Source organism: Anser cygnoides, chromosome 1, assembly GCF_040182565.1.
Source record: "Anser cygnoides isolate HZ-2024a breed goose chromosome 1, Taihu_goose_T2T_genome, whole genome shotgun sequence".
In the NCBI taxonomy this organism is placed as follows: Eukaryota; Metazoa; Chordata; class Aves; order Anseriformes; family Anatidae; genus Anser; species Anser cygnoides.
The window spans coordinates 26,905,374-26,976,204 of record NC_089873.1 but is presented as its reverse complement, the minus strand read 5'-3'; the positions used below and the strand labels follow the sequence as shown (position 1 = coordinate 26,976,204).

General features: G+C 44.4%; 3 protein-coding genes and 1 long non-coding RNA gene across 7 annotated transcripts in view; 1 reads left to right on the top strand and 3 right to left on the bottom strand.

Annotated features, from left to right (window-relative positions):
• Positions 1–2,697: 2,697 nt before the first annotated feature.
• On the bottom strand, positions 2,698–5,271 carry LOC106042055 (uncharacterized). The gene is made up of 3 exons (XR_001210892.3): positions 4,767–5,271; positions 4,244–4,330; positions 2,698–3,351 (listed from the first exon to the last, which is right to left on the bottom strand). It is a non-coding gene; the product is annotated as an uncharacterized lncRNA (long non-coding RNA).
• A 13,373-nt stretch (positions 5,272–18,644) lies between these two features.
• LSM8 (LSM8 homolog, U6 small nuclear RNA associated) lies at positions 18,645–24,275 on the top strand. 2 transcript variants are annotated; one of them, XM_048050992.2, is made up of 4 exons: positions 18,645–18,790; positions 19,280–19,320; positions 21,610–21,737; positions 24,024–24,275. In XM_048050992.2, exons 1-4 carry the CDS (start codon positions 18,760–18,762, stop codon positions 24,112–24,114), a joined length of 291 nt encoding a protein of 96 aa, XP_047906949.1. In that variant the 5' UTR covers positions 18,645–18,759; the 3' UTR covers positions 24,115–24,275. The 2 variants fall into 2 exon arrangements, with proteins under 2 accessions (XP_047906949.1, XP_013046286.1); XM_013190832.3 differs by lacking the exons at positions 18,645–18,790; positions 19,280–19,320 and adding an exon at positions 18,827–19,279.
• A 12,850-nt stretch (positions 24,276–37,125) lies between these two features.
• On the bottom strand, positions 37,126–50,898 carry LOC136789932 (ankyrin repeat domain-containing protein 26-like). Of its 2 annotated transcripts, XM_066991269.1 has the most exons (8): positions 50,587–50,888; positions 49,658–49,770; positions 49,096–49,237; positions 47,628–47,909; positions 46,687–46,922; positions 45,627–45,873; positions 40,699–40,744; positions 37,126–37,407 (listed from the first exon to the last, which is right to left on the bottom strand). In XM_066991269.1, exons 1-8 carry the CDS (start codon positions 50,719–50,721, stop codon positions 37,259–37,261), a joined length of 1,350 nt encoding a protein of 449 aa, XP_066847370.1. In that variant the 5' UTR covers positions 50,722–50,888; the 3' UTR covers positions 37,126–37,258. The 2 variants fall into 2 exon arrangements, with proteins under 2 accessions (XP_066847370.1, XP_066847372.1); XM_066991271.1 differs by lacking the exon at positions 45,627–45,873 and having other exon boundaries at positions 50,587–50,898.
• A 13,550-nt stretch (positions 50,899–64,448) lies between these two features.
• LOC136789928 (ankyrin repeat domain-containing protein 26-like) overlaps positions 64,449–70,831 on the bottom strand; it is a 13,765-nt gene continuing 7,382 nt past the window's right edge. For both annotated transcript variants that reach the window (XM_066991260.1, XM_066991257.1), the window contains 2 exons: positions 68,023–68,068; positions 64,449–64,730 (listed from right to left, as the gene is read on the bottom strand). In XM_066991260.1, coding sequence (XP_066847361.1) covers positions 64,602–64,730; positions 68,023–68,068 — 175 coding nt within the window. In that variant the 3' untranslated portion in view covers positions 64,449–64,601. The remainder of the gene's footprint in view (positions 64,731–68,022; positions 68,069–70,831) is intronic.

Here is a 70,831-nt window from a genome sequence, read left to right as displayed (position 1 = left end):
AGCTTACTGTTGATATTCAAAGACAGTGAATCTGAGATAGACCATTGCTGCTTTAAAGTATTGTCTCATCTACAAAAACCAAATCTCTGGCTGCTTTCCAACACTTAAGAACTGTGGCCATGCCCCCATGTTCCTCACAGCAGCAGTGAAACACCACTGGAGAGAAAAGAATCAGAGATTTACACGTGACAAGGTTACAGTCTAATACCTGAGTGGCACCTGAAGGGGTGACATGCCAGCCAATGTGCCCACATCTTACTGTCTTCTCTGGGACAGGCTCAGGACAGCATACATGGGGAGGCTGATGGATTTTACCTATTTCTTATTCAGAGGAACTGAAAGATGATGGTATTCTGGTTGGCTCACAGCTTCAGAAAGCATAAACTATCACCAACATGCTAAGTCAGTAAGACAGTATACATGACATGTATAGACATGGATATATACATATATAGACATATATACAAGATATATATACATATATACACAATATATGTACATATATATACAAGACATATATACATATATAGACATATATACAAGACGTATACTAAGACAGTATACATTAGTCTACACATCATTGTCTCAGGCTAAGTGAGGTAATGTCAATGGTGGAACCATGTCTTTGAATTTCAATGTTTTTTTAGGTTCTGCATACCTACCTACATGTATGTAATGGAAGTTCCTGTGTTCTGCTACGGATTTTCACCACTGTAGAGTACTGAGTAACTTTATACCTATAGCAGCAATAGTTTCTGGTGATAATAAAGAAAGTAGTCAAAAGTCCATCATGGAAAGCTGCAGTGGAAAGTTTCTAAATTAGACTTGTTTTTTTCTTTAATGAAATTCTATTAATTGTTCCTGAACAGACACATCAACCCCACCACCACATAGTTTGCTTCTTTGTAGCTGTTGCTTAGCATTCATATAATTATAACAACATAAATGGTTTTATTTTAAATTGGTTGTTTTCCAAACAGATTTTTGTGCACTGATTTATTGAACTTGGTGTGGAGGGGGAAACGAGAGGGAGTGTTAGATTCCTTCAGGGTCCAATCATCACACCCAATTTTTCACATCTCCGAAGACCCATACCACCCCTGGTGGGACCCATCTGCTAGCAGGAAATGGTGCCTAGGGCCCTATATTTCTCACTTAAAGTTTCTGAATAGAAACAAAGGCTAGCAGAATGGCTGAAAAGAAGAAAAAGATACCTATGTTAATGTTTACCTATCTTGAGATGACATTCAGAAAGCTTCCTGTGTTCTACTGAACTGTCAAGGCCGTGCCTCGATCATGGAGCTCACAATGCTGTCCTTATGCCAGTTCATCATAACCTGTGAAAGCAAACTTAAAGAAGACCTCAAACGGGGAATGCTTGTTTCCTCCTTCCTTTATTATTTGTTTGGGTTAATTCTTCCCTCTACAGACTCTCTTGCTTTGCCCTTCCCACCCCAACTCTGGCCTCTGCCGAAGAATTATGGATTCTTAATTTATTCAGGCAGCAATGTCAATACTCACTCCCCCAAAATCTTCACTGCTTTCACCACCTCAGAAAAGGCCTGTGTCGCTGTTGAAGCCAGCTGCTGGCATCCCTCTCCACTCTGCAAGCAGCACCAGTTAATGAGGCCACCCCAGACTCAACCAAATGTTAAAAACATCATTAGCCCACCCTAAGGCAAAATTTTCTCTCTCACTTAGTAAGGGACTGTTCAAATCTCATCATGAAGCCCTCCCATATATTGAAACTTGGATTAGATATAAGCATACAGATATGCCTATATACTTTGCCACACCTTACACAAATATATACCTGCATTACTGGCTCTTGTGTGAGATTGGACGTGGTGATAATTAATCATGTGGAAGTGGTGAGGTTTGGTGTGAAAGACTTTGAAGCAATCTTTGAGTGATTCTGTAACAGACTTATTATTTGCAGGATGTGTCAATAGGTAGTGCATACTTCACACAACTCTTTACGAAGGGGTTTTTCCTCAGGAGCAAGGTGAGGAAACCAGTCGGTACTTCCTCTCCTCATCCAGACTGCTTAGTTACAATTCACACGTCTGTCTTCCAAACCCTGTGCATTACAGACACACACAGCTCAGAGATTTCCTGGTCAAATAACCACAGCACGAAAGAATAGAAAATGGGTGCAGAATATTTCAGGCATAAAGGGTCTGGTTTTCTACTTTTTTGTACCTGCTTGGTGTGAGAACAAATGGCTGTAAAAAGCAGGCCAAAAAATTTCTATGTACTTGCCCATTGTATCCAATCCCTACAATCACTCCCTACACCTTCACTGCAAATACAGAGCACAGAAACATGCCTCTGTGGAGGCTGAGAAGAAAGGTGAGGTAAAATGAAACACTGACTTCACAGAAACAGAACCAGGCCTACATAGATGTAAATTGCTATGAAAAAGGCAAAGAATTGGCTTTAGCAGCCTCCAGTGACTGGGCTTAGACACTTGGTCCCTCCAGTTGCTGGGCCCAGGTCCTCTCTCTTCCCATGTGCCTCATGCACAGGCACGCACACGAGGGGCTCTGGTCTCCTCACCGACCCCACAGCCCCTCCAGCAGGTGGCTGGGACCCCAGTCCATCTGGTAGCTGGCTTGTCCAGCAGCCTCACAGAGGCAGATGCACACACTTGGCTCCCAGGTCACGTCAACTACTTGTGTGCAAGTCAAGCTTGATTTTCACAAGTGATCACACAATGATTTAAACCACTCCAGTTGCCAACACCACAGACCCAGGCCCCTGTGCTCCTGTGGTCCCACTCCAGTCACTGGCCTTTTGGACCTCCATACACAGATAAGAAAGTCCCACACTCAGGAAAGTGAAAACTTTTCTTTAATGAAAAGAAAGGACAGTCTATGCTGATCAAGTGCAGGGCATGTACAAACAAGTCTGCTGTCCAGCCATGTGTTCACATGTGACTGCCCCCTCTCAGCCCCTTGTCCCTCTATATTACTCTTTTTTTTCTTTCTTCCCTAAAACACGTCTGTCCCTTCCTCCCCTCAACATCCCACAATAGGTTTTGTGCAAACTCCAAATGCTCTTCCCCTGCAATCCATAATTGTGTCCTATACTTCTAGGCAGTGACCCTCTCAGTCTGTGAGATGCTACAGAGACCCACTCCCATCTTGTGGTCAACACTTTGTCTCTGTGTAACACAGCAGACCCCAGGTCCTGATAAAATTCAGCAGGAAATTGAAGCCTCTGCCTCTTAAATCCATGTTCTCAGCTGCTATATGGCTCCTAGATTGCAGATCTTGCTTGCATCTGACTTACTGTGATAGATTGCTTAGCAAATTCTTGATAACAACGTGGGGAAAAAAAAGTAAAGACCTGCATGAGAAAACAATACACAATATGAAACAATCCACCAGGGTTGTAACCCACCCATCCCCTAAATCCAATGCACTAGCATTGTTCAAAATCTGTTTATAAGAGCATTAGCTGGCATAACCTTTTTGCCAACTTCCTTCATGCTCTTTTTATTTTTATGTTCAAACATTTGCCTTTGGAATCCTTGCACTGCATAGAGGCCCCATGCTGGACAATGTCTAAACCCGGCGCAGCAACTGTACCCTTCTAAACTGAGACTTTCACCAGCTGGAACATTACTGATTAATCACCAATTCAGCATAGCAATGCTATAAACTGAAAAATAGACCTGCTTCAGAAAAGCTGGCATTATAGTTGGCATTGTGTTTTACAATACATACACACATGGTGACTTGATGTACAGTTTCTAAAGCTAAGCATTTTCCCAGAAAGATTTTATCCCTAAGATGTGAGTGATGCATGTTTCAGGAGTTTTTCCTACCCTGAGACAACTTTCAGCTATATATATATGTATCCTGGACATAAAGCCTCCTGTAAAACCAATTTATTTCTGCATAAGAATGGTGCAGCAGAAGAAGGAAGACTGCATTCAAGTCTCTAAACAAGTTTACTTGCAGATACTGGAGATAAGTTACCAGCTCGGCTTCCTCTGGAAACTGAAAACAATTATTTGTCCCTTACCAAACACATTTTCATAACACAATAATGTCATGCTTATATTTTCAGAAAGTCTTGAAGTGCATGTAAAAAATCACCAGCAGGCTAAATCTTTGAAAAGCTCTTTTTTTTTTTTTTTTTTTTTAATCAAGGGCAATGTGCTGCTTTATCATACTAAGTGCATTTTGGATATTAACAGTATGATGAAGTTTTATAAAAAAGGTCTATTACTTACAATTGTTGCTACTCAAGTGATACTGCTCATTTCATCTCAGTAATCACAGCTCTTAGGCTGAAATTGGGGATCAATATTATACAGAAACTGCAAAAGAAACAGACAAGCCTGTGTATATGTAAGAGCTTTCCAATTTAATATCATGCTTGTATTTCTAACACAATGATAATGTTCCCCAGGTAGAAACTAGAAATCAGATTCAAATCACCATGGATTTGTACATGAACATAATGAACATTGGGTATATTCTTTGAAAAACAGTCATAACACCCTCCTGCCAAAAAACAGCAACACTTTTTTTATTATTTCCTCTATACCACAGCCCCTTTACCATGTGCAGAACAGATCACCTCCTGTTTAAATACCACGATCGTGACTGCAAAATACCAGAGTCAGCCAATACAAAAAACACTTAAGTGCTGTATATGTTCATAATAAAGAATGAAAATATGAAAGCACTTGCAAAAACAGATTGTGCACATCAGCTTCAGGGCAGCAGAGATTTGCACAATGACAGTCTTACCTTGAAATTGTGCTTCCATTTGCAATGGCCTGTTTTGCATAGGAGAGAGCTAACTTCCACACCTGCCTCATCAGTTATTTGACAGAAGAGAAGACAGACTACTTTCTGAAAGATATATAAACACCCTAATATGTCATGTCAGTGTCATCAGGAATGGCAGTAAATATTATTTCAATTCTAACGATATTGTTTCATATTTAATTCTCTATTAATTATCTATTTATTTTTCCTTTAAAAAAATTATATTTATTTAGTTAAAAGACAGACAGTCATGTGAGGCAGATGACAACAGTGCTTTACCTCATGTGTGGTGGTGTACTATGGTCCATACATATGCTCATACACGCCTTTTATCAAATAAAGATATATGGTGAGGGGGAAGGAGGGGAACCTTCCTCAAGGACCAAAAGTACATTGTAAAATTAACTATGAGAAATTGCCTAAAATATAGTTCAGAAATCTGAATTTGGTTTCTACTGGTACAGAGCAGCCTCAGGCAAATCGCTTTGCTTTGCTTCCTGTCTGTAAAATGGAGACATTAATATCTCCTTCGTTCTGCACTGTCTTGGCTATTCACTATGTAAATTCCTTGCAGCCAAGACTTTTTGTCTCTCATACGTACAGAGTTTAGCATAATGAGGCCCTAATACTGACTGAAGTCTTTTGGTATCATTATAGTACCAATATTTAAAACTTAGCTAATTTCTATTTACAGTTCCACCATTGACTTCAGAAGAAATTCTGCTATTTCAGTGAATGTCTATTTGATTCAACTTAAAGATTTAGTAGCTAATTATAGTAATACTTACCAATCATTCTGAGATACGGTAATACTTAATTAAGATGTACAGAACACTTTTACTCCCTACAATAAGTGAAGCATGCAAGTCCAGAGCAGAAGTCGTAGCAGCATTTCTAGCATAAGTTGAGTAAATTATATTTAAAAAATAGCATTATGTTTGGAAATGTTATGCCTTCAGGATGGTTTCAATATTCAATGACATACATACTTTTGCCAATGACTATAAAGGGAAGGAGTGCTTATAAATGACATTTCACTCACTCTTCTTGATATTCAATGTGATGTGGGTGATATGTTAAGTGTTTTTCAGTAAGAACATAAGGGACCAACAGGAATAGCTTTCAACAGCATTAATCAATAATGCAATAACACAGTGGTTGATAATGAAAAGGCAGCAGTTACTAATGGCTAGCACTGTGCTCCCTGAGACACATCTCTAATGTGCGATACTGGGGAGTGGTGCTAACCCTTCCACTTCATAACTAGTTAAGTGTGCACTCTGACATAAGGGCACGTCTGAAGGCCTTTACACTATCCCTCCCAGCTCCTCAAGCACTACAGAATTGTTAAGCTAACCTGCACTTTCAGACATCCAACATACCCATCCAAATACCCCAGAAATCACAGAGCATGAGATATCTGTACCATTCATCAGTGCAGAGGGGCAGTCAGGCCCTGGACACATGATCATGGTAATCCAAGGACAGCAATTCTGTCTGAGTTTAAAAGGAAAAACAAACAAACAAACACACACACATAAAAACTAACCATCCAAAAAAAAAACAACGACAAACAACAACAAAACAGTGAGCATAATGCAACTTCTTGGTGCAAAACAGATCTGTTTCAAACAAAAAGCTTTACTTATGGGAATACCTGTTCAGACAAGGGATACATCTTGTCATGTCCCAAAGCCCTGTTGTTTGTGTGTGGAGGTGTTTTCAGTGGTGTTCCCCAATTTATACCATCAGTGGAAACAGTAAGTCAACCAAAAGGGTGTCTTCTTCTGCCAGTCATTCTTACCCCTATAGTCCTCTGGAGCTGTATTCTCCCTCTCCTCCAGCTGCTCCTTGTGCAGCTCCCAGGGTGCAGAGCATGCTGATACCTTCTTCACACCAAAGGGCTCAACACCAAGCCCAGCACTGATGCCAGCTGTCTGCTTGAGTGAATCACGAGCTACCACAGCTGGGACAAGCAAGCTCACTGAAGCCATTTTGTCTCCCCATGAGCTGACTGGCTTCAATATCCGAAGAGTAACAGTTAAAAAAGACTTCACTATAAAGAATCTCAAGTGCCAGCAGAAACACTAAGCAGAAGATGTGAAGAGAGTACCTGAAAGTACCACGTGAAAGTGGAAAGCACATACCCTGGTGGTGAACAAAGATGCCAACTGCCATTACCAAGGACATTCTGGGGGCTGTACGAGAAAATATCCAGCTGGAGCAATAGCTCGCAAAGTCCTAGGCTAGAAATAATGACAAAACAGACAGCCCTTTCTGAGGCTGTGAAGACAGCATAGCAGCTGCTATCCTCATGTGCCACCTCTTTTCACTGCTGTTGGTGCAATACTTTTTCCTTGTGCTTCAAGTTATGCCTTTCAGAGCATAGCCTACTGATAAAAAAAAAATAGCCTCCTCTGTGCCCTTTGTTCTTACGCCTTTTATTAGACAAAACACAGTTCAGTGCCTGTTCAGAACAGCAGGTTCTCGTATTTATTTTTTTCTTCTGTTGATCATTTTTCATTTACATGTTTCTAACACAAAGGGTTTCAGCACCTGTTCTGTGCAACATCAAATCCACGGTATATTCTTTCTCCACTTCCATAATTGCCTTAGAGCTCCTGGTGCCAAAGACTACTCTGTGGTACAATGAGTAACCCTACTTCACAAAATAATGATGCCATGTAAGTTACAAAACAGAATTATAACAATTCTTAGTACAATTTACATTATAACTAGCAGTAAGCAGTGTGTAAGGCACCTCTGAACAGAGCCCTTTGACTATCTACTATTCCTTTTACACCATGATTCTGTGGCACACAGCAAATGAAACAAGAAGTAGAATGGGGTCAAATGGGCAGCACTATGGGGAGTATTAAGATAAAGGACCTTATATTTAAAACTGGAAGATCTAGTCATCTTAACAGAGGCTAAAGATTAGGATCAGTGCTTTTACAAGAAGATGAATTACACTTTGAGAAGGAGGGAATCTATCAGAATGAAAAGCCTGCTTCATGAGAGCAATTTAGCAAATGCAATTTCAAGTATGACTGTAAAAAATGATGAACCTGACATGCTGGTAAATGTCAGCTACTTGAAGCTTATTACTCATTTTCTGTACAATAGCACTGTCTTAATACTCTGCTTAGAGCAGATGAAAACAACAGTCTACTTGCTCTGCTAATTCTGTAGCTGAAGGTACACGACCCATTTGCAATGGCATTTTTCCCACTAATAGTTCATAACATCCCCTAAAATTACCATCTAAATGGATAATGGTAGCAAACTTCTACAGATGTTTTCAGTTTCTTCTTCTTCTTCTTTTTTTTTTTTTTTAAAAAAAAAAAGGCAGATAAGATTTTGTTTTCCTGCAAATAGAAACATGCAATGTTATTTTTTATGCTAGCACATTAAGTGGGAATGTAAAGTCATTAGGACTGGTAGCATATTTTGTCTATATTAGCAAAAATTGCTGGAAAAATGTTCATGTTCTCATATAAAGGAGCTCTGAGTAAAATCAGTTTTTTTAATGCTTCCTGTGAGAGCAGCAGTTGCTATCATAACACACAAAATTTAGATCAGGTGTTTGGTAACTGAGTTTCTAAAGATTAATAAAAAGCACTTTGGGACTACTCATGCGACAGGTTTGTTTCTAATGCATTGTAACTTATATTCAGTGTCTACCAGCAATTTTCAGACTGCTAACCTTTTATAACATTTTCCGGTTGTTTCATAGCAAAAACCTGTCATTTGATGTAATAATATACTACGCAAAACACAACTTAGATTGCAGCTAGTCATGCATGAGGAGAGCAAGATCTTTCTACTTCTCTCCAGCTACCAGTTAAAATCTATGTCCTCGCACTGCTGATGTTGTTTCTGCAGACTTGGAGGAGCAAAGCAGAGGTGAAGGGATGTCTGTGTTTATCCTGAAGACGCAAGCGGGAATCAATCATGTTTAGCCAGCTCGGGTGTATATAAACTAAGGAAGGACTAAAGGACTATGCTAGGGATGTTCTGGGATTGTATAAAAAAATCAGAGATATTTAAATCTTTGGGTCCCAGAAAGTACGAGAAAGGCTGTCAGAAGGATTAAATAATGAAATGCACGGGATTTGGGGATGCTTAGTTCTCTTCCGCAGAATGTGCTGTCTGCATCCTCTTCTCTGGTATGTACCACTCCATTTTCCCAACCTCAGGTGCTATTTTTTCTTGAGCAGCAACTGGGCAATGCAATTCTTGCTGAGCAGGCTGACAGATGTTCACAACTTGGGAGGTTTTGCTGTAAGAAATTTCTTAAATCTCCTGTTCTCTCAATCAGATCATTACATCAGAGTTTCAGCTTTCAAGAAAGCCTGAAGAGTAGGTGTTACACCTTTCTCCATCAGATCTGACAGGGAACCCATTAGATCTTGGCATGCCATAGCACAGTGGTACTGGACAGGCCTTTCTTCTCCTGAGAACTCTACAAAGCCATTTCACTTTTTAGCATGGCTGTCTCCATAAAACCTGCCTGCTTCTTAATAACTAAGAAAAGTAAAGCCACCAGAAGCTGGTATGTTCTGGGAGATGTAAAGCTGATAAACAATACAGAGCGACAGCAGCAACAGGTCAGTCACTCATCCATTCCACCAGCCCTAGGCCAGATAACTAGTTTACACACAGTAACTGCTTGCTTACACCCTACAACTACCATTGTGGGGTCCTTCCCTGACACACTGTAAGGAAGCAGAAGAGTGTGCAGAGACACTCCAGGGCATGATTAGTTGGCTATACATTCTGTAGAAAGCATAACATGCAGCAATCGTTTGCCCCAGTAACCTTGATGTATGGAGAATCAATTAAATATATAAAATGATTTTAATTACAGGAGTAAATGTTATTATCAAGCTATATGCTAGACAATGTAAGAGAAAGGGAAATCCTTATTATAAAGGTTTCTTTTTTCTTCAGATATTTGAGAGCTTAATGGCCATTATGCTTATATCCAGTTATTTAGTCTGTCCTCATGAGCAGATCTGCAGCAACTGAAGAGAAGAAACAGGCAAAAGGGTAGCTAGCTGCAGGTTTCTGATCCTAAAATCAACATTGTATTGGCAACTACAGGTACCAGTATTAAAATTTCTGTGGCCTAATATAAGTGTTAATGTATAAAATATCCGTGTCTGAGCTGGTCACCTTGCCAGCTCATATCCCTTTATACATATGTCTCTCCCCATGGAGAGGCAAGGAGATCTTTAGTGGAAAATGCATCTCATCCTATGGTAGAAAACTAATTAATTAAATAAAGAAGACTCGGGTGACATGCTCGGACTTAAATACTGAATTTCTTCTACACATAAAGTTAGGACTCAAGAGATCTTGACCAGCTAGAGAGAACGGATACTCAAAGCTGTTTATTCATTTTATCTTAAATGCTACTGGATTTCTGGAAAGAGCTTGTAATACAACCAGAAGCTAAGATTTCCCTCTACTGGACAAGTAGTTTAACCACAGTTTCAGACTCGATGGTAATTCACTAGCCAAATAGATTGATGTTTCCTCTGCTTGTGGCACAGCTTTAATAAAAGGGCAAATTATGCCCCCTAATTAACACCTAACACCAAACTTGCTACTGAGAGAGGTGAGAGACGTCAGATTTTTGTTTATTTATTTTCAAAAAGATGAGGAAATTAGATCAGAGTTTTTCTCTACGGAGGTTATTACATGAGAGGAGAATGACACTAGCAGTGGTTTCAAACAGAAGGCTGAAACCATCTTAGGACTCTGAGAAGATGGGCATAGCTGCTTGCCTTCAGAAAAACCTGGGGAGAGTCTGTGTGGATGAGGTCGGGATTTCTGTTTTCAGAGTTCCTTTATATCAAGCATGCCAGCTGTCATTAAGCATCTAATTCGGTAAAGCCTGGGTACTTAGCTTCAGCAGCCCAGACCTAAGCCTCATTCTTTGGCTTTTAGCTTTTCTTCACAAAATAAGAGAAATAGGCCTTCTCTGTTTTTCAGGGATACTGTTAAAATAAACAAGGTACCAGATTCTTACAGGATCAAGTACTGAGAAAATGTGGCTGTGCAAGTATTTAAGATTTTATCTTGCATCCTCGTATCCTAATGAGCTCATATTCCTGGCCTTTGAAAACATCAATCTTTAGAAGGAAGATGAAAATGTCAAACCAAAATAAAAATAAAAAGATCTTCAGCCTCTTACATGGAATATATAGAAAAGATCTTCAGCGTCTTACATGGAATATATAATAACTACTTCCAATCCTGGTATAAGATTTAGTGGCAGCTGTTAAGCTTTTTATAATAAGAGCTTAAGAGAATGGGTCTAATGTAATGCCCAATTTCAAACACATTTTATATTCTCCAATACCTCTTGTCATGTTTCTGATAAAGCCTGAGACATTAGACAAATTCCCGAGAGGCTCGTCTGGTGCTATTGCCTTCAGAGGTGCCACAAGATGTCTATCTACTTTTCCTGGCTGCTTTAACTTTAAAAACTTCATTTTGCTTTCTCTGCAGTTGTAATGTTCATGCGAAATGAAACAATCAGCACTCTGGAAGGTGATGAAACAATAGCAGTCTATTGTCCAGAAGCACTACTTCCTACAGGGATTAAAACGTGGGTTGGATGAGTTCCAGTTTGCACCTTTTGTGCAAACACTAGTTTGTCCCTAGTATCTTTACTAAAACAAAAGAAAGCTGGACCTGTACTGGCAGGGACAATCTAAACTCTAAGCAGCATCTATACAGTAAAATAATAAATAAATAAATAAAACCCTACAAAAATATTTTTACAGTTGAAAAGCAAATATGCAGAAGTCAGGGAACACAGAACTGAGACGTTTAAAGTAAAACCAATTTGCCCTAATTTACATGATCTGAGGCTTCTTTTTAATAGGATTCAATCAGTCAATGAGAAGAAAAGTTGACACCTCATCCATGTCGAGTTATTCAGTTTCTTCTACAAAATGCAGAATAAAATAGACAACTTTGAATTTTTAGTTTGTATTTTAAACACCTGATTGTACTTTCCAATTACTAAAAGATACGTTCTCAGTATTTCAATAAACGAAGACTTATGAAGTGTACAGCTGAAACTGCTCAGAACTAATGAGAATTTTTTTTGAAAGTTAATTTCCTCATGATTTTTCAAAGTATTATTTGCAAGAGCTTTCTCCTACAAATGTCCACTCAGTGCTTCAGTGAATCTAATCTCCTGATTATATGCAGATATAATGCTATTTAAAATTATTTTCTGACACCCATCACAATCAATATTTTCACTGACAGACTGGAAAACTTTGACAAAGATTAAAATGATTTTTTCAGTGTCATACAAAAACTGTCAGAAAGGTGAATTTCATGTTTGAAGTCCCAAGCTAATCTTCTGCCTACTGAAGATCATGAACTTGCAACAAATATTTTTCTAATCACAAATTTATGTAACCTTCACTTCACAATACACCAGACTGGAAGTGGCCCACTGGTTTCGTACTTTGAAACACTACTTCCCATTCAGCATTATGATTGAAAACATTGGCATACGGAGCAGTGAGTAGCTAATACTGTCAAAAACATGGTTATCAGAAAATTTATTTTTATGTGGCTCCATAAACACTATTTGGGCAGTGGTGCTTAAACAGGAGCATTGTCCTCACGCTTTAAGAAGCTTGGTAAATATACTGTTAAAAGAGGTCGCACCTGTGTAAGACCAGGTATCACCAACAACTGCTATATTATTAAATACCATTAGAGGGATGCATTCATGACAACTTTTAATGCATTGCAGTGCAGAGGATATCTGTGTGCACAACATGCTGCATAACGCTTCTGAAAGCCAGCTGCCTACTGACAGGGATTGCATTACCCACCACGGAAGGGTGGATAAAACACCCTAGCGTTGGAGCTTGGTTGTTACTGAATGCCTGAACTTAATTCTTCTGAGGTGTTTCTTCTCGTGCAAAGTACCAGTCTGGCTCCCCACATTCCTGATTGCTGTCTTCCAGTGTCATCACTGAATCCAGGAGATTTCATACGCTACTCTATCTCACGGGACTCTTGGAGAGATTGTGTGCCTCAGCTAGACAGAAAGTAGGCAAGGCAGCAAGAAGCAGGAGCACATCAGAAAGAATAATGGGCCACCAAAAGGGAAAGGGAAGAAGTCTAGTGAAAGGCGGAGTTATACAAGAATGAAATGTTCTGAGTCCTTTGCCATTCCATTTTACAGACTAAGGTGAAAGAGGATTTCTGTAACCATAAAATCCATATTCCTACATAAGAATCACCACCTACTTGCCACTACATATCTTCTAAAAACAATGTATAATTTTGCTTGAATTGCAGAGATCTTGACCGCTGCATTTCTCATTAGAGAAGAAGCACAACTCCCCACAAACCCCCCGTCTGGACCCACACAGCCTTGGTGCCATGCCCATTGCAGCAAGGGATCCGGGTGTAGTCTGGAGCTACGAAAGCAAGGAAACCAGTAGCCTTGAGTGAGCAAAAATGAAGAAGATAAGGGATGAAAGCAAGAAAGCAAGAAAGAGGAAAACAGCTGAGGGAAGATTCCAGGCTGACCCACAGTAATCTTTTGCTCATTAAAGGTCATTAGCATATTAAAAAACACACCCATCAAAATGGAAAAGTATGGAAATGTAGGATTTGGTCTCCCCCCCAAGGTGCGCTGGCTATGAACCTATGGATAATAGTTTTGGTGACCCAGATGGGACCCTAAATAGCCTTGCCCAGTACAACTTGTTACCACTGGTGTCAGAGGGGAGGACACCAGTGATCTGACTGCAGTCCAGCCTCAACCCACCAAAAGTCTGGGGCCAGTACAGCAGCACGACGCTTTAAGGAACCCACCGAACATCAGGGGGATAAGGGGGAAGTGACTGGACAGGTGAGTATGGTTTACATCTTGCTATGGGTATTTGGAGGGCAGACCATCAGCCTCGCAAGTAGACACTGTGGTTCGGCAGGAACAGGATACAGGCTCGTGAGGCACCTGACCTGACTGATTGGTTAAAGATAAAGCTGAGAGTGAGAACCCGCTGAAGGGAAAATAGGAAGCAGTCAGTCCAAAATCTCCCCTTCCTCCACTACTGGATTCATCCTTAAAAATTGGTCTAAATTTGGTGGTGACTCCATGACAAAGAGTAAATGAGGCAATATTGTAATCAACATAAAATGGGGAACAACAGCCATAAAATGGATCCTTGAATTACAATACTGCACTGCAATTGATGTTATTCTGCTGTCAGGAATGAAAATGGGAGGAGGTGATGCATGTTAGTGGTTTTATGTGATTTTACTGGTACCTGAAAAGTCAGTCTGAGCGCAGATTGTGGGAAGATCATATTATGCTATGTGCTGGAAAAAAAGGGGTGCTGGTGGTGAATAATAACCCCCCTAAAATTTACGCAGATCTAGAAGAAGTTGTTATTGGTACCCTTGGTACCACTGCCATATAATCCAGGGGAGGACTCAGATATTTCCCCAACTTCCAAAGCTCCTGTGGGGACATCAGCGTTCTCTCCTGAGGCCCAGGGTGATTCCAATTTTAGCCCAATAGCACATCACACTCAACAGAAAATGGGGCCAGTTATCCAGGCTCCACTAAGACAGGCGGTGGGACTACGGGGAGAACTTGTTTCTGTTCATGTTCTGTTTACATCGGATTTGTTAAATTGGAAACAATCTGTTGGATCTTACAGGGATAATCCAGCAGCAATGCACAAGTTGTTAAAAACTATTATGATTACTCTTAATCCCAACTGGGAGGATATGCAAGCTTTATTAAACACCTTTTTGACCGCAGAGAATGAAAGGAGAATGATTTTAGAGAAAGCTCTGGAGGAGACGAGGCAGAGGTACCCATGGGGAGAGGTAGAGGAATTACTACCAGTTAGGAAAGATACTACGTGGGACCCAAATACCAATAGAACAATATTGATAATTAATCCTAGAGGCTAGAAAACTCACTCTGGGACAACCCTTGATGGTATTTGTGCTGCATGCAGTGCTAGCTGTAATGGAAGCCAAAGGAAAATGATGACTATCCCCAAGCCAGATGGCTAAATATCAAGCTGTACTAGTGACCAAGGAGACATAAAATTGTCTATGGTCATCACCCTGAACCTGGCTATGCTCCTTCCAGCCTTGGAGACAGGGGAAATCCAACATGACTGCATGGGTATCATCGAGCACATTTATGCCAGCCAAGGATGAGCCAATTGCTAATGCAGACCTTGAGTATTTTAGAGTATTTTACAGACAGTGGTAGTTTTATGGAAAATGAACAGCATAAAGCACAATATGCAGTAGTAAACCCTTGGGACACCGTAGAAGCAAAGTCACTACCTCATAATACCTCAGCACAAAAAGCTGAACTAATTGCCTTGAATTAGCAGAAGGAAAACCCTTCAATGTCTATACAAATTCTAAATATACCTCCAGAGTTTTGCACACTCATAGAGCCATCTGGAGGGCTACTGACAACAGCTGGAGGACCAATTAAGTACGGTCCAGAAATTTTACAGTTGTTAGAGGCCCAAAGCTTTAGCAGTAATGCACTGTAAGGTCCATCAAAAGGGTGATCACAACATAATAAAAGGGAACAGGAAAGCTGACTTAGCAGCCAAGGAAGCAGCTAGAAGAGCACCAAGAGAGGTATGTTAGTCCCCTGTGCAAAGACTTCACTCAGTCCACCAGAATATACAACTAAAGAGGTCCGACTAGCCAAAAACCTAAAATGTACAAAGCAGAAAGATGGATGGTGGGAGACCCCCAATGCACAGATCCTGATAACAAAAGTTATGAATAAACAGTTAATGAAAAATTTATATGAAGGGACAGACTTTGCCACTGATGCCGTGGTAAACCTGAAGAGCTTTGCAATAGGACCAACAGTGCAAGCTATCACAAACCAAGCAGCGTGAAGGTGCCCCCTGTGCTGTGCAAACAACCTCAAGATCCAGCCAAAGCCACCACCAAGGGTGACAAGGAAAGGGATGAAACTTGAGAGTACTGGCAAGTGAACTTTTCCGAATTGCCTTGACAAGGATCGTATCGGTAACTCCTGGTGCTGGTGGACACATCCACTGGATAGCCTTCCCATGCCAAACTAATAAAGCTAGGGAGATTGTAAAGGCTTTGCTGAAAGAAAAAATCCCTCATTTTAGAATACCAGGGGGACTCTCTTCAGACAACGGACCTCACTTTATATGAAAGTGGTTCAAGGAATACTGAGAATGGTACACGTTAGGGGGGTCTTAAATACTCCTTGGGGACCACAAGGACAAGTAGAAAGAATGAATCAAAAACTGCAAAAGCAGTTAACTTAATTTCGTCAAGAAGCTCAGCTGAAATGGCTGGAGGCCCTACCTTTGTTGGGCTTTGTTGGGAGTTAGGATAGCCCCCAGAGCTAGGGAAATAGTTAGCCCCTTTGAACTGTTATATGGCAAACCCTACCATGTAAATTGGTGATAGAAAGGAGTCAAATGCATGTAAGAGGTGAAGGCCGGATGAGACAATATTTGCTGGCTTTGTCTGCCATGTTGTCCTTTCTTCATAGATATGTACAGGAGCGACTACTGGTTCCACTGGATATACTGGTGCATCCATTCAGACCTGGACATCAGGTACTGATCTGAACGTGGAAAGACGAGCTTCCAAAGGAAAAGTGGAATAGATCTTACACTGTCTTGCTCCACACCCACACTGCAATCAAAGTGGAAGGGATCAAACTGTGGATTTGATACATCTGCATAAAAGCAGCAGCACCACAAAGGGAAAAGTGGGACATAACCATCAGAAGAAGGAGCACAAAAAACTTTGTGGCAAGTTGAACCAACTGAGAACTTGAAACTGCTGTTTAAAAGGACAAAATGATTTTTATTCCAGTTATATTTTCCATAGTGGGACTGACCTACAGTTCCAATCATTGGACACAGAATTCTGTAGTTCAGTTAGCTTTAAACTTAATCAATTTTGCAAATACATCATCTTATTGGGTGTGCACCCGTGTACCTGTCTTGGTAAATGAGAGAAGTCCCATGTGTGCTGTACCCCTCACTGTGAATAAGACAGACGTGTTGCAATGAACAAACTCAAGCAATGCTAGTATCTCCTCTCCATCAGTTTCCCTCTCTCCCTGTGTATCCTTTTGAAAGGGAAAATCTGTCATGTATATACTCAGTTAAGAGGGCCAATAGGAAGCATGCCACCCAGGGATCGTATGTAGGTTCCTGGAATTTGACCGCACAATGTAAAACTGTTATTACAGTTGAAAATACCAATTACACTATCATAAGAAATTACAGAAATAGAAGCAGGCCTATCAGCCTCCACTGGTGGATAGCCCCAGGAGGAGTGTATTGGCTCTGGCCCACAGGCACGTAAAGCAATTCTCCCTGGATGGTACGGGGCCAGTGCCCTGGGAGCCTTGGTTACATGTCAGACTCCATGACCACTCAGACATAAGGGGCTGGGTAAGATCACAGGCTGTCTTTATAACACCTTGGGAAAAATGAGAAATTTATAACGCCCCTTCAGACAGAAATATCTGGTTTCAGGCTTTCTCCCCTCATTGGGAAGAACAGAATTTGAGAGGGCAATAGTAAGTACTTCTGCAACACTAGAAATTATAAGCAATGCCACCACCAATATGCTTCGTCGAATACAAACAGAAAAAACAGAGGTATCCCAAGTAGTCTTGGAAAATCTTTTTGCCTTAGACACGCTACTTGCAGCTCAGGGATGTGTCTGTGTTGTGATAAACCACAGCTGCTGTGTCTATGTGAGTGAGCAGCAGCAACTTCAAACAGGCATTAAGCACATCTGGCAAGCATCCCATCTGTTTCAAGTGTCTCAGGATGCAGCCATTAACAGTGGACTAGATTTCTGCTAGCTTGTGTCATGATTACCAAACATTTTGTCGTTTATATATATATATATATATATATATATCTTTTTACTTCTTATATTAATTGTAGCTACAGTAGTCATATGTAGTTGTGCCTTGCGGTGTATACCTAGCTCTCTGAACTCATGTATTTGGGCCCTCACTACAAGAAGGACATCGAGGCCCTGGAATGTGTCCAGAAAAGGGCTACAAAACTGGTGAGGGGCCTGCAACACAGGTCCTGTAAGGAGCGGCTGAGGGAACTGGGGGTGTTTAATCTGGAGGAGGCTCAGGGGAGACCTTATTGCTGTCTACGACTACCTGAAAGGAAGGTGTGGGGAGCTGGGGGTCGGCCTCCTCTCACAGGTAACTAGTGATAGGACTAGAGGGAATGGCCTCAAGTTGTGCCAAGGAATGTTTAGGTTGGAAATTAGGAGACATTTCTTCTCAGAAAGAGCAGTCAGGCATTGAAGCTGGTTGCCCAGCGAGGTGGTGGCATCACCGTCCCTGGAGGTGTTCAATGAAAGGTTGGACCTGGCGCTTAGGGACGTGGGTTAGTGAGTGACATTGGCAGTAGGGTGATGGTTGGACCAGTGATCTTGGAGGGCTTTTCCAACCTTAATGATTCTGTGATTCTATGTGTTCTATGTGATTCTGTGTGTTCTGTGATTCTCAGTGCTCTACACAGAGCACTTCTTAACACGTGCAGAAATACAAGGGGTGAGAACCATAAGGCCCCAGAACAGCGCTCCTGGTTCCAAGGGGGGAGGCCGCACTGTGGCGCTGAAGCACGCCCCACCACCCCGCAGAGACGAGGAGCCGAAGCGGAACGCGCGTGCGCAGTGCCCCCGCTCCTCCCCCCCCCTCCCGACGGAACCATCTGCTGGGCGACGGGGGGAGGCAGCCCAACCCCCCCGCGCCACACCCGGCGCGCTTCACTTGGCTCATTCCCGGCCCCTCACCGGGAGCGCCGCGCCTGCGCGGCGGGGCTGCGCGCCATCGGTGCGCGCCGGAAGTGGAGGGCGCCGGCTGCGGCGGGCGGGAGGCGCAGGGGCAGGAGCGGCCGCCATGACGTCCGCGCTGGAGGGCTACATCAACCGCATCCGGCGGGGCCCGCCTTTATTTTATTGCGTTTTAATCTGAGCGGCTGCGGTCATAGCAGTACGGGGGTGAAGCGAGGCCGTTCGGGTGTGGGGTCGCCAGAGGGGGGGCGGCCGGGCCGCCAGCAGGGGTGCGAGCGGCAGGCCGGGTTCGTCACAAAGCTGTTGGTGGCGTTTGCGCTTGGGGCAGCGCAGGCAGCAGTGGGAAGAGACTTGAGGCCTAATCTGTGGCCTGCCTTTAGTAACAAAAAGTAGCAGCAGTAATAGCCCGGTCTTGTCTGTACACAACTTGGGTGAAGTCAGACTTTAAAGCAGGCTGCCGAAACGTATTTTCAAGTTTTCTTACCAGCTCTGCTGCCTTTTTGATTTTAGAAGGCCTCTGAGAAGCTTTTCTGGCTCTTCTAAAAACTTATTGCGTATGGGTGTTATAGAAAATGTTAATAGTGCTGTTTCAGATGTCTCTGAACATTTCCTTAATGAGCTACCAGGTACTGTCGCAGTAATAACTTCTGATGGAAGAATGATTGTGGTGAGATTTCTGTTTGTTTTTTTTTTCACATCTTATTTTACCCCCACAGAGGCTTGCTTGTCAGCTTTGTCCGTTACTAAACTCGTACGTGCAAATACGCTAACTTTTTGTCAAGTAGCTGTTTCTGCACCAGAAAGTGCACTTCTTTTTCTGTTCAGCTGTTCGGTTCCTCTCTAAAATGTCCTCCTCATTCAACAAGCTCTTCAACGTTCATGTTAAAAGCACTTCTGTACAGCTACAGAAAAAATCATCCCATAATTGTTGAAGAACTGTAGTGGGATTCTGTTTAAGCCTGAAAAGCTGAGAACTGGCAAGCTGTTCTATATTAGACTGTCTAATGTTCTGGTTTTGTTGTTTCTATATTATTTATTTTCTTGTATTCTTTTTTCTCCCCTATTTTTTATCCTTTCCTACTTTCAGTTTCACTTAGTGGTGTGATCATTGCACAAGGATTGAATCTTCCTGTCTGTATTAGCTTAGAGTGGCCTCTGGAAAGGGGAAACTGTGTTTTTAGTAAAAATGTAATAGTTTCACCAAAAATCATAGAACCGCAGAATGGTTTGGGTTGGAAGGGACCTTAAAGGTCACCCAGTTCCAAACCCCTGCCATGGGCAGGGACACCTCCCACCAGACCAGGTTGCTCAAAGCCCCATCCAGCCTGGCCTTGAACACCTCCAGGGATGGGGCACCCACAGCTTCTCTGGGCAGCCTGTGCCAGTGCCTCACCACCCTCTGAGCGAAGAATTTCTTCCTCATATCTAATCTAAACCTACCTCTTCTAGTTTAAATCCATTCCCCCTTGTCCTATCACTATGTTCCCTGACAAAGAGTCCCTGCCCAGCTTTCCTGCAGGCCCCCTTTAGGTACTGGAAGACTCCTATAAGATCTGGCCGGAGCTTTCTTTTCTCCAGGCTGAACGTTAACTCCCTCAGCCTGTCTTCATAGGAGAGGTGCTCCAGGCTCCGATCATCCTCATGGGCCTCCTCTGGACCTGCTCCAACAGGCCCATGTCCTTGCTCCAGAGCTGCACACAGTGCTCCAGGTGGGGTCTCACGAGAGCAGAGCAGAGGGGCAGAATCACCTCCCTCGCCCCACTGGCTGTGCCACTTTTGCTGCAGCCCAGGACACGGTTGCCTTTCTGGGCTGCAGGCGCACATTGCTGCTTCGTGTTGAGCTTCTCATCAACCAGCACCCCCAGGTCATTTCCTCAGAGCTGCTCTCAATCCATTTTCTGCCCAGCCTGTATTTGTGCTTGGGATTTACCCGACCCAGGTGCAGAACCTTGCACTTGGCCTTGAACTCCATGGGGTGTGTGCAGCCCCACCTCAAGCCTGTCCAGGTCCCTCTGGGTGGCATCCCTTCCCTCCAGCGTGTCTGGCTGGAGTCTGGTTAACTTTGTGATACGATGCAAGATACTTTCTACCACAAAAACTTGAATGTAATTAGTGTATGACATATTTCTGCGTGGGTAGATGGTGTGTTTATTATTACTGTCTGAATTATAGTGTCTTACGTGAGTGTGGTGGTTTCATGCAGAGTTGAGCTTCACGAAATCCCTCTCTCGCTCCCCCTCTCAAAATGAAGATGGGGAGAATAGCAGATGAAAAAAGGCTCATGGGTTAAAACAAGGAGGAAAAGGAGAAAACAATTATTCTATATATATATTCTCAGTGTAGTGAGTTTAAATTTCTTAATTATTAATGATAAATTACACAAATCAATTATGTTACCATTTTCCCAAACTCTTGTTGAAGTAGCACAGAAATTTTTCCTTTTGTGTGTTTTGCATTTTTGTTGAGTAATGTTGTGGAACTAAGCTAACCTTTAAAGAAACGTCACTTAAAATCGCATATTAGAAATGGTTTCAGTACTGGTTAATGTAAGAATCTAACTTTTATGTTATTTGGCTTTATTTTTCTCATTTGATTTCTAGACATTTCACAATAAGGAAGACAAAAATAGTGTAGAAATAGTAAAATTACCTGTTTAGAGGACCTCATTGGTATGAGGGAAACTTTTGTTTTTTCTAATACTAAATAATGGAGCTGTTAGCATGGCCACACAGTAAATAAAGATACCTTTTCCTGAAATTAATTACCGTTTTCAAAGTTTTGTTCTCCAGCTGTTTGTGTCTAAACCTCGCAATAAGACCAAGTAGAGCAGCTGCTCTCCAGTACCTTGGTATTGCCCCTTTGCTGTTTAAGAAATCATTGGGAGCAAGGATGTAAATTTAAAAGGCAATTGGAGTGCTTTATGTTTGTGTGCTTTTTTCTTTTTTTTTTTTCTTAGGGAACCCTCAAAGGTTTTGATCAGACCATTAACTTGATTTTGGATGAGAGCCATGAACGAGTGTTCAGTTCTTCACAAGGAGTTGAGCAAGTAGTGCTGGGATTATACATTGTACGAGGTGATAATGTGTAAGTAGAGTAATTTTTTGTTTAATTCAATTTAAAAGAAAGTATGCACGTCTATATATTTACGTACACATGTTTATATATATGTATGCAGTTGTGTCTGTATACATCTGCATCTTACATCCTTGTATCTGTGTGTAGCAGCTCTGATAGAGAGCTATCACAGCTGAGGCACATTAAGCAGCAAAGTATCTGCTGCTGTTGCAGAAGTGCCTGCATTTTAAAGTTAAGGTGTTGTTAGCCTAGAATTTCTGAGCTCTAAGTTAACCAGGTCATGTACTGATAGCAGTGTGGAAAAAGGGTTGGTACGAAGCTCAGCATTTTCCTTTCTTGAGTCTAGGCATTGTGTGTGTGCGTGTTCTTTATTCCAACCTGTGTACGGCAAGGTCTGTTGAGAGAGGAAGAAGAAGAATGAACAAGTGGTACAACAGAACTTGTGTGTAGTAGGTCAGTGATCTGGTATACAAGGTTAACTTTAATGGGATTTTTTTAGGCACACTAAGGGAGAGTTAAGATGAGATGTTCACAGAGAACACTTGATAATCTGGAAAATGCTGGAAGGTTCTGGCTTGACAATGTAACAACCGGGCAGTCAGAACTGATGTAGTAACAGATCAAGGTGGCAGTTGATATTTGATGTCAAATGATATGACAGAATGAGATCAAAACTCATCAAATGCAGAGCTGATGTGTCAGAGAGATGGGGAGGTTACAAGAGCAGTGGAAAGAAGGCCTGGTAAATGGGCCTGCTAGGAAGATGAATTTTGCAGCAGCTTTCTGAAACATGGCAAAAACTGAGTTTTGTTTTTTTATCACAACCAGAAAGAGCATTTTGCAGTGACCAACACGTGAGTCTGGATAGGAATTTTAATTGTCTAATTTCAACAGATAGTTCTAAGAAATGTCAAGACTTGAGTTTATATCTTGATGTGTTTATGTAACATCATTGAGAAAACATTATTTTACAAGGTCTTCATTACTTTTGACATAATCTTTTCAGCAAAAATAAATAAAATAAACATTCAGAAATGAACAAAGGTAGGGCTAAAGATGCTGCTCTAACAAAACCAAATCTTTTTTTTACTACGTTTTTTTCACCATACCAGGCTGCTGTGTTACTCAAATATACTTAAAACATTATTTCATAGAAAATATTCTGTGTTTTTTGTAAACTTAACAAATTCAGAAACATACTCATTAGAAGGGATAATCCTGTATTCCTGCAATTCCTAGCATGCTGACCTTCAGCATTCTTACAAGGAGGAGGGGGTGGGAAGCAGCCAAGTAACAGCAACTTCACGAAAAGGCATCTCTGAGAAGGTGGAGAATCTACTGAAAAGTAAAATGAACAGTCAAGGGGATAAAATGTTTGTAGGTATTTCAGTGTTAAAGATGCATACTAGAATCTTGTAGAGCGTGTGCGCCATAAAGCAGAAAAACTCAGTGTGTTTCAGCAGCAGGTAAAGATTGTTAGAAGGAAGACAACTTCAGTTTTAGAAGCATTTGTTGAAATAGGAAAAATAAAAAAAGACTTTAGTACTAGGCAGTTGTGTGTAAAACAGTAGTAAAGATTGTGATGAAAAGCTGGTTAAGGAAGTGAACCTCTTAAATACATATCGGAAGCAGAAATTAGGTTTCATGCTGGTCCATACTTGAATATTCAGTTAGCATAAGCAGCGTACGTTTGTGTTGTCAAAGCTGCCAGCACAGTGAGGATCTAATCAGTGGTGGAACTAAGAAAGCTGCTCAGCTGGCTAGGCTTCTGTTTCAAGGCAAGTCAAATTCCTCAGTCTCCACTGACAATCACGGGAACCTAGGTGCCTGTATTGGGATGTCTTACTCTCAAACTCAGTGCTACCCTCATCTCTAGCAACTTCTTCATAAATGCCGATTTACCAGGGAGAAAGAATATTGGGATCACTGGAAAGAAAATTAAAACAGCAAACAGCATGTCATTGCATAAGCACTTGGTATACCACCACCTTCAAGAGGGATGCAGTAGGAAAATGCACAAAGAGCAGAAGTTAGAATAGCTAGAGGTACGAAATGTTTTCAGTCAAGGAAAATCTGAACAGGGAGGGTCTCTTTGGCTTGGAAAAGGCACAGCTATAGAGGTAACTGATTGCTGCGAAGTCAGGAATGGTATAAGGAGATGGGGGGATGCCATCAAAATTTGAAGTTCAAATCATAGAGCTCTACAATTAAATTTAAAAAATAAAAACAGTCTTGGATTTCCTGATTTGTATCTGGGGATTTTAACAAATGGTAACCTGTTTTTTTTTTTTTCAGTGCTGTCATTGGTGAGATTGATGAAGAGACAGATTCAGCTCTTGATTTGGGGAACATTAGAGCAGAACCTTTAAATTCAGTTGTGCATTGAAAAGAATAAAATGCACAGGGACTTTGTAAATCTTTGGTTGTACAGACCTATTTAACAACGTTGACAGTTTTTACAAATTGTGTGTAACTTTAGTCACCAGTTTTTTATTATGAATATGTTGTAGTTTCGCATGTAAATTAAAGTTTCTACGTTTTACTAAAGATTTTTTCATTGAGTTTACTTTGGATTTTCATGCTGAATAATTTCACTCTAAAATGTGTTGGTAAATTCAAGCAGTATCACTGATAGTCATGGTGTGTAACTACCTTGTTCCTGAAGTAGAGAACTCATTCCTATAGGTACACCAAAGCTTTTTTGTGTGAACTCAGGTTTAGTTGAAGAAAGGTTAACAGTGAGCGACCTCAGCTCTTGCATTCACTCTTTCTGGACCTGTGAAACTGTGTGCACAGGATGGAGTCTACAGTGTAGAGTTTAAAGAAGGTAAGGTGCGTCTCCACTCACGGGCTGACCTAAATGTAGTTGTTAGGGCATTCTTTGAGAGAGTGAGAAAGATTAGTTTAAACTCTCTTTCAGAAAAAGCATACTTAGGAGAACTGGCAGCACAAAGCCCAAGTATAGGTTGACATGCTCTGCGTTGTCAAACTGAACCTTCTCCAGTGAGGAAGGCAAAAAATGGCCTGCTCACATGTCTGGTTAGTATTGTGGACAGCAACTCAGCCCTGTAAGAATGAGCCTGCTCAGAAGCAAAGTCCTGTCTAAAAACTTAAAACTGGCAGCTGTGGAGTTTGGTTACCTTCATGCTTAGATCGCAGCAATACTAAGCTTTTTTATTTTTGGCTTACGTTCAAATTTGTTTGAATTTCTATTTCAACATCGGATTTTACTTCAATTTGATGCTGTTGTTTTTGGTCTGGAGTTGACCAAAGCCTGTGCTGGGTGTGTTGGTGAAGGAAGCAAGGCCAGGAGAGAGAGTCAGAAGGGAGTTCTTGAAATCAAAGCTAGGGCCCAATATATTTCTAAAAAAAATTCTAAAAAATGAATATAGCCTTGTAAACTTGTGGGCTCTCTGTAGCGGATAGCTAGGTCCCTGTAAGTATATATGGTAGAGAGAAAGCACTGAAGAAAGCCATATTTGATGCAGGAGATTGAATTGTAACCAGGCTGAAACTTTTTTATTTAATCAAAGCCCTATTGCAAGGACGTTAAAAAGTAGGTCACCAGTGAAAGTTAATTAATAATTTCTTAAATTATTAATTTTCATAAAATGAATCAGTGGCAAAAATAAGTAGGATTGAAAACAGAAAGTGGACATAGAAAATTGGCCTTGTATTCATTATTCTAAAAAGAGAGCTGGAGAATGTTAGTCACTGGAGGAGGAGGAATCTAGGGTGGAGGTTTAAGTGTGAAGGTTGCGTGTGTCTTAACTCCAGGTAAAACCACAGCACAGCTAACGTAGCAAAACTGTTGAAGGTACTGAAGAAATAAAAGAACTGAAGAACAGCTGAATTTTGAGGAGAAGAGTTATGCCCTCAATGTTTAGGAGGTATGAAAGAGGACTGTAATGGAAAAAAAGAACCAGAAACCATTACTGTGTTGGACAGGGCTATGTCAGCTGGTGCATGCTAGATGGTTTCCCACTGTATGTATAGAAGTAGCAAGGCAAATGTTTCCTAGGAGATGCGAGGTAGTATTCTCTGGGAGGGGGTAGATTTGTCTGTTTGTTTATTTATTTTCTGGAGGGAAACGTATTCAGAAAGAAGAAGAATCCCCTTCTTGGACGTGAAGGTACTCTGAGTGAATTCTGAATGCTGTGGCCAAATGACTCTCAACTGGTTCCTCAGGGTACATGGAGAGCTCTGCTGAGGTAGGAAAAAGGTGTCAGTCCACAGTGTGTTTGGAAACTAACTTTTCCTGCTGTGAGCATAAAACAAATATCCAAAAAATAACAGGTGACATTTAGTAAAATTCAGTGTGTCCTTGCAGGTTAATGAACTGATTTTATGTTCAGGGAAAATGAGCAGGGCAGGGAAAGATGATGCTAAGGACAAAGGAAGTTACGCTGAATTGGAGGTAATCATCATATTCCATTAAGTTTCCTGCATTGCCTGACGTTGGTCACTTCCTCCTTTTGTTTATTTAATAGAGATCTTGGAGTGAAAGGACAAGTTTTGGATAGTACTGGAAAAGGATGTCTCCAGTGAAATGACTGAGCTGGCTTATGAAAAAACGAGCTGAAGTCAGTTGTGTATGAAGCAAAGCAGAAGCCATCTTCTGTGGTCCAAGGGCAACTTACTTAATTGCAGTCCATGTGCACTGCCTCACTGTCAACACATTTACAAGCATATTTCTTCAAATATCACATGGTGTACGAGCCGGTTACTGGTTTGGAAGAATGTGGATTCTGTTTTGAGGACTTACTCTGAAAGTGCAGACTTTATGTACCCTCACTGTTAACTATGGCCTGTTACCCTTAGTCCTTGGAGTTAGTCGTTATCTTTCAACCCATTTTGTAGGATATCAAACAGAATGTGATAGAGCTGGTGATAAAACAGGTGGTTTGAATGATACATCTATCACAAATTAATCAGCATACTATTTTCATAGCAAACATACCGGTTCTGTATGTTTGAATGTTTCTTTGTCCCTGTGGCAACATAATTCCACCTGTTAGCCTCTGCTGGCTGAGACTGCACTCCACTGAGAATTTTCTTCTACAGATTCATACAGAAACAATCCTAAATACCAGGTTGGTATTCGCAGTGCATTGGTGAGAGGGGGCTTAGTTTATTCCACAGTTAACAATCCGTGGCTTGGTATTTGTCATGTTCCTTTAGGAGTTAAATGACAATGACCATGAAGGTAGTTCTCAACAAAGTAAAAGCCTCAGTTGAAGAGACTCAAATGCCAAATGTGAGTAACGCCAATGAAACGTGAAGATGGTTTGTGCTTGCTAGATTTATTTGCTCTATGGTACTTCTGAAAACACCTTTCTCTTTTGCATCTTCAAGCCGTGGGTTTCAGGAGCCACGATGCCAACCAAAGAAAGCACAAGACGAGGAGACAGACAAAATACCAGCTCTGTCTCCATTTCTGGCACTAGTGTTTGCAACTTTGCTAATTTTTGCTACTTGTGTTTTTATTCCTGCTTTCCAGTTGAGTACACTGCAGTTTAGAGATTAGAAGCAGGAAAATAAGCTTGTAGATTATATAACTAAACAATTATTTTTAAGTGGGAGAGATTTCTTCAGGCTCAATAAAGATCCAGAAAAGCGAAGTCATAGCAGTCTTAGAGTTATAGAGTCAAGCAGCCCTAGAGTCAGGCAGTCTCAGCTGCCCTGTTTAAATAATAAGGCATACTTAATGTATCAGGTATTCACAGGAAAAAAACAAACAAACAAAACAAACAAACAAACATAAAAGCCAGATGTGTCAGAAGGTGGTGTCTGTACAGACCAAGCCTTGAGCTGAGGGACGGAAACTTGCCCCAGGCTTATTTTAACTGCATATGATAGAAGGCAATAACAAGCCAGGTGTTTGCCCTGAAAATCTTGTACCTGCTAGCCTCTTCCAGCATAAGATATTCTGGTTTAGGGGATTCTTATTTTTTTTTACACTATTTTTTACAGTCATTGCAGAAATACTGAGGGAACTAAAAGCCCTACTGATTAAAGTAGCAATCAAAGCTGAAAACAAAATAGCATTCAGACTTTTGTCAAGAACTACTTGCTCGTGCTAAAAGCCTGACCTTATCTAGGCGGTAATATCTTCCTTCCTGGAGCCTTGCAGCACGTTCCAGGAACTGAGGGACTTGTGCTGAACAACGTGTTGCTGCTGTTAGGCTTACATCAGTAACACTGCCAGAGAATGGATGCCAAAAAATTTCACTCCACACTGAACTTGGTGCCTGCTACTTGCACTTCTAGACAAAAGGTGTTCATTACGTAAGGGGGCACAAGTGCATGAAGATGCCCCGTGTATGTACAACTTCTGTCCTCTAAAACACCATTAGTAGTTGTTTACCCTACTTGCCATCACTATTTTTTTTACAATGTAGTTTTATCTCGTCTTGATATTAGTGTATATTTTGCCAAGATGATGATTGCAACACATTGCATAGAAACTGAAGTGGAAATTGTACAGGTGGAGATATCAAAAGCTGGAACTGAAGTAATGAAGCCCAGCATAAAAGAAAGACGCAAGATAGCAACCTGTTAAATGTGGACAAAAGTTGTCATAGCTAAGTTCCCTTTAATGCAGATACAATTAATGTGCATGTTATATTATGAGAAACACTGGGAAACTGTTAGAAAACCTGCTCTGATCAGGAATTCTTTAAGGCATTAGAATGTTAAATGGAAGCTTTCTTTCCTGAAATACTTTTATTATTATGGTTCTTGCTTCAGATTTTTGTGTTTAAATGCTTGGGAATTCTAACTTGTGTAAGTTCAAACTTCAGCTCTGCTTATGATGCAGATGGAAACCTGTGTGCAGTTGAGCTCTGTGGTGTTTCTGCAAATTGTCCGACCAGAGCTTCTGGTGGTTTGTGGTAAACATCTGCACTGATGGAATGTGCAGATGATGCAGTGACCTCAGCTACAGGGGGCAGATTCTCAAAATTGTGCTCAAAGCAATATGAAAAAAAAAAGCGCAAAACCCACCCAACTATAAAACCAAAACGTAGCTATTTACAACTATTTCATATTCAGTTCATAGCATTTCGAATAAATAAAAAAATCTTTTCTACTGCAACTTAAGCACCATTTTATCTATGCCATTGCACCTACACATCAGATTCACGGGAGCTCTGTTTTGCAGTGAGGTGCAGTGCTGAACAGAAGCCAAAGCAGGAAGTGATTATGGCTGAGGAGTTGGTGCCGATTGAAAATGTGTGATGCTGCAGAGGAAATATCACACAAAAGAACTTCACTTAGTTTGGAACTAGATTTCCAAAACAGGGCACATTAAGATGTAAACAGTCAATAGGACTGGGACCCACCTTTCTCCTAACAATCACATCATTAGCAGTAAAAGCACACGGGACGACTTCTATGACTAAACTGCAAGCGCAATGTGCGTGGAAGTGTGTGCTCATCAAGTGAACGGAAGCAGCCTTCTTGCTTTTCACCATGTTTCTTCTACCGCTTGTCCCAACTCATCCTGGATACACGTGTCAGGCATAAACGCAGCTTAAATTTAGGAAGTGCAAACGCTCGAGGTGTTTGAAAAGGCAGGTTTGTTTCTTTCAAGTAAAATATTTAGGATCAGAGTGGAAATGGTCTCTAATGTGAGGAAGAGACTATGTGTTAAGCCATGTCTGAGAGCGTTGCCCAAATGCTTCTTGAATGCTGTGCTCAATAGCACACCATCCCTCAGATACTGTCATGTTGCCCCATGGCTTATCACCAGCAGATATCCCTCTCCCAGTTTGTCTCCACTAAATTCTGAGCAAAAATACTCCTCCCACTCTGAGAAAGGTGCACCTTGTCACCTCAGCAGCCCTGGTGGTGTGCAGACCAGACCGACCATCCCATGATCCGGGATCAGCCAGGAGCTGCTGCTCAGGAATGCCCCCAAGGCCCCTGACGGGTTTCTGCAGAGCAGGGCAAGGCCTGGCAGCACCCTGCCCAGGCTCTGCCCCCTGCCCACCAGCACCGCCCTCGCTCACCCCTCAGATTTCGCACAGCTTCTCCTCAACCCGGCCCTCAGCATGCTCCCAGCGGCACGGCCCCTGCCCGGCCACCTCAGCAGGGCTGACGGGAGAAGGACGGTACCTGAGGCCCTGGGACCAAGCGAGGTGCCCATCTGGGTGGGCAGCGGTGGAGAGGGAGGCACAGAGCTCTGGAGGCCTCAGCTGCTGCCACAGGCTGCCCAAGGAGGGCCCCCAGGGGCTGGGGCTCGCCAACGATTCTCATGGCTGCCTCTCAAAAGGTGGCCCAAGTGTCTGCCAAGTACAGCTGGCTCTACTGCAGGTATCCTAACACCCTACTCCCATCCTGAACCAGTTGGAGAGAGCACAAAGGCACGGCCTTTTTCAGCAGAGGTTTCTTCAAGAGGGGGAGGTGTCAACCTTCTGCCAAAAAGACTCCAAAGAGCCCTGTGCATGGCTAGATTTACAACGCAGACTTTACCCATGGTGTCCTATTAGTGTATCGCCCCTGAAGACCAGCAAGCCGTTCAGCACACCCATTAAAATCACACCTCTCCACACAATTTTCCCCTGACTGACAGCCAACAGCACAGAAGCAGGCTAGGAAGAAACTTAAAAGAGGTCACACCTGAGTTTGTTAAAATGACAACACAAAGTGAAGGCCGAGACTTTCTGCTCTTGCTTTCACAGAATCACAGAATCGAAGGGGTTGGAAGGGACCTCAAAAGATCTTCGGGTCCAACCCCCCTGCCAAAGCAGGTTCCTTAGAGCAGGCTGCCCAGGTAGGCGTCCAGACGGGCCTTGAATATCTCCAGAGAAGGAGACTCCACAACCTCCCCGGGCAGCCTGTTCCAGTGCTCTTTCACCCTCACTGTGAAGAAGTTCTTTCTCACGTTCATGCGGAACTTCCTGTGCTCCATCTTGTGGCCATTGCCCCTTCCTGTCCCCACAAACCACTGAGAAGAGGTTGGCCAAATCCCTCTGTCTCCCACACCTCAAGTATTTATACACATTGATGAGATCCCCTCTCAGTGTTCTTTTCTCCGGGCTGAACAGACCCAGGTCTCTCAGCCTTTCGTCATAGGGAAGATGCTCCAGGCCCCGTATCATCTTTGTGGCCCTCCGCTTGGACTCTTTCCAGGAGATCCCTGTCTTTTTTGTACCGGGGAGCCCAGAAGTGGACACAGTACTCCAGGTGAGGCCTGACCAGGGAAGAGTAGAGGGGGAGGATCACCTCCCTTGACCTGCTGGCCACGCTCTTTTTAATGCACGCCAGGATCCTATTGGCCTTCTTGGCCTCCAGGGCACACTGCTGGCTCATGGTCAACCTGTTGTCCGCCGGGACCCCCAGGTCCTTATTCTCAGAGCTCTTCTCCAGCAGGTTGCCCCCCAGCCTGTACTGATACATGCGATTATTCCTTCCCAGGTGCAGGACTCTACACTTGCTCTTATTAAACCTCATTTGGTTTCTTCCTGTCCATCTCTCCAGCCTGTCCAGGTCTTGCTGAATGGCAGCACAGCCTTCTGGCGTGTCAGCCACTCCTCCCAGCTTTGTGTCGTCGGCGTACTTGCTGAGGGCAGACACTATTCCCTCATCAAGGTCGTCGATGAAGATGTTGAACAAGACCGGACCCAGCACCAACCCCTGGGGAACACCGCTAGTCACAGGTCTCCAAACGGACTATGTGCCGCCGATCAACACCCTCTGAGCTCGGCCAGTCAGCCAGTTCTCAACCCATCTTACTGTCCACTCCTCTATCTCACACTTTCTCAGCTTTACTATCAGGATGTCATGGGAGACAGTATCGAAAGCCTTGCTTCAGCAAGCAAGTCAAGGTAGATGACATCCACTGCTCTCTTCCCATCTACCCAGCTGGTGGTGCCATCATAGAAGGCAACGAGGTTGGTCGAGCATGACTTCCCCTTGGTGAATCCATGCTGACTACTCCTCATAACATTCTTCTCTTCCAATTGCTTGGAGATGGCATCCAGAACAAGCTGTTCCAACGCCTTTCCAGGGGCAGAGGTGAAACTGACTGGCCTGTAGTTTCCCGGATCCTCCTTCTTGCCCTTCTTGAAGACTGGAGTGACACTGGCTATCTGCCAGTCTTCAGGCACCTCACCTGTTTTCCAGGACCTTTCAAAGATGATAGAGAGTGGTTCAGTGATCACATCTGCCAACTCCCTTAGCACACGCGGATGCATCCCATCGGGACCCATGGATTTGTGTGCGTTGAGCCCACTCAGACGCTCCTGAACCACTCTCTCGTCAACCAGGGGGGAGCTCTCCATTTCCCAGACCCTTTCTCCTCCCGCCAGGGTTGAGGAGTCCTGGGGGGCAGTCATTGAAGCAAAGACTGAAGCAAAGAAAGCATTCAGTATCTCCGCCTTCTTGGCGTCTCCCGTTACCAGGACACCCCCCTTGTTCAGTAAGGGACCCACATTATCCCTAGTCTTCCTTTTACTGTTTACATACTTAAAAAAAAAAAACTTCTTATTATCTTTTATCTCTTTTGCAAGCCTCATCTCTAGGTGGGGCTTTAGCCTTCCTCGTCGCGTCCCTGCAGGCCCTGAGAACACTTCTATACTCCTCCCAAGAGGACAGGCCCTTTTTCCACATCTCATAGACCTTCCTCTTCCTTTTGATCTTATCAATGAGCTCCTTGCTCATCCACACAGGTTTCCTGCCCCCCTTCCCCAATTTCCTACTCTTAGGGATGCACCGATCCTGAGCTTGGAAGAAGTGCTGTTTAAATGTAGCCCAGCTCTCACAAGCACCCTTGCCTTCTAGCAACCTAGCCCATGAGATACTCCCAAGCAGGTCCTGGAAGAGGTCAAAGTTGGCTCTTCAGAAGTCCAGGGTAGCAATCCTGCTACTAGCCTTACTTCTTCCACCAAGTTCCATCTTGAACTCCACCATCTCATGGTCGCTGCACCCCAAGCTGCCCCCAACCTTCACATCCCTAACAAGCCCATCCCTGTCGGTAAGGACAAGGTCCAGAAGCACCCCCCGCCTTGTCGGCTCCTCCACCACCTGCGTCAGAAAATTGTCTTCAACGCACTGTAGGAACCGTTTGGACTGCGCATGCCTGGCCGAGTTGCTTACCCAGTAGATGTCTGGATAATTGAAGTCCCCCACGAGAACCAGCACCCGTGATCTTGAGGCTACTACCAGCTGCTTGTAGAAGGCCCCATGGACCTCCTCCTCCTGATCTGGTGACCTGTAGTACACCCCCACAGCAGTGTCCCCCATACCAGCCCACCCCGTAATTCTCACCCACAAGCTCTCCACTTGTCCTTCACCCACCCCCAGGTGGAGCTGGGTACACTCTAATTGCTCCCTCACATAAAGGGCAACCCCACACCCTCGCTTCCCCAGCCTGTCTTTCCTGAAAAGAACATAGCCTCCCATGACAGCATTCCAGTCATGCGAGCTGTCCCACCACGTCTCTGTGATTGCTACGAGATCGTGGCCCTGCGACCGAACACAGATCTCGAGCTCATCCTGTTTATTTCCTATGCTCTGTGCATTGGCATACAGGCACTTTAGGGAAGCAGCAGGCGCAGTTACCCCTGGAGGGATGCAAGAAGAAGATTCCGGACGGGGTATCGGGATCGTTACCTTCTCTGAGGAGCCCTCAGACAATCCTATGGGACAACTCAGAGGTTTTTCCCTACTATCTTCAACAGTGACAGCAGTGACAACTTCCCCCAGCCCTTCTCTGTCACTTTTAGCTCCCCTCCCTTCCCCTGTCAAACCTAGTTTAAAGCTCTGGTAATCAGCCCAGAGAGCTTGCCCCAACACACTTGTGCCCCACTTGCTGAGTTGGAGTCGGTCAGCAGCCCACATACCTGGCTTCTCAAAGGACTGCCCAAGATCAAAATACCCAAATCCTTGGTCCAGACACCACCCCGCCAGCCATTCACCTGTCCCGTTCTCCTCCTTCTTTCTGGGTCCCAGTCACCCAGCGGGAGGACAGAGGAGAACACTACCTGCACCCCCGATCCCTTCAACAACCTTCCCAGGGATGCAAAGTCCTTTTTAATAGTCCTCATTTTTCTAGTTGCAGCTTCCCGGGATCCAACCTGACCGACAACAAGAGGATAGTAGTCCTCCGGTTTAACGAGCTGTGGCAGAGCCTTCCTAATGTCTCTGACACGTGCCCCAGGAAGACAGCACACCTCTCTGGATAGGTTGTCTGGGCTACAAATGGGAGCCTCAGTGCCCCTCAGCAAGGAGTCTCTGATCACTAAAACTCTCTGCTCTTTTTTTGTGGCACTGGTTGTGATGCAGTGCCCCGTCCGGCCCCTATCCCTATGCTCAGTACTTCTCCCAGTCTTGACGCGCTTCTCAGGGTTGCTTCCCAGGTTTGGACTACTGTCCAGACCCTCAACCTCTTCCTTTTCCTCCCTGAGAACCTCAAATCTATTACCCAGGGACACCGTGGGGGTTGGTGGCACCGCGGGTGTCGGGGGCAGGCGTCTCTTTCTGCTTCCAGCTGAGATGAGGGTCCAGCCCCTTTTCTCTTGTGGGCAGTCAGGCCCTCGTACTGCCTGTGATCAGCTGGGTCAGCTTGTACCCCTTGCAGGGACTTAGGAGGGGGCTGCTGGGCATCAGCAGGGGCAGGTTGACACCTCCTATCTGTCACCCTCAGAGACTCCCAGGAGCCCCTCGGGCTGCGGATTTCTTGCTGCAGCCCAGCCACCTGCTCGAGGAGTTCCTTAAGCAGGGCACACCTGCACCCACGACAGCCCTCTCTTCCCTCAGGACCCAGGTGGGTCTCCAGATTCTGGAGCTCCCTGCAGTCTCCTGTCTGGACTGCCACTTCCCCCGTCAGGAGATCCACCTGAGTGCCCACATGAGCCCGGAGAGACAGCATCTCCTCCGTTCGGGTTGCCGCCTCGGACCGGCCGCTGCAGCGGGTGCCCATCGTGGTGAATTCTAGGTGCAAAGAGGTGGAGGTCGCCGAGGAGAGGAGGGGAAGAGAAAGGGAAGGGAAAGGGAGGAGAGGATCCTCCTCGCACTTCTCCCTGCCCCGCAGGAACTGCCCCACGCGACCCGCCAGCGCTCACTGCCAGGCCGACCCTCTCAGCGGGCCCTGTTCGCGGCGCCCCTAGGGCCTGCTCTTACAGCGCCAGGGGTGGGCGGTGGGGGGGCTGCCGTCACCCCGGCCCCGCCCGCAGCACGGCAGCGCCCCGGCGGCACAGGCACAGCTCCTGCCTGCCCGGGGGGCGGGGGCCGGGGCTGCGGCTCTGACCGAGAGGCTCTGTGCCGCTGTGCTGGGGGGGGGTTAGGGGTTGGCTCCGTCCGTCTCCCTGCCGCGAGCCCTCGCTGCAGCCCATCCGCGCGAGGTCCTCGTTAAAATGGTGCTTAAAATGGTACTGGTTAAAATTTCTGTTTGGTACTTTCCAGCACCTCTCCAACCATGTGAACTCCTCTTTGACCGCTGTGCTGAAGGCCAGAGGAATTTCTTAACACCTTTCCCGTCGGCAGGCTACAAACTGTGAGAAACACTCCGTAGCCAATAACTTAGGCTTAGGCGAGGATCTCAGTGAAGTAGTAATTTCTTCGCGATTGCAATGGCGGGCGTCCCACAAGCAGGAGCGCACCTACTGGTTCCAAAACACAGTTTATATACTTTTTGATGACAGGCCCATCCCCTGTTTCCCCACTGAGTGGGTAATCCAGGTTCACAATCTATCTGATGCTTGCCAGATAATGCATGGCCTTCAGTTGCCGGTCTGTTAAATTTCAAATTTCTTTAGACTTTTTCACTGTTTGAAGTGGTAATGTTTCTTTACTTATCTGACTTAACAACGTGATTTTCACCTAATTGTTCTAAGGAGTCTGGTTGTGTGCATTTTACAAGGTCGCCTGCTAAGTTTCCTTATCACTGCAAGCATATCTCAATACCCCATTCCTTACCTTTAAACGATGTAACTCTGCAAAAACAACGTTTTTATTCCCACAAATTGATCAGCTCCCCATGGGATCCAAAGCTGTGGGATTTGACAATCTTTCATGCCTACCAGAAGCTCATCTGCTTTGGACCACAAGCAGAATTGCTCTGAAAAGTAGCCTGGAAAGTGGTTAGTAGCAATACTTCAATTCTAGTCCCTGATCTTCAAACCTGCTTCAAGTCTCAAGTGGAAGAAAAGGACAGAGAGGTGTGCCTTCTTTTCAGCCATTTGCCTGCTCTCAGGCCAGGCTGAAGGCGCAGCCATGAACAGAGCTGAAGAGAGCAGAGGAAAGCTCTAGCAAGTCACACAGGCAAGGAAGGAGGTGGAAAGCAAAATCAAGAAGGGGAATATAATAAAACAAAGACATGTATTAGATTTTAAATTTTATTAAATACCAAGTTCGAACATAATGCCTGGAATTAAATACAGTGTATTAGCTTCACAAAACTGTTGTATTAATATAAAAAGGAGCAGAGAGTCATAGCAGCATTCACTGCTTTTCCTCACTGCCTGATAACTCAAGTTATTGAATTAATGGGTAAAAAAACTTTTTTTTTTCCAGTCTTCATTTATCTCAGTCCAACCATTTTTATTTCTCCAGAATTTGGACTTCATTTGTTCTATAATCTTCTAATTGCCAGCAAATTTGGTAGGCATGAAATGAAGACTGCTGATCTTCAGTAGCAGATAACTCCCTGAAATAAGTAGAACTGCTTGTTTTATTGACACAAATGTCCCATAATACTGCCCTTCACCTGGGCTACAGCCACTGTACCATCAGCTGTTAGCAGCAACAAAAAGCTGTTCTATCACACAAATAGTGTTAAGTACCGACCAAACCGAAGGTTGATATGTTAATATTCCTTTTTCCCTATATGGACTGTTTCAGGTTCACCACAGGTGTTCCTCTAGCAACTGCAAATGTCTGAAACAAATGTCTGAAACATTTGCAAGTTTTAACACAAAAACCAACATGGATACCAGAACCAACATACCACATAAAAGCTTTCTTGGCACTACTACACACTCACGGTATTTCTAAGCCTAGGGGACATAAAAGTGACAGCAATATAAAGTGCCCTGTTTTCCAGCTTAAACAGTGGTAAAACTTTCCCTTCATCATCAACAGAAATATTCACTGCATCAGGACTGGAGCAGCAGACAAAAAGCCAATCAAATAATATCCTAAGCATTAAAATAACACTGGAAACACTAAAACACACAGAATGAAAGTATTATTAAACAGAACAAAAGGAATGCTTTTGTTAAAACACTGAACAAGAGTGGAACAAAATAATGCATCTAACTTTAATAAGAAACACTTTGAGAGTTCTGTAAAGTTCAAGAATCAAGATTAAGTCATTCTGCTAGTCAGAAAAAACAGATACGGTTCTTATTTTGAGTGCAAAATAAACCAACTATACATCAAAAAACAAGTGCGGTGTGCTTGACATCTATTTAATAGAATTTATGTTCAAACTGCAATGAAGATGTTTTTGCTTCTGAGCCACGGGATGGGAAACAACAGATATGTTATGTAAACAAAATTTCTAGTGCCTTTCCCTAGCATTTTGTTCAGATGAGATAATTTTTGGTTAAAACATCACGGTACTCCTGTATTGCCCTGCAAAGGGGATCCTGGTCAACATTGAAATTTTTTGAAGATCCGTCAGTAGATACCATGGGAGAAGCTCCAGCAGATCCAGTTTCAAGTTCAGCAGTGGCTGGGGAGAAAAGAAACAAGATTCATGATGCACCTTGAGAAAGGTGCACCTTGTCACCTCAGCAGCCCTGGTGTTGTGCAGACCAGACCGACCATCCCATGATCCGGGATCAGCCAGGAGCTGCTGCTCAGGAATGCCCCCAAGGCCCCTGACGGGTTTCTGCAGAGCAGGGCAAGGCCTGGCAGCACCCTGCCCAGGCTCTGCCCCCTGCCCACCAGCACCGCCCTCGCTCACCCCTCAGATTTCGCACAGCTTCTCCTCAACCCGGCCCTCAGCATGCTCCCAGCGGCACGGCCCCTGCCCGGCCACCTCAGCAGGGCTGACGGGAGAAGGACGGTACCTGAGGCCCTGGGACCAAGCGAGGTGCCCATCTGGGTGGGCAGCGGTGGAGAGGGAGGCACAGAGCTCTGGAGGCCTCAGCTGCTGCCACAGGCTGCCCAAGGAGGGCCCCCAGGGGCTGGGGCTCGCCAACGATTCTCATGGCTGCCTCTCAAAAGGTGGCCCAAGTGTCTGCCAAGTACAGCTGGCTCTACTGCAGGTATCCTAACACCCTACTCCCATCCTGAACCAGTTGGAGAGAGCACAAAGGCACGGCCTTTTTCAGCAGAGGTTTCTTCAAGAGGGGGAGGTGTCAACCTTCTGCCAAAAAGACTCCAAAGAGCCCTGTGCATGGCTAGATTTACAACACAGACTTTACCCATGGTGTCCTATTAGTGTATCGCCCCTGCAGACCAGCAAGCCGTTCAGCACACCCATTAAAATCACACCTCTCCACACAATCTTCCCCTGACTGACAGCCAACAGCACAGAAGCAGGCTAGGAAAAACTTAAAAGAGGTCACACCTGAGTTTGTTAAAATGACAACACAAAGTGAAGGCCGAGACTTTCTGCTCTTGCTTTCACAGAATCACAGAATCGAAGGGGTTGGAAGGGACCTCAAAAGATCATCGGGTCCGATCCCCCTGACAAAGCAGGTTCCTTAGAGCAGGCTGCCCAGGTAGGCGTCCAGACGGGCCTTGAATATCTCCAGAGAAGGAGACTCCACAACCTCCCCGGGCAGCCTGTTCCAGTGCTCTGTCACCTTCACTGTGAAGAAGTTCTTTCTCACGTTCATGCGGAACTTCCTGTGCTCTGTCTTGTGGCCATTGCCCCTTCCTGTCCCCACAAACCACTGAGAAGAGGTTGGCCAAATCCCTCTGTCTCCCACACCTCAAGTATTTATACACATTGATGAGATCCCCTCTCAGTGTTCTTTTCTCCGGGCTGAACAGACCCAGGTCTCTCAGCCTTTCCTCATAGGGAAGATGCTTCAGGCCCCGTATCATCTTTGTGGCCCTCCGCTGGACTCTTTCCAGGAGATCCCTGTCTTTTTTGTACCGGGGAGCCCAGAAGTGGACACAGTACTCCAGGTGAGGCCTGACCAGGGCAGAGTAGAGGGGGAGGATCACCTCCCTTGACCTGCTGGCCACGCTCTTTTTAATGCACGCCAGGATCCTATTGGCCTTCTTGGCCTCCAGGGCACACTGCTGGCTCATGGTCAACCTGTTGTCCACCGGGACCCCCAGGTCCTTATTCTCAGAGCTCTTCTCCAGCAGGTTGCCCCCCAGCCTGTACTGATACATGCGATTATTCCTTCCCAGGTGCAGGACTCTACACTTGCTCTTATTAAACCTCATTTGGTTTCTTCCTGTCCATCTTTCCAGCCTGTCCAGGTCTCGCTGAATGGCAGAACAGCCTTCTGGCGTGTCAGCCACTCCTCCCAGCTTTGTGTCGTCGGCGTACTTGCTGAGGGCAGACACTATTCCCTCATCAAGGTCGTCGATGAAGATGTTGAACATGACCGGACCCAGCACCGGCCCCTGGGGAACACCGCTGGTCACAGGTCTCCAAACGGACTATGTGCCGCCGATCAACACCCTCTGAGCTCGGCCAGTCAGCCAGTTCTCAACCCATCTTACTGTCCACTCCTCTATCTCACACTTTCTCAGCTTTGCTATCAGGATGTCATGGGAGACAGTATCGAACACTGTTTTTCACATTTAATTATCAGTCAACAGTATTTCTAAAACTAGTGAAAGAAATTTCAGAAGCTGCACACAGAACATCTTCAGGGAACCTGCAAACAACTCTTGCTTACACCAGTGCTAAATTTAGCTCCCTGCAGATCTTGGAACACTACCCCTTAAAAACAGCTTACATATTCATTGTGAACAACGTGAAAAAGATCTGCCTTTGAAAATGGAAACACCTTGTACTGCAGTCCAAGCAGGACAAGTCTCCCAGCCTGGAACTAACGCAGCGTTTTCTGTGGGATGTCTTTAAAACTTGCCCTGGCAAACCCCTCTCTTCTCCATGGGAACACATATGCAATGAGAGCAGAAAAACAAAGCTCTGCTGTGTTTCCATCCATCCACCTTCTTGAGACAAGGTCCCCAAACCAAACAAACACTATGACTCCTAGCATCACTACATTTGAAAACGCCGGTGGATACAAAGCAATGGGTTTGTGTCCATGCGAGCAAATGTAAAGAGCTGTAAAGCAACAGCTGGACTCACTATACATAAATGAAGCACACTGGAACAGAAGGCAATCCTCTCAGGGGTTTGCTGCTTCAAAATAGCTCCAGGCACAGCAGCAGTGACTCTGGCAGTACGATTATCATGAAAGAGGTGCAATTTCTCTCTGGAGACCTGGCCTCATGTTACAGAACATGTTTTTTACTACATATTAAGAGCAACCACCTCATACTGTGTTTGCCTCAACATTACTGAATGAACTTTTCCTGAAGAAAAGATGCGTTTTGTCACTGATTCTTCTTGCTCATCCAAAGAAGATTGCAACGTGTAAACTACAAATACAAGCAGTGAATAAGAGACAGCAAAAATCAAGAACTAACACCAGAAAATGTGTTACGGTATGCTTCAGTGCTAAATGCAATGAATGTATGCAGAAAGAGAAGTGATGGCTGAAGTCTATAAAAATCTTATTTCAGGGCTTCTTTTATGTTTGCTGTTTGTGTCTGAGGACTAGAGATAGCTTTAGCTTAAGTCAAGTGCACCTGTGTGGGGGAGGTAGTTCAGTTTCCTTTCTTTTTCTCAAGGTAACTGCAGAACATTCTGTGCAGTATTTTGGTAAGCAGGAAATTTCCCACATAAAACTCTAAATCAGAGAGTTAGCAGAAAACAGGTGTGCTTAGAACAGGCCCTTGACAGCTTTCAAGTCATTATATCCAAAAATTAGGAACAATCATCATCTTCCTTAAAAACACTGCTAACAGAATTACACGTTACCTTGTTCAAGTTCTTTAGTGATTTTTTCATCCAGTTCCCGCCGTATCTAGAGTTACAGGTAAAATATATAGTTAAAATTTCAACAGTTATATTTTTGCAATAAAAAAATAAACCAGTTTTGAAACCCATGTATAATGTGTGTCAAACACTGAAAACATCATCCTAAATAGAGACGTCTTCGTTTGGGGGTTGATTTTTTTTTTTTTTTTTTTTTACAAAGAGAAACTCTTGGTCAGCCAGGCCGTAGCATTCTCATTGCTGAGCAATATTAATTTTAGCACAACAACATCGCGGTAACTCACCATCTGGATCATAACTGAGCATAAAAACAGTAGAGGAAGAAAGCACAGTGGTTTTATAAAAGTGCATGCATGGTTAATGTCCATCCTCAAATACACGAGCGGAATGTCAGCCAAACAGTAAGATATGCACAAACGCCATCACGGGGCCCGTTTCAGTTAAGGCCTACTTCTGCGACTTCGTAAGAGAACAGCTGCAACAGCAGCTGCTGAAGGACCAATATATTCCATTGTGGACAAAAAAGCACGCATCAATATTCTTCTTTTTTCCACCTTACGATGGAAAATTGAAAGAGCTCCTATAGATCATGCCAGTATTTTTCCTTATTGTTATTACACGTGTAAAAAACATAAAAACACGTTATTTTCTTGTTACCTACCTACTAAGAAACGAGGAGCAGCAGCTGCAGGTTCTACAAAGCAAGTGCTGTGGGTTTTACTACCGAACTGAAATCGGCTCGGATCACTAGGGAGCAGCCTTTACCCCTCTCACCCCTAGAAGCTGGTTCTTGCTGCCAACAAGTTAAGTTACTGCCCTGTATTCTGCCTGCAAAGTCTTCATAGGGAGAAATGAGACCTTTCAAAGAGCCACAGCCCAAACGCTACATGCTGTTGTGTACATTTGATGATACTTATGACTCCTGTACTATTTTCCATCAAGTCTGTGACACATAGAAGTGACTGTCGGAACAGACAGCATACAGCTTCCAGATTTGTGTCATTAGCAAATATGAAGGCCATGAATATAATTAGGTGCCTGGAGCATGTGACTTACGTGGATAGGCTGAGAGAGCTGGGACTGTTCAGCTTGGAGAAGAGAAGACTCAGGGGGTTTTATCCGTGTGCGTTAACTATCTGATTTGTGGGTGGAGTATAAAGAAGACAGGGCCAGACTCTTCTCAGTGGTGCCAAGTGAAAGAACAAGAGGCAGACGTAGAAATAAAGGAAAATGCATTTAAACATACGGATTTTTGTATTAATATTTTAGTGACCATGGTCAAACGCTGAACACTTTACCAGGAAATGTTGTGGAGTCTCCGTCCTTGGAGATGCTCAAAAACTGGCTGGACATGACCCTAAGCAAACTGCTGTGGCTGACCCTGCTCTGAGCAGGGGTGTGGTTAGACTAGATGATCTCCAGAAGCCCCTTCCAACCTCACCCATTCTGTGATTCTCTGACTTCAGTGCTGAATCCCTGGGGGAACAGGGATTTATTTTATGAAATGAGTAGGCTCGCCTAGCAACGTATCAAAGATAAGAACTGAAAAGCTATTCAATGTACTCAACAGGCCAGGGAGAGCAAGAATCTCTGGAAGAGAAGAACTGTGCAAACCCTCACAAGAAGAGCGGTAACAGGCCACTGTGAGGGCCAAAGAAGTGGGGTACAAACCAGCAGAGAGGAGGGAAGGGCATTCTCTCCAGGACCTCAGGGACAGCTGCAACCAAATCCACCATCTCCACCAGGAGAAGAATCAGTCAGTGATATTTTTTGGTACCTTCGCAGGTAGAAGAAAGGAACAAGGAGCTGAAGGAAGAAAGGAAGGGGATCCCCCAGATCCTTCAACCTCTAGTTATTTAAAAGCAGGGGAAAGAAGCAGCAAAATCCTGGGCAGAAGGGAGCCTAACACATAAAGAGAGACACTGCTAACAAAAAGGCAAAGGAAACCAAGTACCTAGACCAAAAGATAGCTCAGAAACAGGACCAATCCTAAACAGAGCAGTAGTAGTTCAGAAGAAAAAACCACTTCCATTGGTTTCTGGAGCCTCCGCAGTGATCAGAAGGCCCACCAAATCCTCCCCAACAAGTACAGATGAATCAAGAAAATAGAAAGTTCTTCTTTTCTTATATACTCTGTTAACATCTTTGTGATCCTCATGAAAGTCTGAAGAAAGAGGAGTAAGTGGAAAATAAGCTGGCATGGTCATTTCCAAAAGAGGGAATGAAAAACCAGGCAAAATACACCGTTGAAGACAATAACTTGTGCCTTCACTGTTGTTCTTCCTCCCTTATCCCCCTGGAAAAGCCATCACAGCTGACTATCCTGAACCTCCTGAGCAATAAGGTGACAACTTCAGATTCCAGAAAAACTTTTGCCAGACAACAGTAACAGAACTGGAAAACTGGTCAACGATCTCTGATCTGTTCTGCACCAAGTTCTACCCAGAGGTACTTCTCATCCCACTGCACATCTCTTCAGGCAGTAGCACCCTGGGTTGCCCTGCAGCAGTCACCTTCTTGAAAACTCTTTTTCAGAGAGCAGTTTTGACTTACTATTTACCCACACAGGTTGCTTGAGCAGAGTAACTTGGATCCTGTGAGACTCCATGAAATGATACTCACAGTTGAGGAAGTCAGAACACTACTGGCACTTCATGTACGAATTGCTGTTACTACCAAGAGCTTTCTGAATATCAGAACTGGCACGGAGGATATCTTATAGACAGTTAACTACCACAAAAGCTGTAACATACATTAAAGCACAAAAGCACTCTGCAGCAGTGACCATGTCTCTTGGACAAACTAACAAGTTCAAAATATTTGCAGTAATAGGAAAATGTGAATGCATCTGTAAGTTTTAATCAAAACCTAACAGCGTATATAGACAAAAACATTTCTAGTATATAATACCACCCCACATGAAACAATACTGGCTACAAACCTTGTCATGTATCTGGCTGCAGAGAAGAGAAAGAACAGATTTTTGATTAAAGAGTTGAAGAAGAAAGAACAACGGCCTTAAGTTCAAAAGTCTTCAGTAAGAACTAAGAACATGACCTACGTGTAAATAAAACAACTAAATTGGCTAATGATCCAAAGACTGCTACAATACAGGAGTGCAGACAGGAAACAAAATCAGAAAGGAACAGCAATTGAGAGACAGAGCAGAAGGAGGGCATTCCTGCTCTCATGTTACCAGGAGAAAAGCTGGTTTCATAATTCTCTTAACTCACACTGGTTGCATTTAGCAGCCTTCACTATTATTTTCTGTGTCAAGACACTCACATTCATTGTCACCATGCCTTTGGCACAGCTGTTAGGGTTTAAGCTTGATGTTTGTTGAACCTATTAACAGGACTCTTGCCTCCGAAACTCCTTGCAGCAGAAATTCCTTGCCTTTATCTAAGGACTAAAGCAGCAGTTCCCAAATTACGGTACGCAGACCACTAAAAGAACCTTGCATGTGTGTTTCATCTGCTTTATTCAGTCAAACTCAGGACAGTGATAGGCCAATGTGGGAGCAGTTTGGGAGTCAGCAGACCAAATCATAAAGTAGAAAACAGAACCCAAAGATCTCTTTACTCCTGTAATGGAAATACACACTTTTTTCAAAGGCACAAGTCCTACTATGAAACCAACTTCAGCCAACATTATTCCAGAACATAATGAATTGCTTGCTAGTTCCTACAGTTACTGTTTGTAGTGACTTACATGGAATTTTTCAAGTACTTGTAGTTTACTCCTCACTACTGGAGCTCTAATAATAATAAAATATTATAATAACAATAAAAATATAATAATAAAACAGACATTTACATGTGATTTGATCTTTTTGGTTAATTAGCATGTGTCAGTATGAACTTTTCTGGATTTTTCAAGATGCTTTTGCATGTCCATTTCAAGGTCATTGATTTCTGTAACATATATGCTTGGTATGGGGAAAGGGGCTATACTGTAATGGAACATGTGTTTCTTTATGCTTGTTAAGAGTAAGATGTTCATTCTTGGCTGAGTTTGCAACATGACTGTCTTCAAAATGTAAGGCTAAATGCATCATCAGTGATATTAGCCTTCTAATGTTAAATAGTAGTTTATGAAAACTGAAATCTTTCATGCCTTTAAACTCCAAATTTGGTGTCCTGATATAATGCTCACCGTTCTGTTAGGGCTGTACTATTTTATGCTACTTTTACCAGAGCTATTGTAGAGGTTGCAGCATTGCTGTAAAATTAGAAAGCTGTGAAGACTTCCTGAAGAATAGTTTATTTTATTTAGGGGTTATTTCAGGTAATAACACTCAGCAGGAACCACAAAAACAAATGCCTCCTAGGCACAGCATGCATCCCACAATACACTATATAGTAAGAAGTTAAGCAATCATGCTGCTGTCATCCTAGTTTTGAAGCATCCTTTGTTGGTATTAATGTACTAAAACATGTTCCAGCAAAGGAAGTATTAAAATGAAGATCAGCGAGGAAAGAAAAAGTGTCTTGAGTAAAGATGTCTGATGGGATTTTGCATTCAAAGTTATCCATTTTAAAAATGTCATACACTTTCTACACACTGTACATTAAAATTTAACGAATAGCTTAGCTGGGAACTTCTGATGCCACAGCATTCCTTATCACATTTTCTCTTGTTAATAAATAGATACGTATTAGTTAAGAGCTCATTATTTAGATGCCAGTATTTTTGGTCTCTGAGCACTCTTGGAATTTTGTACAGTCCCAATGACCGAAAGCCTTCATCCCTGCCACACAGATGTGTAATGTTTTGATGATCAGCTGTTGGTTTAGCATATTAGACTATGGTTTCAAACTATAGATAGATTCTAACTGTATACTAAGAATCATAACTTTGCTTACAGATATTCTTCAACAGTAGCTTGAAGAGCATTTCACAATGCTTACCTTAGCCACATAGGCTTCAACCCTGTTTCTCGACGATAATGCATTCCCAGTTGTGCCTAGGAAGCTTCCTCCTAGACTAAGACTTCTGTTCAGTGCCAAATTGTTGCCAAGATGTCCCAGTTCAGTTGAATATAGAACTGGACTTGCAGCCAGACCTCCACCGACAATGCTGCTTGCAATTAATGATTTGCTTCTATGGCGCTCTTGAAGGAGCTTAGCGTTGGCTTCTGCTAGTCTCTCATTAGCTCTGAAACATTTAAAACCATGCAAAGAATTATCTTTGTAATATTTTTGCAAAGCCACTTTTCAGGTCTTTTGACTTTAATTTAACTTCTGAAAATAGAAGAGATTAAGAGAGTTCAAAATGAGAGTGTAATCCAATCTGAAGATTTTGGAGAACCTACTTCCAGGAAATTACACTACCTGTAGAAAGCAGCAAGTTACCAACACTTTAGCACTGAATGCATTTGAAGCATTAGGACTTGAAAGCAAGCCATATGTTTACACAGCTTCTTCTGAAAGGTGCATCAGCTGCATGAGAACTCCGGGATTCTCTCCGCCACCCAAGGAAAACTCAAACCTCAGACATGCTGCCAAAATGGCAGCCAAAAAGATTGTTTTATGTCACAGAATCAAGAGTCCGCCCCCTGGAAAGTCTATCTTTAAGCATTCCTAGTTTGCAGACAGTGGGACAGGACATGCAATCACTCTTTTCTGCCTTAAATAGAAGAAGAAGGGGACATTATTAGAAGGGGCCAAAAGGATGCCTGTTAAAATGCTGTTAACTTCAAAAATATTCTAGTAACACCTTGCCCCGTGGCAGCACTGCTGGAACAGTGAAGCAAAATCAAGGCAGTTCTTAAAAAGGGGAAGGGTCGTAGAGGACTCTTTTTATAAAATTAAAAAATTAAAATTTGTAATATGCCATCTTAGGCACATTTACTGACGTCATGCTGACCAGACGTAGAAGAGGGATTTCAGGAGGAAATTGTACAATGTTTTTTATACAACTTGTTACCACTTCGTGTCTTGCTACCACTCCAAAAAAGCATGGACTTACCTTTCCAGCTTATTTGCTAGACATCTTCTAATTTTCACTTCTTCCAGATACAGGTCTTTGTATTTTTCCACTTCTGCTTGTGTGGATTCTTTTTGAAAAATACTGTCTTGTTGCGTATTTTTTATCCTGTCCAACTCGCATTCAAGATCTTTAATTCTGTGCTTTAGTTGGTTTCTCAGTGAAGCGTGATGGCTGGCTCTGATTTGTTCTAACCTGTCTTGGGAGGCTGCCTGTGTCTGAAGCAGATAATGCAATTTCAACCACCATAAAGGAAAAGAGAACTGCCCCCCCCCCCAACAGACAGGTGCACATACCCGATTTCAAGGTCCCAAACTTACAAAGTTGAGGCAACTGTGCCTCCTCACTACCATCAGCAATCAAGACAGATCTCTGGAACTACCACATTAAATAATTAATTCAGAAAGATATCTGCTCTTAGCACTATTATTCAAAGGTAGTGCCAAAAGAACATTATCTCTGCACAACAGGTTACACAAAAAAAGATTCTATAAAGAAACTATGAGGGTCCTATCCCCACCCTCGTGCCTCCTTCACAAAAGCCTGTGTAACTTGAGTGACTTCTTTCCTGAGCGCTTTACCCCACAGAATGATAAAGCAAGACCTGTATGTCTGGCCAAACCATCTAAGTTACAATGCTCGTTCGAGAATGAACAGCAAGAACAAGATCACTAGACAGCTATTCCCCTAAGAACTGCAAAACTAAGTCTGCCATGGGCAGACTACGAACTTGGGAACCTGCAGGCACATCACACGCACAAACACACTTTAGCCCAACCATTTTCCCTTCTCCCACTCCCTTCTGGAAAGACAGAAGCACAGCGCTAACGCACAGAATGAGCCACCATAAATAAAACACTAAAAAATGACAGAAAAACTATAATGCAATAAAGACTAAAGGCAAAACTGACTAATTAATATACCTGTAAAAACAAATTGACTTCTTGTAGCTTTTGTCTGATTTCTTGTCCAGCTCGTTCTTCCATCTCTCTTTTATATTGCTCTATTTGGCTGTGATCCACCATATTAGTTTCCAAACGATGTCTGAGGTTTGCCACTTCTTCCTTCAGCTGGCATTTGCTCTTCTCCAGTATTTCATGATTCCCACGCAGAGCAGACAGCTCTTCTCGCAAATCCTGATTTTGTGCTTCCAGCTGCATGCATTTTTTAGACTCCAACTCCAGCTGCTGGGAAAGTTCACTAACCTGTAGACAGCAATAAAATAAATGTAGAGAGGTCAAAAAATATTAAATTCAGTGAAAATTCATAAACAAGAAGGCCACCAAGACTGTATTTGTTATCTTCTGAAACAGTATTAAGATCAAAGTAAAGCTAGGCTTGTATTTTAAAAGAAGAACAGCTTTAACATTATTACTGACAGGATTCCCAAGTTCCCATCCTTCCTTAGTTCTTCTGAAGCAGGTCACACACCACAAACAGGTACCAAACCAGCAGCATTTCCCCTGTGGGACTGGGCTGAAAGGCGCTAGGGACGCTCTTGCCCGAAATGCTCCTCTGCTCATGGGACATCAAACACACCTCTACCCAGACACCAGAAAGAATGCCTATTGTGTGTGGGGGGAAGCGCTGCAGTGCAGAACGGACTAGGCACGAGCAACAAATACTCTTCCTGCCCTTACTCTGAAAGCTTTGGAAACAGTGCCTCAGGAGGCCACTTTGACAGAACTGCTGGAGGAACGCATTTTCTCTCTAGGTCAAAGCTGATGTTTGGTTGCAAGGATACGGAGGATATAGCAGATGTCCCATTAAGTCCCAAAGGCCAGCTGCGATGCTGTCTTACTCTTCTCCCCCAGAAATACACCTTTTCTACACCTTCTAAAAATACACTCGGGAGGTTCCTGCCTTTTATAAATAGACAAAAAACAAAACAAAAACCCTCACAAAAAATAAGAACTAACAAAAAAAATGTAAACTTAATCTTCATTTTACACTGCCTAAACACAATGCCATTCCCTGTCATTTAAGAGAACTCTTCTAATGGCAGTGAAGCCACGAGAATGCTACGAGCCTTTGGACTAAGAATGAGCCACCACAAGGGCACTTGACTCCTTCTACAATACCTTCTAAAGCACACGTGTGCCTTAGCAGCACCTCTCAGTAACCAGGGGAAATGTAGATCAAGGGTTCCATGCACCTGAACAAGACACCCACGGCAGCTCAAAAGCACTTCTTGGACCTCTACTTCAGGGTGCCCATGGCTAGGGAAAGACGGGCTGAGACAGCTGCTGGTGAGTTAGAAAACTTCTTCATCCCTTCACTGCATCCTGCCCTGGGAGCCAACAACACCATTCAGAGAAGCAAGTATATGAAAATAATATTGCAGATTTCCAGAAAATAACGCCATATATAAACAAACAAACCAGAACTCACCTTTGTTCTCAATCTGCCAACTTCATTGACCATTTCAGAATACCTGTTCTTCATTTCTCCCTGGAAATTAAACTGGGACTCTCTTTCTCTGGCCTCATACGTCCTGATTTTCTTCATAGCTCTGTTCAGAAGCCTCTTGCACCTGAGTGGCAAATTAGTCAATAAAATAATGAGGTGAAGGAACTACCAGTCTGTTCCACATTCTCAGACGTAAGCAGCATACAGATGGCTTTAACACGCTCGACAGACCAGGAGCTACTGAGAAAAACCAGCATTCCAGTGCCACAGATCACTTGGAGGGTCCATCTCTCACCTCAACGGAGGAATAAATGGAGGAGGGACTTCCTGCCCTCCCAGGAGAACTGCAGTGCAACCTGCATTTGCAGTTCTTTTGGCAGCTCTGTAAAACCATAGGCATGTGTACAGAAGAGCCTTGCAAGACCTAGCATGAGGCTTGAATGTGCTCACAGACAGCTACCCTCACCTGTTTTTACACTCAAGTTACATAAAGCTTGATTTCTGCTCTATGGCATCTCTCTTTAAAGTACTAAACAAGCCATACCTGTGACATTCTTTTTTCAGTTCAATGTTTCTTTTCATTTCCTGGTCCAGACGCACCTCAACTGGGCGTTTCAACTCTACCAGCTTCTTCACTTTCTTTCTCTCACTCTCACACTTTCAAAACAGAAAAGACACATGGCACAACCAGCACAGGGACAGCATCTACATGTGGTATGAGCAGATGGAGTTCTCCACAAAGAAGCTGCAGTACACCCCTTTCAGAGTTCAACAGAACACTAGGGTCCCTGCAAACATTTCTGCAGGAAATCACTTCAGGTTTCACACAGAGAGGCCAATACTGAGAGACAGAAAGAGATGCCCCCACTGAAGCAAAGGCCCCCTCTCCTACGGCTTCACGGTGAGAAGGTGGCAAAGACCTTCTCATGGAACCTGCAACAAGAAGGAGAAGGTGGCTCTTCTGGAACTGGTCAATGTTTCATTCTCCTCTGCATGATCTTTGTCAGTATTTACTAATTCAGGCACTGTTCTTCCTTTTGGTGTCTTCTCAGGCAAAACAAAAGGGATCTGGCAGTTTTTCTTGCACTTTGTATTTGCTCCTTATTTTTCTGCAAGAATTTTAAGCTCCTGCTATTCTGAAAACCTGTACCAGCTCCTCCATACACTGTACTGGAAACATCAAGTGTTTTAACCCTGTCCCAAAATCAAGGGACTATATGATGACCAGAAGGAATTTAAATGAAGAACTGGGGAACTTCAGTCTTGCTCAATGTGCTCAAACCATACTGTTTTCCCAACAGAACCGCTCCAGCATTTACAGAGAAATACCCCATGGGCTTTTATTCAATTCCTGCACAACCCCCAAATCAACAGTTACTTGTGGTCTGAATATGAAGAGAAGAGGCTGAGTATGTAAAAAGTCAGCAAAAATGTGAACATAATTCTGGGTATTGACTAGGTGTTAGGGCTCACCTGTTCTAGGAGCTCAGCCTTTTCCCTGCCAAGCTGAGCAAGACGATCTTCGAGGTGGGTTCTTGACTTCAATTCCTCCTCCCACATACTGCGTGAGTCTTTTGATGTCGGAGGCAGCACATTCTGCTTTTGCATCTGTGGAAGTAACAATGGCAAAGGAAAAAAACAACATAACTAGAAAGCCAATACTGCTATATGAAGTAGTAACTTAACTGGAAGCAGGGTTAAGCTCTCCTCTCACCACTAAAAATCTACAGTGAACATTAATACAAAGTGTAAAACACAGCTCAGGAACACAACCAAGAACAGCACTTAAAGCCAGTGGAAAGAGTCAATGCTCTGTATGTGACAAAATGAGGTTACAACTCTAGCAGTAAGAAGACACACAAAATTTCCCTACAACTTTATTCACAAGTTCCCCCTGATTTCATAATGGTGCATAATTGATTAAATTCATAATTTGGTCCAAGGGCAACTTACTTAATTGCAGTCCATGTGCACTGCCTCACTGTCAACACATTTACAAGCATATTTCTTCAAATATCACATGGTGTACGAGCCGGTTACTGGTTTGGAAGAACGTGGATTCTGTTCTGAGGACTTACTCTGAAAATGCAGACTTTATGTACCCTCACTGTTAACTATGGCCTGTTACCCTTAGTCCTTGGAGTTAGTCGTTATCTTTCAACCCATTTTGTAGGATATCAAACAGAATGTGATAGAGCTGGTGATAAAACAGGTGGTTTGAATGATACATCTATCACAAATTAATCAGCATACTATTTTCATAGCAAACATACCGGTTCTGTATGTTTGAATGTTTCTTTGTCCCTGTGGCAACATAATTCCACCTGTTAGCCTCTGCTGGCTGAGACTGCACTCCACTGAGAATTTTCTTCTACAGATTCATACAGAAACAATCCTAAATACCAGGTTGGTATTCGCAGTGCATTGGTGAGAGAGGGCTTAGTTTATTCCACAGTTAACAATCCGTGGCTTGGTATTTGTCATGTTCCTTTAGGAGTTAAATGACAATGACCATGAAGGTAGTTCTCAACAAAGTAAAAGCCTCAGTTGAAGAGACTCAAATGCCAAATGTGAGTAACGCCAATGAAACGTGAAGATGGTTTGTGCTTGCTAGATTTATTTGCTCGATGGTACTTCTGAAAACACCTTTCTCTTTTGCATCTTCAAGCCGTGGGTTTCAGGAGCCACGATGCCAACCAAAGAAAGCACAAGACAAGGAGACAGACAAAATACCAGCTCTGTCTCCATTTCTGGCACTAGTGTTTGCAACTTTGCTAATTTTTGCTACTTGTGTTTTTATTCCTGCTTTCCAGTTGAGTACACTGCAGTTTAGAGATTAGAAGCAGGAAAATAAGCTTGTAGATTATATAACTAAACAATTATTTTTAAGTGGGAGAGATTTCTTCAGGCTCAATAAAGATCCAGAAAAGCGAAGTCATAGCAGTCTTAGAGTTATAGAGTCAAGCAGCCCTAGAGTCAGGCAGTCTCAGCTGCCCTGTTTAAATAATAAGGCATACTTAATGTATCAGGTATTCACAGGCAAAAAAAACAAACAAACAAAAAAAAACAAACAAACATAAAAGCCAGATGTGTCAGAAGGTGGTGTCTGTACAGACCAAGCCTTGAGCTGAGGGACGGAAACTTGCCCCAGGCTTATTTTAACTGCATATGATAGAAGGCAATAACAAGCCAGGTGTTCGCCCTGAAAATCTTGTACCTGCTAGCCTCTTACAGCATAAGATATTCTGGTTTAGGGGATTCTTTTTTTTTTTTTACACTATTTTTTACAGTCATTGCAGAAATACTGAGGGAACTAAAAGCCCTACTGATTAAAGTAGCAATCAAAGCTGAAAACAAAATAGCATTCAGACTTTTGCCAAGAACTACTTGCTCGTGCTAAAAGCCTGACCTTATCTAGGCGGTAATATCTTCCTTCCTGGAGCCTTGCAGCACGTTCCAGGAACTGAGGGACTTGTGCTGAACAACGTGTTGCTGCTGTTAGGCTTACATCAGTAACACTGCCAGAGAATGGATGCCAATAAATTTCACTCCACACTGAACTTGGTGCCTGCTACTTGCACTTCTAGACAAAAGGTGTTCATTACGTAAGGGGGCACAAGTGCATGAAGATGCCCCGTGTATGTACAACTTCTGTCCTCTAAAACACCATTAGTAGTTGTTTACCCTACTTGCCATCGCTATTTTTTTGTTTTACAATGTACTTTTATCTCGTCTTGGTATCAGTGTATATTTTGCCAAGATGATGATTGCAACACATTGCATAGAAACTGAAGTGGAAATTGTACAGGTGGAGATATCAAAAGCTGGAACTGAAGTAATGAAGCCCAGCATAAAAGAAAGACGCAGGATAGCAACCTGTTAAATGTGGACAAAAGTTGTCATAGCTAAGTTCTCTTTAATGCAGATACAATTAATGTGCATGTTATATTACGAGAAACACTGGGAAACTGTTAGAAAACCTGCTCTGATCAGGAATTCTTTAAGGCATTAGAATGTTAAATGGAAGCTTTCTTTCCTGAAATACTTTTATTATTATGGTTCTTGCTTCAGATTTTTGTGTTTAAATGCTTGGGAATTCTAACTTGTGTAAGTTCAAACTTCAGCTCTGCTTATGATGCAGATGGAAACCTGTGTGCAGTTGAGCTCTGTGGTGTTTCTGCAAATTGTCCGACCAGAGCTTCTGGTGGTTTATGGTAAACATCTGCACTGATGGAACGTGCAGATGATGCAGTGACCTCAGCTACAGGGGGCAGATTCTCAAAATTGTGCTCAAAGCAATATGAAAAAAAAAAGCGCAAAACCCACCCAACTATAAAACCAAAACGTAGCTATTTACAACTATTTCATATTCAGTTCATAGCATTTCGAATAAATAAAAAAATCTTTTCTACTGCAACTTAAGCACCATTTTATCTATGCCATTGCACCTACACATCAGATTCACGGGAGCTCTGTTTTGCAGTGAGGTGCAGTGCTGAACAGAAGCCAAAGCAGGAAGTGATTATGGCTGAGGAGTTGGTGCCGATTGAAAATGTGTGATGCTGCAGAGGAAATATCACACAATAGAACTTCACTTAGTTTGGAACTAGATTTCCAAAACAGGGCACATTAAGATGTAAACAGTCAATAGGACTGGGACCCACCTTTCTCCTAACAATCACATCATTAGCAGTAAAAGCACACGGGACGACTTCTATGACTAAACTGCAAGCGCAATGTGCGTGGAAGTGTGTGCTCATCAAGTGAACGGAAGCAGCCTTCTTGCTTTTCACCATGTTTCTTCTACCGCTTGTCCCAACTCATCCTGGATACACGTGTCAGGCATAAACGCAGCTTAAATTTAGGAAGTGCAAACGCTCGAGGTGTTTGAAAAGGCAGGTTTGTTTCTTTCAAGTAAAATATTTAGGATCAGAGTGGAAATGGTCTCTAATGTGAGGAAGAGACTATGTGTTAAGCCATGTCTGAGAGCGTTGCCCAAATGCTTCTTGAATGCTGTGCTCAATAGCACACCATCCCTCAGATACTGTCATGTTGCCCCATGGCTTATCACCAGCAGATATCCCTCTCCCAGTTTGTCTCCACTAAATTCTGAGCAAAAATACTCCTCCCACTCTGAGAAAGGCCCCCCTAGGGCCTGCTCTTACAGCGCCAGGGGTGGGCGGTGGGGGGGCTGCCGTCACCCCGGCCCCGCCCGCAGCACGGCAGCGCCCCGGCGGCACAGGCACAGCTCCTGCCTGCCCGGGGGGCGGGGGCCGGGGCTGCGGCTCTGACCGAGAGGCTCTGTGCCGCTGTGCTGGGGGGGGGTTAGGGGTTGGCTCCGTCCGTCTCCCTGCCGCGAGCCCTCGCTGCAGCCCATCCGCGCGAGGTCCTCGTTAAAATGGTGCTTAAAATGGTACTGGTTAAAATTTCTGTTTGGTACTTTCCAGCACCTCTCCAACCATGTGAACTCCTCTTTGACCGCTGTGCTGAAGGCCAGAGGAATTTCTTAACACCTTTCCCGTCGGCAGGCTACAAACTGTGAGAAACACTCCGTAGCCAATAACTTAGGCTTAGGCGAGGATCTCAGTGAAGTAGTAATTTCTTCGCGATTGCAATGGCGGGCGTCCCACAAGCAGGAGCGCACCTACTGGTTCCAAAACACAGTTTATATACTTTTTGATGACAGGCCCATCCCCTGTTTCCCCACTGAGTGGGTAATCCAGGTTCACAATCTATCTGATGCTTGCCAGATAATGCATGGCCTTCAGTTGCCGGTCTGTTAAATTTCAAATTTCTTTAGACTTTTTCACTGTTTGAAGTGGTAATGTTTCTTTACTTATCTGACTTAACAACGTGATTTTCACCTAATTGTTCTAAGGAGTCTGGTTGTGTGCATTTTACAAGGTCGCCTGCTAAGTTTCCTTATCACTGCAAGCATATCTCAATACCCCATTCCTTACCTTTAAACGATGTAACTCTGCAAAAACAACGTTTTTATTCCCACAAATTGATCAGCTCCCCATGGGATCCAAAGCTGTGGGATTTGACAATCTTTCATGCCTACCAGAAGCTCATCTGCTTTGGACCACAAGCAGAATTGCTCTGAAAAGTAGCCTGGAAAGTGGTTAGTAGCAATACTTCAATTCTAGTCCCTGATCTTCAAACCTGCTTCAAGTCTCAAGTGGAAGAAAAGGACAGAGAGGTGTGCCTTCTTTTCAGCCATTTGCCTGCTCTCAGGCCAGGCTGAAGGCGCAGCCATGAACAGAGCTGAAGAGAGCAGAGGAAAGCTCTAGCAAGTCACACAGGCAAGGAAGGAGGTGGAAAGCAAAATCAAGAAGGGGAATATAATAAAACAAAGACATGTATTAGATTTTAAATTTTATTAAATACCAAGTTCGAACATAATGCCTGGAATTAAATACAGTGTATTAGCTTCACAAAACTGTTGTATTAATATAAAAAGGAGCAGAGAGTCATAGCAGCATTCACTGCTTTTCCTCACTGCCTGATAACTCAAGTTATTGAATTAATGGGTAAAAAAACTTTTTTTTTTTTCCAGTCTTCATTTATCTCAGTCCAACCATTTTTATTTCTCCAGAATTTGGACTTCATTTGTTCTATAATCTTCTAATTGCCAGCAAATTTGGTAGGCATGAAATGAAGATTGCTGATCTTCAGTAGCAGATAACTCCCTGAAATAAGTAGAACTGCTTGTTTTATTGACACAAATGTCCCATAATACTGCCCTTCACCTGGGCTACAGCCACTGTACCATCAGCTGTTAGCAGCAACAAAAAGCTGTTCTATCACACAAATAGTGTTAAGTACCGACCAAACCGAAGGTTGATATGTTAATATTCCTTTTTCCCTATATGGACTGTTTCAGGTTCACCACAGGTGTTCCTCTAGCAACTGCAAATGTCTGAAACAAATGTCTGAAACATTTGCAAGTTTTAACACAAAAACCAACATGGATACCAAAACCAACATACCACATAAAAGCTTTCTTGGCACTACTACACACTCACGGTATTTCTAAGCCTAGGGGACATAAAAGTGACAGCAATATAAAGTGCCCTGTTTTCCAGCTTAAACAGTGGTAAAACTTTCACTTCATCATCAACAGAAATATTCACTGCATCAGGACTGGAGCAGCAGACAAAAAGCCAATCAAATAATATCCTAAGCATTAAAATAACACGGGAAACACTAAAACACACAGAATGAAAGTATTATTAAACAGAACAAAAGGAATGCTTTTGTTAAAACACTGAACAAGAGTGGAACAAAATAATGCATCTAACTTTAATAAGAAACACTTTGAGAGTTCTGTAAAGTTCAAGAATCAAGATTAAGTCATTCTGCTAGTCACAAAAAACAGATACGGTTCTTATTTTGAGTGCAAAATAAACCAACTATACATCAAAAAACAAGTGCGGTGTGCTTGACATCTATTTAATAGAATTTATGTTCAAACTGCAATGAAGATGTTTTTGCTTCTGAGCCACGGGATGGGAAACAACAGATATGTTATGTAAACAAAATTTCTAGTGCTTTTCCCTAGCATTTTGTTCAGATGAGATAATTTTTGGTTAAAACATCACGGTACTCCTGTATTGCCCTGCAAAGGGGATCCTGGTCAACATTGAAATTTTTTGAAGATCCGTCAGTAGATACCATGGGAGAAGCTCCAGCAGATCCAGTTTCAAGTTCAGCAGTGGCTGGGGAGAAAAGAAACAAGATTCATGATGCACCTTGAGAAAGGTGCACCTTGTCACCTCAGCAGCCCTGGTGGTGTGCAGACCAGACCGACCATCCCATGATCCGGGATCAGCCAGGAGCTGCTGCTCAGGAATGCCCCCAAGGCCCCTGACGGGTTTCTGCAGAGCAGGGCAAGGCCTGGCAGCACCCTGCCCAGGCTCTGCCCCCTGCCCACCAGCACCGCCCTCGCTCACCCCTCAGATTTCGCACAGCTTCTCCTCAACCCGGCCCTCAGCATGCTCCCAGCGGCACGGCCCCTGCCCGGCCACCTCAGCAGGGCTGACGGGAGAAGGATGGTACCTGAGGCCCTGGGACCAAGCGAGGTGCCCATCTGGGTGGGCAGCGGTGGAGAGGGAGGCACAGAGCTCTGGAGGCCTCAGCTGCTGCCACAGGCTGCCCAAGGAGGGCCCCCAGGGGCTGGGGCTCGCCAACGATTCTCATGGCTGCCTCTCAAAAGGTGGCCCAAGTGTCTGCCAAGTACAGCTGGCTCTACTGCAGGTATCCTAACACCCTACTCCCATCCTGAACCAGTTGGAGAGAGCACAAAGGCACGGCCTTTTTCAGCAGAGGTTTCTTCAAGAGGGGGAGGTGTCAACCTTCTGCCAAAAAGACTCCAAAGAGCCCTGTGCATGGCTAGATTTACAACACAGACTTTACCCATGGTGTCCTATTAGTGTATCATCACCCCTGAAGACCAACAAGCCGTTCAGCACACCCATTAAAATCACACCTCTCCACACAATCTTCCCCTGACTGACAGCCAACAGCACAGAAGCAGGCTAGGAAGAAACTTAAAAGAGGTCACACCTGAGTTTGTTAAAATGACAACACAAAGTGAAGGCCGAGACTTTCTGCTCTTGCTTTCACAGAATCACAGAATCGAAGGGGTTGGAAGGGACCTCAAAACATCATCGGGTCCGATCCCCCTGACAAAGCAGGTTCCTTAGAGCAGGCTGCCCAGGTAGGCCTCCAGACGGGCCTTGAATATCTCCAGAGAAGGAGACTCCACAACCTCCCCGGGCAGCCTGTTCCAGTGCTCTGTCACCTTCACTGTGAAGAAGTTCTTTCTCACGTTCATGCGGAACTTCCTGTGCTCCGTCTTGTGGCCATTGCCCCTTCCTGTCCCCACAAACCACTGAGAAGAGGTTGGCCAAATCCCTCTGTCTCCCACACCTCAAGTATTTATACACATTGATGAGATCCCCTCTCAGTCTTCTTTTCTCCGGGCTGAACAGACCCAGGTCTCTCAGCCTTTCCTCATAGGGAAGATGCTCCAGGCCCCGTATCATCTTTGTGGCCCTCCGCTGGACTCTTTCCAGGAGATCCCTGTCTTTTTTGTACCGGGGAGCCCAGAAGTGGACACAGTACTCCAGGTGAGGCCTGACCAGGGCAGAGTAGAGGGGGAGGATCACCTCCCTTGACCTGCTGGCCACGCTCTTTTTAATGCACGCCAGGATCCTATTGGCCTTCTTGGCCTCCAGGGCACACTGCTGGCTCATGGTCAACCTGTTGTCCACCGGGACCCCCAGGTCCTTATTCTCAGAGCTCTTCTCCAGCAGGTTGCCCCCCAGCCTGTACTGATACATGCGATTATTCCTTCCCAGGTGCAGGACTCTACACTTGCTCTTATTAAACCTCATTTGGTTTCTTCCTGTCCATCTTTCCAGCCTGTCCAGGTCTTGCTGAATGGCAGAACAGCCTTCTGGCGTGTCAGCCACTCCTCCCAGCTTTGTGTCGTCGGCGTACTTGCTGAGGGCAGACACTATTCCCTCATCAAGGTCGTCGATGAAGATGTTGAACATGACCGGACCCAGCACCGGCCCCTGGGGAACACCGCTGGTCACAGGTCTCCAAACGGACTATGTGCCGCCGATCAACACCCTCTGAGCTCGGCCAGTCAGCCAGTTCTCAACCCATCTTACTGTCCACTCCTCTATCTCACACTTTCTCAGCTTTGCTATCAGGATGTCATGGGAGACAGTATCGAAAGCCTTGCTAAAGTCAAGGTAGATGACATCCACTGCTCTCTTCCCATCTACCCAGCTGGTGGTGCCATCATAGAAGGCAGCCAGGTTGGTCGAGCACGACTTCCCCTTGGTGAATCCATGCTGACTACTCCTCATAACATTCTTCTCTTCCAGTTGCTTGGAGATGGCATCCAGAACAAGCTGTTCCAATGCCTTTCCAGGGACAGAGGTGAGACTGACTGGCCTGTAGTTTCCCGGATCCTCCTTCTTGCCCTTCTTGAAGACTGGAGTGACACTGGCTATCTGCCAGTCTTCAGGCACCTCACCTGTTCTCCAGGACCTTTCAAAGATGATAGAGAGTGGTTCAGTGATCACATCTGCCAACTCCCTTAGCACACGCGGATGCATCCCGTCGGGACCCATAGATTTGTGTGCGTTGAGCCCACTCAGACGCTCCTGAACCACTCTCTCGTCAACCAGGGGGGAGCTCTCCATTTCCCAGACCCTTTCTCCTCCCGCCAGGGTTGAGGAGTCCCGGGGGGGAGTCCTTGAAGCAAAGACTGAAGCAAAGAAAGCATTCAGTATCTCCGCCTTCTTGGCGTCTCCCGTTACCAGGACACCCCCCTTGTTCAGTAAGGGACCCACATTATCCCTAGTCTTCCTTTTACTGTTTACATACTTAAAAAAAAAAAAAACCCTTCTTATTATCTTTTATCTCTTTTGCAAGCCTCATCTCTAGGTGGGGCTTTAGCCTTCCTCGTCGCGTCCCTGCAGGCCCTGAGAACACTTCTATACTCCTCCCAAGAGGACAGGCCCTTTTTCCACATCTCATAGACCTTCCTCTTCCTTTTGATCTTATCAATGAGCTCCTTGCTCATCCACACAGGTTTCCTGCCCCCGTTCCCCGATTTCCTACTCTTAGGGATGCACCGATCCTGAGCTTGGAAGAAGTGCTGTTTAAATGTAGCCCAGCTCTCACAAGCACCCTTGCCTTCTAGCAACCTAGCCCATGAGCTACTCCCAAGCAGGTCCTGGAAGAGGTCAAAGTTGGCTCTTCAGAAGTCCAGGGTAGCAATCCTGCTACTAGCCTTACTTCTTCCACCAAGTTCCATCTTGAACTCCACCATCTCATGGTCGCTGCATCCCAAGCTGCCCCCAACCTTCACATCCCTAACAAGCCCATCCCTGTCGGTAAGGACAAGGTCCAGAAGCATCCCCCGCCTTGTCGGCTCCTCCACCACCTGCGTCAGAAAATTGTCTTCAACGCACTGTAGGAACCGTTTGGACTGCGCATGCCTGGCCGAGTTGCTTACCCAGTAGATGTCTGGATAATTGAAGTCCCCCACGAGAACCAGCACCCGTGATCTTGAGGCTACTACCAGCTGCTTGTAGAAGGCCCCATGGACCTCCTCCTCCTGATCTGGTGACCTGTAGTACACCCCCACGACAGTGTCCCCCATACCAGCCCACCCCTTAATTCTCACCCACAAGCTCTCCACTTGTCCTTCACCCTCCCCCAGGTGGAGCTGGGTACACTCTAATTGCTCCCTCACATAAAGGGCAACATCACCCCCTCGCTTCCCCAGCCTGTCTTTCCTGAAAAGAACATAGCCCCCCATGACAGCATTCCAGTCATGCAAGCTGTCCCACCACGTCTCTGTGATTGCTACGAGATCGTGGCCCTGCGACCGAACACAGATCTCGAGCTCATCCTGTTTATTTCCTATGCTCTGTGCATTGGTATACAGGCACTTTAGGGAAGCAGCAGGCGCAGTTACCCCTGGAGGGATGCAAGAAGATTCCGGACGGGGTATCGGGATCGTTACCTTCTCTGAGGAGCCCTCAGACAATCCTATGGGACAACTCAGAGGTTTTCCCCTACTATCTTCAACAGTGACAGCAGTGACAACTTCCCCCAGCCCTTCTCTGTCACTTTTAGCTCCCCTCCCTTCCCCTGTCAAACCTAGTTTAAAGCTCTGGTAATCAGCCCAGAGAGCTTGCCCCAACACACTTGTGCCCCACTTGCTGAGTTGGAGTCGGTCAGCAGCCCACATACCTGGCTTCTCAAAGGACTGCCCAAGATCAAAATACCCAAATCCTTGGTCCAGACACCACCCCGCCAGCCATTCACCTGTCCCGTTCTCCTCCTTCTTTCTGGGTCCCAGTCACCCAGCGGGAGGACAGAGGAGAACACTACCTGCACCCCCGATCCCTTCAAACTCCTTCCCAGGGATGCAAAGTCCGTTTTAATAGTCCTCATTTTTCTAGTTGCAGCTTCCCGGGATCCAACCTGACCGACAACAAGAGGATAGTAGTCCTCCGGTTTAACGAGCTGTGGCAGAGCCTTCCTAATGTCTCTGACACGTGCCCCAGGAAGACAGCACACCTCTCTGGATAGGTTGTCTGGGCTACAAATGGGAGCCTCAGTGCCCCTCAGCAAGGAGTCTCTGATCACTAAAACTCTCTGCTCTTTTTTTGTGGCACTGGTTGTGATGCAGTGCCCCGTCCGGCCCCTATCCCTATGCTCAGTACTTCTCCCAGTCTTGACGCGCTTCTCAGGGTTGCTTCCCAGGTTTGGACTACTGTCCAGACCCTCAACCTCTTCCTTTTCCTCCCTGAGAACCTCAAATCTATTACCCAGGGACACCGTGGGGGTTGGTGGCACCGCGGGTGTCGGGGGCAGGCGTCTCTTTCTGCTTCCAGCTGAGATGAGGGTCCAGCCCCTTTTCTCTTGTGGGCAGTCAGGCCCTCGTACTGCCTGTGATCAGCTGGGTCAGCTTGTACCCCTTGCAGGGACTTAGGAGGGGGCTGCTGGGCATCAGCAGGGGCAGGTTGACACCTCCTATCTGTCACCCTCAGAGACTCCCAGGAGCCCCTCGGGCTGCGGATTTCTTGCTGCAGCCCAGCCACCTGCTCGAGGAGTTCCTTAAGCAGGGCACACCTGCACCCACGACAGCCCTCTCTTCCCTCAGGACCCAGGTGGGTCTCCAGATTCTGGAGCTCCCTGCAGTCTCCTGTCTGGACTGCCACTTCCCCCGTCAGGAGATCCACCTGAGTGCCCACATGAGCCCGGAGAGACAGCATCTCCTCCGTTCGGGTTGCCGCCTCGGACCGGCCGCTGCAGCGGGTGCCCATCGTGGTGAATTCTAGGTGCAAAGAGGTGGAGGTCGCCGAGGAGAGGAGGGGAAGAGAAAGGGAAGGGAAAGGGAGGAGAGGATCCTCCTCGCACTTCTCCCTGCCCCGCAGGAACTGCCCCACGCGACCCGCCAGCGCTCACTGCCAGGCCGACCCTCTCAGCGGGCCCTGTTCGCGGCGCCCCTAGGGCCTGCTCTTACAGCGCCAGGGGTGGGCGGTGGGGGGGCTGCCGTCACCCCGGCCCCGCCCGCAGCACGGCAGCGCCCCGGCGGCACAGGCACAGCTCCTGCCTGCCCGGGGGGCGGGGGCCGGGGCTGCGGCTCTGACCGAGAGGCTCTGTGCCGCTGTGCTGGGGGGGGGTTAGGGGTTGGCTCCGTCCGTCTCCCTGCCGCGAGCCCTCGCTGCAGCCCATCCGCGCGAGGTCCTCGTTAAAATGGTGCTTAAAATGGTACTGGTTAAAATTTCTGTTTGGTACTTTCCAGCACCTCTCCAACCATGTGAACTCCTCTTTGACCGCTGTGCTGAAGGCCAGAGGAATTTCTTAACACCTTTCCCGTCGGCAGGCTACAAACTGTGAGAAACACTCCGTAGCCAATAACTTAGGCTTAGGCGAGGATCTCAGTGAAGTAGTAATTTCTTCGCGATTGCAATGGCGGGCGTCCCACAAGCAGGAGCGCACCTACTGGTTCCAAAACACAGTTTATATACTTTTTGATGACAGGCCCATCCCCTGTTTCCCCACTGAGTGGGTAATCCAGGTTCACAATCTATCTGATGCTTCCCAGATAATGCATGGCCTTCAGTTGCCGGTCTGTTAAATTTCAAATTTCTTTAGACTTTTTCACTGTTTGAAGTGGTAATGTTTCTTTACTTATCTGACTTAACAACGTGATTTTCACCTAATTGTTCTAAGGAGTCTGGTTGTGTGCATTTTACAAGGTCGCCTGCTAAGTTTCCTTATCACTGCAAGCATATCTCAATACCCCATTCCTTACCTTTAAACGATGTAACTCTGCAAAAACAACGTTTTTATTCCCACAAATTGATCAGCTCCCCATGGGATCCAAAGCTGTGGGATTTGACAATCTTTCATGCCTACCAGAAGCTCATCTGCTTTGGACCACAAGCAGAATTGCTCTGAAAAGTAGCCTGGAAAGTGGTTAGTAGCAATACTTCAATTCTAGTCCCTGATCTTCAAACCTGCTTCAAGTCTCAAGTGGAAGAAAAGGACAGAGAGGTGTGCCTTCTTTTCAGCCATTTGCCTGCTCTCAGGCCAGGCTGAAGGCGCAGCCATGAACAGAGCTGAAGAGAGCAGAGGAAAGCTCTAGCAAGTCACACAGGCAAGGAAGGAGGTGGAAAGCAAAATCAAGAAGGGGAATATAATAAAACAAAGACATGTATTAGATTTTAAATTTTATTAAATACCAAGTTCGAACATAATGCCTGGAATTAAATACAGTGTATTAGCTTCACAAAACTGTTGTATTAATATAAAAAGGAGCAGAGAGTCATAGCAGCATTCACTGCTTTTCCTCACTGCCTGATAACTCAAGTTATTGAATTAATGGGTAAAAAAACTTTTTTTTTTCCAGTCTTCATTTATCTCAGTCCAACCATTTTTATTTCTCCAGAATTTGGACTTCATTTGTTCTATAATCTTCTAATTGCCAGCAAATTTGGTAGGCATGAAATGAAGACTGCTGATCTTCAGTAGCAGATAACTCCCTGAAATAAGTAGAACTGCTTGTTTTATTGACACAAATGTCCCATAATACTGCCCTTCACCTGGGCTACAGCCACTGTACCATCAGCTGTTAGCAGCAACAAAAAGCTGTTCTATCACACAAATAGTGTTAAGTACCGACCAAACCGAAGGTTGATATGTTAATATTCCTTTTTCCCTATATGGACTGTTTCAGGTTCACCACAGGTGTTCCTCTAGCAACTGCAAATGTCTGAAACAAATGTCTGAAACATTTGCAAGTTTTAACACAAAAACCAACATGGATACCAGAACCAACATACCACATAAAAGCTTTCTTGGCACTACTACACACTCACGGTATTTCTAAGCCTAGGGGACATAAAAGTGACAGCAATATAAAGTGCCCTGTTTTCCAGCTTAAACAGTGGTAAAACTTTCCCTTCATCATCAACAGAAATATTCACTGCATCAGGACTGGAGCAGCAGACAAAAAGCCAATCAAATAATATCCTAAGCATTAAAATAACACTGGAAACACTAAAACACACAGAATGAAAGTATTATTAAACAGAACAAAAGGAATGCTTTTGTTAAAACACTGAACAAGAGTGGAACAAAATAATGCATCTAACTTTAATAAGAAACACTTTGAGAGTTCTGTAAAGTTCAAGAATCAAGATTAAGTCATTCTGCTAGTCAGAAAAAACAGATACGGTTCTTATTTTGAGTGCAAAATAAACCAACTATACATCAAAAAACAAGTGCGGTGTGCTTGACATCTATTTAATAGAATTTATGTTCAAACTGCAATGAAGATGTTTTTGCTTCTGAGCCACGGGATGGGAAACAACAGATATGTTATGTAAACAAAATTTCTAGTGCCTTTCCCTAGCATTTTGTTCAGATGAGATAATTTTTGGTTAAAACATCACGGTACTCCTGTATTGCCCTGCAAAGGGGATCCTGGTCAACATTGAAATTTTTTGAAGATCCGTCAGTAGATACCATGGGAGAAGCTCCAGCAGATCCAGTTTCAAGTTCAGCAGTGGCTGGGGAGAAAAGAAACAAGATTCATGATGCACCTTGAGAAAGGTGCACCTTGTCACCTCAGCAGCCCTGGTGGTGTGCAGACCAGACCGACCATCCCATGATCCGGGATCAGCCAGGAGCTGCTGCTCAGGAATGCCCCCAAGGCCCCTGACGGGTTTCTGCAGAGCAGGGCAAGGCCTGGCAGCACCCTGCCCAGGCTCTGCCCCCTGCCCACCAGCACCGCCCTCGCTCACCCCTCAGATTTCGCACAGCTTCTCCTCAACCCGGCCCTCAGCATGCTCCCAGCGGCACGGCCCCTGCCCGGCCACCTCAGCAGGGCTGACGGGAGAAGGACGGTACCTGAGGCCCTGGGACCAAGCGAGGTGCCCATCTGGGTGGGCAGCGGTGGAGAGGGAGGCACAGAGCTCTGGAGGCCTCAGCTGCTGCCACAGGCTGCCCAAGGAGGGCCCCCAGGGGCTGGGGCTCGCCAACGATTCTCATGGCTGCCTCTCAAAAGGTGGCCCAAGTGTCTGCCAAGTACAGCTGGCTCTACTGCAGGTATCCTAACACCCTACTCCCATCCTGAACCAGTTGGAGAGAGCACAAAGGCACGGCCTTTTTCAGCAGAGGTTTCTTCAAGAGGGGGAGGTGTCAACCTTCTGCCAAAAAGACTCCAAAGAGCCCTGTGCATGGCTAGATTTACAACGCAGACTTTACCCATGGTGTCCTATTAGTGTATCGCCCCTGAAGACCAGCAAGCCGTTCAGCACACCCATTAAAATCACACCTCTCCACACAATTTTCCCCTGACTGACAGCCAACAGCACAGAAGCAGGCTAGGAAGAAACTTAAAAGAGGTCACACCTGAGTTTGTTAAAATGACAACACAAAGTGAAGGCCGAGACTTTCTGCTCTTGCTTTCACAGAATCACAGAATCGAAGGGGTTGGAAGGGACCTCAAAAGATCTTCGGGTCCAACCCCCCTGCCAAAGCAGGTTCCTTAGAGCAGGCTGCCCAGGTAGGCGTCCAGACGGGCCTTGAATATCTCCAGAGAAGGAGACTCCACAACCTCCCCGGGCAGCCTGTTCCAGTGCTCTGTCACCTTCACTGTGAAGAAGTTCTTTCTCACGTTCATGCGGAACTTCCTGTGCTCTGTCTTGTGGCCATTGCCCCTTCCTGTCCCCACAAACCACTGAGAAGAGGTTGGCCAAATCCCTCTGTCTCCCACACCTCAAGTATTTATACACATTGATGAGATCCCCTCTCAGTCTTCTTTTCTCCGGGCTGAACAGACCCAGGTCTCTCAGCCTTTCCTCATAGGGAAGATGCTTCAGGCCCCGTATCATCTTTGTGGCCCTCCGCTGGACTCTTTCCAGGAGATCCCTGTCTTTTTTGTACCGGGGAGCCCAGAAGTGGACACAGTACTCCAGGTGAGGCCTGACCAGGGCAGAGTAGAGGGGGAGGATCACCTCCCTTGACCTGCTGGCCACGCTCTTTTTAATGCACGCCAGGATCCTATTGGCCTTCTTGGCCTCCAGGGCACACTGCTGGCTCATGGTCAACCTGTTGTCCACCGGGACCCCCAGGTCCTTATTCTCAGAGCTCTTCTCCAGCAGGTTGCCCCCCAGCCTGTACTGATACATGCGATTATTCCTTCCCAGGTGCAGGACTCTACACTTGCTCTTATTAAACCTCATTTGGTTTCTTCCTGTCCATCTTTCCAGCCTGTCCAGGTCTCGCTGAATGGCAGAACAGCCTTCTGGCGTGTCAGCCACTCCTCCCAGCTTTGTGTCGTCGGCGTACTTGCTGAGGGCAGACACTATTCCCTCATCAAGGTCGTCGATGAAGATGTTGAACATGACCGGACCCAGCACCGGCCCCTGGGGAACACCGCTGGTCACAGGTCTCCAAACGGACTATGTGCCGCCGATCAACACCCTCTGAGCTCGGCCAGTCAGCCAGTTCTCAACCCATCTTACTGTCCACTCCTCTATCTCACACTTTCTCAGCTTTGCTATCAGGATGTCATGGGAGACAGTATCGAACACTGTTTTTCACATTTAATTATCAGTCAACAGTATTTCTAAAACTAGTGAAAGAAATTTCAGAAGCTGCACACAGAACATCTTCAGGGAACCTGCAAACAACTCTTGCTTACACCAGTGCTAAATTTAGCTCCCTGCAGATCTTGGAACACTACCCCTTAAAAACAGCTTACATATTCATTGTGAACAACGTGAAAAAGATCTGCCTTTGAAAATGGAAACACCTTGTACTGCAGTCCAAGCAGGACAAGTCTCCCAGCCTGGAACTAACGCAGCGTTTTCTGTGGGATGTCTTTAAAACTTGCCCTGGCAAACCCCTCTCTTCTCCATGGGAACACATATGCAATGAGAGCAGAAAAACAAAGCTCTGCTGTGTTTCCATCCATCCACCTTCTTGAGACAAGGTCCCCAAACCAAACAAACACTATGACTCCTAGCATCACTACATTTGAAAACGCCGGTGGATACAAAGCAATGGGTTTGTGTCCATGCGAGCAAATGTAAAGAGCTGTAAAGCAACAGCTGGACTCACTATACATAAATGAAGCACACTGGAACAGAAGGCAATCCTCTCAGGGGTTTGCTGCTTCAAAATAGCTCCAGGCACAGCAGCAGTGACTCTGGCAGTACGATTATCATGAAAGAGGTGCAATTTCTCTCTGGAGACCTGGCCTCATGTTACAGAACATGTTTTTTACTACATATTAAGAGCAACCACCTCATACTGTGTTTGCCTCAACATTACTGAATGAACTTTTCCTGAAGAAAAGATGCGTTTTGTCACTGATTCTTCTTGCTCATCCAAAGAAGATTGCAACGTGTAAACTACAAATACAAGCAGTGAATAAGAGACAGCAAAAATCAAGAACTAACACCAGAAAATGTGTTACGGTATGCTTCAGTGCTAAATGCAATGAATGTATGCAGAAAGAGAAGTGATGGCTGAAGTCTATAAAAATCTTATTTCAGGGCTTCTTTTATGTTTGCTGTTTGTGTCTGAGGACTAGAGATAGCTTTAGCTTAAGTCAAGTGCACCTGTGTGGGGGAGGTAGTTCAGTTTCCTTTCTTTTTCTCAAGGTAACTGCAGAACATTCTGTGCAGTATTTTGGTAAGCAGGAAATTTCCCACATAAAACTCTAAATCAGAGAGTTAGCAGAAAACAGGTGTGCTTAGAACAGGCCCTTGACAGCTTTCAAGTCATTATATCCAAAAATTAGGAACAATCATCATCTTCCTTAAAAACACTGCTAACAGAATTACACGTTACCTTGTTCAAGTTCTTTAGTGATTTTTTCATCCAGTTCCCGCCGTATCTAGAGTTACAGGTAAAATATATAGTTAAAATTTCAACAGTTATATTTTTGCAATAAAAAAATAAACCAGTTTTGAAACCCATGTATAATGTGTGTCAAACACTGAAAACATCATCCTAAATAGAGACGTCTTCGTTTGGGGGTTGATTTTTTTTTTTTTTTTTTTTACAAAGAGAAACTCTTGGTCAGCCAGGCCGTAGCATTCTCATTGCTGAGCAATATTAATTTTAGCACAACAACATCGCGGTAGCTCACCATCTGGATCATAACTGAGCATAAAAACAGTAGAGGAAGAAAGCACAGTGGTTTTATAAAAGTGCATGCATGGTTAATGTCCATCCTCAAATACACGAGCGGAATGTCAGCCAAACAGTAAGATATGCACAAACGCCATCACGGGGCCCGTTTCAGTTAAGGCCTACTTCTGCGACTTCGTAAGAGAACAGCTGCAACAGCAGCTGCTGAAGGACCAATATATTCCATTGTGGACAAAAAAGCACGCATCAATATTCTTCTTTTTTCCACCTTACGATGGAAAATTGAAAGAGCTCCTATAGATCATGCCAGTATTTTTCCTTATTGTTATTACACGTGTAAAAAACATAAAAACACGTTATTTTCTTGTTACCTACCTACTAAGAAACGAGGAGCAGCAGCTGCAGGTTCTACAAAGCAAGTGCTGTGGGTTTTACTACCGAACTGAAATCGGCTCGGATCACTAGGGAGCAGCCTTTACCCCTCTCACCCCTAGAAGCTGGTTCTTGCTGCCAACAAGTTAAGTTACTGCCCTGTATTCTGCCTGCAAAGTCTTCATAGGGAGAAATGAGACCTTTCAAAGAGCCACAGCCCAAACGCTACATGCTGTTGTGTACATTTGATGATACTTATGACTCCTGTACTATTTTCCATCAAGTCTGTGACACATAGAAGTGACTGTCGGAACAGACAGCATACAGCTTCCAGATTTGTGTCATTAGCAAATATGAAGGCCATGAATATAATTAGGTGCCTGGAGCATGTGACTTACGTGGATAGGCTGAGAGAGCTGGGACTGTTCAGCTTGGAGAAGAGAAGACTCAGGGGGTTTTATCCGTGTGCGTTAACTATCTGATTTGTGGGTGGAGTATAAAGAAGACAGGGCCAGACTCTTCTCAGTGGTGCCAAGTGAAAGAACAAGAGGCAGACGTAGAAATAAAGGAAAATGCATTTAAACATACGGATTTTTGTATTAATATTTTAGTGACCATGGTCAAACGCTGAACACTTTACCAGGAAATGTTGTGGAGTCTCCGTCCTTGGAGATGCTCAAAAACTGGCTGGACATGACCCTAAGCAAACTGCTGTGGCTGACCCTGCTCTGAGCAGGGGTGTGGTTAGACTAGATGATCTCCAGAAGCCCCTTCCAACCTCACCCATTCTGTGATTCTCTGACTTCAGTGCTGAATCCCTGGGGGAACAGGGATTTATTTTATGAAATGAGTAGGCTCGCCTAGCAACGTATCAAAGATAAGAACTGAAAAGCTATTCAATGTACTCAACAGGCCAGGGAGAGCAAGAATCTCTGGAAGAGAAGAACTGTGCAAACCCTCACAAGAAGAGCGGTAACAGGCCACTGTGAGGGCCAAAGAAGTGGGGTACAAACCAGCAGAGAGGAGGGAAGGGCATTCTCTCCAGGACCTCAGGGACAGCTGCAACCAAATCCACCATCTCCACCAGGAGAAGAATCAGTCAGTGATATTTTTTGGTACCTTCGCAGGTAGAAGAAAGGAACAAGGAGCTGAAGGAAGAAAGGAAGGGGATCCCCCAGATCCTTCAACCTCTAGTTATTTAAAAGCAGGGGAAAGAAGCAGCAAAATCCTGGGCAGAAGGGAGCCTAACACATAAAGAGAGACACTGCTAACAAAAAGGCAAAGGAAACCAAGTACCTAGACCAAAAGATAGCTCAGAAACAGGACCAATCCTAAACAGAGCAGTAGTAGTTCAGAAGAAAAAACCACTTCCATTGGTTTCTGGAGCCTCCGCAGTGATCAGAAGGCCCACCAAATCCTCCCCAACAAGTACAGATGAATCAAGAAAATAGAAAGTTCTTCTTTTCTTATATACTCTGTTAACATCTTTGTGATCCTCATGAAAGTCTGAAGAAAGAGGAGTAAGTGGAAAATAAGCTGGCATGGTCATTTCCAAAAGAGGGAATGAAAAACCAGGCAAAATACACCGTTGAAGACAATAACTTGTGCCTTCACTGTTGTTCTTCCTCCCTTATCCCCCTGGAAAAGCCATCACAGCTGACTATCCTGAACCTCCTGAGCAATAAGGTGACAACTTCAGATTCCAGAAAAACTTTTGCCAGACAACAGTAACAGAACTGGAAAACTGGTCAACGATCTCTGATCTGTTCTGCACCAAGTTCTACCCAGAGGTACTTCTCATCCCACTGCACATCTCTTCAGGCAGTAGCACCCTGGGTTGCCCTGCAGCAGTCACCTTCTTGAAAACTCTTTTTCAGAGAGCAGTTTTGACTTACTATTTACCCACACAGGTTGCTTGAGCAGAGTAACTTGGATCCTGTGAGACTCCATGAAATGATACTCACAGTTGAGGAAGTCAGAACACTACTGGCACTTCATGTACGAATTGCTGTTACTACCAAGAGCTTTCTGAATATCAGAACTGGCACGGAGGATATCTTATAGACAGTTAACTACCACAAAAGCTGTAACATACATTAAAGCACAAAAGCACTCTGCAGCAGTGACCATGTCT

What these genes read in the sequence shown, in the direction of transcription:
- LSM8 (XM_048050992.2), top strand. Translation starts at nt 18,760, where the DNA reads ATGACGTCCGCGCTGGAGGGCTACATCAACC. An exon ending in GCTGGAGGGCTACATCAACC is followed by an intron (nt 18,791 to 19,279) that starts GCATCCGGCGGG and finishes ATGAGCTACCAG; the next exon opens with GTACTGTCGCAGTAATAACT. An exon ending in ATTGTACGAGGTGATAATGT is followed by an intron (nt 21,738 to 24,023) that starts GTAAGTAGAGTA and finishes TTTTTTTTTCAG; the next exon opens with TGCTGTCATTGGTGAGATTG.
- LOC136789932 (XM_066991269.1), bottom strand. Translation starts at nt 50,721, where the DNA reads ATGCAAAAGCAGAATGTGCTGCCTCCGACATCAAAAGACTCACGCAGT. An exon ending in AGGCTGAGCTCCTAGAACAG is followed by an intron (nt 49,771 to 50,586) that starts GTGAGCCCTAAC and finishes CTGTTTTGAAAG; the next exon opens with TGTGAGAGTGAGAGAAAGAA. An exon ending in TTGAAGCCTATGTGGCTAAG is followed by an intron (nt 40,745 to 45,626) that starts GTAAGCATTGTG and finishes CTGTAACTCTAG; the next exon opens with ATACGGCGGGAACTGGATGA.